This window comes from Amphiprion ocellaris, chromosome 19, assembly GCF_022539595.1.
Source record: "Amphiprion ocellaris isolate individual 3 ecotype Okinawa chromosome 19, ASM2253959v1, whole genome shotgun sequence".
In the NCBI taxonomy this organism is placed as follows: Eukaryota; Metazoa; Chordata; class Actinopteri; family Pomacentridae; genus Amphiprion; species Amphiprion ocellaris.
The window spans coordinates 15959688-16020781 of record NC_072784.1 but is presented as its reverse complement, the minus strand read 5'-3'; the positions used below and the strand labels follow the sequence as shown (position 1 = coordinate 16020781).

At 39.3% G+C, this 61094-nt stretch overlaps 3 protein-coding genes and 1 long non-coding RNA gene across 8 annotated transcripts in view; 3 read left to right on the top strand and 1 right to left on the bottom strand.

Moving 5' to 3' along the window:
- The first annotated feature begins 658 nt into the window (after positions 1-658).
- On the top strand, positions 659-29644 carry sstr3 (somatostatin receptor 3). The gene is made up of 2 exons (XM_023261515.3): positions 659-962; positions 27940-29644. Exon 2 carries the CDS (start codon positions 27997-27999, stop codon positions 29443-29445), a length of 1449 nt encoding a protein of 482 aa, XP_023117283.1. The 5' UTR covers positions 659-962; positions 27940-27996; the 3' UTR covers positions 29446-29644.
- A 6778-nt stretch (positions 29645-36422) lies between these two features.
- Positions 36423-44813, top strand: LOC129347627 (uncharacterized). Its single transcript, XR_008599814.1, has 3 exons — positions 36423-36527; positions 41809-41909; positions 43656-44813. It is a non-coding gene; the product is annotated as an uncharacterized LOC129347627 (long non-coding RNA).
- Positions 44814-51238: 6425 nt separating this feature from the next.
- Positions 51239-53557, bottom strand: LOC129347545 (cilia- and flagella-associated protein 251-like; the record flags this gene model as incomplete). The annotated part of the gene is made up of 3 exons (XM_055005054.1): positions 51239-51658; positions 52181-52363; positions 53375-53557. Coding segments are annotated over 3 exons (747 nt in total), but the record flags the coding sequence as incomplete, so codon positions are not given.
- A 1911-nt stretch (positions 53558-55468) lies between these two features.
- LOC118469362 (uncharacterized) overlaps positions 55469-61094 on the top strand; it is an 8698-nt gene continuing 3072 nt past the window's right edge. Inside the window, exons 1-7 of one of the 5 annotated variants that reach the window (XM_055004923.1) lie at positions 55470-56122; positions 56240-56422; positions 56575-56706; positions 56837-56962; positions 57202-57279; positions 57404-57571; positions 60316-60780. In XM_055004923.1, the coding sequence (XP_054860898.1) occupies positions 56939-56962; positions 57202-57279; positions 57404-57571; positions 60316-60681 (636 nt within the window). In that variant the 5' untranslated portion in view covers positions 55470-56122; positions 56240-56422; positions 56575-56706; positions 56837-56938 and the 3' untranslated portion in view covers positions 60682-60780. Of the gene's footprint in view, positions 56423-56574; positions 56707-56836; positions 56963-57201; positions 57280-57403; positions 57572-57848; positions 58851-60315; positions 60781-61094 lie in introns of those variants that run through there. The other 4 variants (XM_055004924.1, XM_055004925.1, XM_055004926.1 and 1 more) reach the window with 4 other exon arrangements.

The window sequence follows — 61094 nt, the reverse complement described above, 5'->3', positions numbered from 1 at the left end:
TAGATTGTGAAAGTATCTCATTGTCTGTGGTGTCATTTTAGCAGGACAAGCCCTGCAGCTCTGATTAGTGGTACTATGGCTCATTCTTTGCTTTCTGATTACTGCAACTGCACAGGTTCTGTGATTCCTGTGTCCTTTCTGGTCTTTGTGAAGTCTCAAAGTATGATTTTCAGTTTCAGTTCTTTCCCACGTGAAGCAATGATGAAAACATAAAAATAGATTCTGCCCATAGGTCCAAAACTGAGAAACTTCTGATGTCCACAGCTCACTTTATCGCTCACAGTGATCACAGATTTTAACTTATATGTCCCTGATTCAACTTTGTTTCATTGAGTTATCCTATTGGGTCTGTATTTTTAGTATCCTTTCAAAAACATTGTTTTTTATTATTTTTTAAAGAGAGAATATTCTGCTTGTTCACTTATAGATGATGCAGTTATTGAAAGACGATCCAGTTTTGACACTTCAGTGATGCTGCACAGCCGCGTACTCACTTGACTTGTGTACTGCAACCTTGTTTATTCTGCATTGGACACTTTCCATGCACTCTGCGGGCTAATTATTCTTGGGGCTTGTTACAGAGGAAGCACCTGTGCTGCACACACACACACACACACACACACACACACACACACTGTGCACACACACACGCCGGAGGATTTTAACACCTCCTACTGGAGTGTGTGCAGCAGCGGCAGAGCTGTTACCTAGATACAGCCGAGAGACGGAGCGACCTGCTGGATACTGGAGCATCAGTCAGTCAGTCCGGGGAACAGGAGGAGGAAAAGTCCGGCAGCAGCGCACGGAGGAGCGGCGGAGGTTTTGGAGGCGGACGATGAGAATGAAGCGCACCCTGACGCACGCTACAGCCGCTCTGCTCGCCTCGGTTCACCGGTAAATCCCGAGCGGAGAGAGGAGTCCTCCCTGGAGGAGAGCGCGGAGAGGAAAGTCTCAGCTCAGAGGTAAGTTGGAGGTTTGATAGTTGTGTTTTTAATGCGGGAGAAGTGGCTGATGGTGGTGTTGATGCAAAGTCAGCTCACCTGTGGGGTCAGCTTTTTTTTAAAGAAGGAAGCACAAACGAGCCACGTTAAAGCGACGATTCTTTACAATAACAAACTGCACATTAATACTCGTTTATCAGTGGATGTCAAATAAACAACTCTAAATACTGAAGTATAAGACAATTTCGATAAATAGGTGCTGTATGTAGCTGTAAAGATGGGCAGATAGTGAGACAAGGACACACAAAACTATTACTAATAATGATGAGGCTGCTGCTTCTTTTGTGGTTGTTTGCATCGCTGCGGTTATTTTTGTTTATTTTTATTTGTCTTGTGGTCATTTATAAGCGTTCTTTCTCCGGCACTTTTGTTTTCTTAGCTGTCCTGTGGTTGCTTTCTGTGTCTTTGTGGATATTTCTCTTTTGGGTTGTTTATGGATCATACTGTATGCTTTTTTGTGGCTCTGCTTTGGGTTATTTATTTATTTTTTTAAATTCTTTTGGGTTTGTGTCTGTGGTCATTTTCCCATCTTTTGGTGGTCATTCTTTATGTCATCTCTGTGATTGTTTGGGGCTGATTGTGGTATTTTTTTTGCCCCTTTTGTGTCTTTCTGTGGACACTTACATGTGTCTGGAGCCATTTTTATCTTTTTGTGGTTGTTTCTAGGTTTCTTTGCTGTTGCTGCTCTTTTGGGGTAGTTTTTACTGTATTTGAGGTCATTTACCATCTCTGTGTGGTTGTTGGTGACTGTAGTCATTTGTTGTGTATTTGTGTGTGTTTTCCCATCTTTGTGTGGTTGTATTTGGTGTTCAGTTGTCTTGTGGTTACATGTTTTCTGTTTGTTCTTCTATATTTGTGATTGTTTACCATATTGTGATTTTTTAATGGTATTTTTTGTGTCGTTTTTGTGATCATTTTACATCCCTTTGGGGTTGTTTTTAGTTTTCTGTGGCTTTTTTGCTGTACATTTTTGATGTCTGTGGTGCTATTGATGGTTATTCGTGTCTGTGTTTTTTGTCTTCAATTTTCTGTCACTGCTGTTCTTTTTGCCCATGTAGTCAACTTGTGTTTATTTTTGTTGAGATTTCTTGTCTCTTTTTGTGGTCATTTCTCCCCTCTTTGTAACTGTTTGTGTCTTTTTGTGGTCACATATTGTGTCTGTGTGTAATTTTTTGTGTCTTCTTTTTAATCTCTTTGTGGTTGTTTTAGTCTATGTAGTCATTTTCCATCTTTTTGTATTTCTTTGGGCTTGTTTTGTATGTTTGTTTAACTTTATTTAAATCAGGTCAAACAAACTATCACAGTTTTATTTATTTTGAAGCTTTCAGACATTGCTATTGTCAGAGAGTGTCAGACACAGTTTTATCCCGATAAGTACGGCGGTGTTGTTTGACTAGAATAATGTGACTGGTCTTGATGCAGATCAGTTTGTCATCATTAGGACTGTAAGCTGCTGTATCTTCCTCTGAGAACTGCATGTTGATTTTCATACCAGTTCAGCTTTTGGGAGAAAACACATTCAACACATTCTTTCCTGGGAAAAATGTTCCCCTCTGAGTTTCTGACGGCCGGAGTGTGATTATGAGAAAGCATGATTTATTCTGTTCTGTTCAGTTCAGAGGAGAGAAACCAAATCACATCTCTGTGTGAAGCTACTTGTGATGTAAAATTCTGCACGCTGAATTAGACTGTTGTTTTTCACATTTGACATGTAGAGGAATGAAAGTCTCTTTATTGGATGTGCAGTCCGGGAAGGTAATTGTAATGGATTCACAAGGTAATATCGAGATCATGCCATTGTCTGTCCTTTCCATTACAGTTGAGTGAGACAATTACACACACACACAAACACTCTGAGTTCCCACATGTGGGAAGTTAATCAACACAACCCACAGCATAATTTAAGGCAAAATTGCCTTTTAAGAGGTTTGCAACTCAGGTACATCTCATGGTGTGCTGCTCGGTGAAAGGAAAACAGCATACAGGACTAACATCATTACCATATCTGATGACACTTAGAGAGGTTGTGGTAATTTTTCTTTGTGTTCTTTTGTTATTTTTCAGCTGTGTTCTTGCTGCTTTCATCAAACTGGAAAAGTGATTGGTCTTTTGTAGAAAAGTTCACGAATGAATGGGGATGTCAGAATAACAGAAATTTAGATGTCAGCACCAAACATTTCCCGATACAAAAAAAAATCATTTAGACGTATTTCATAATTAACTCTTATTTTAAATTTCTTTGACACACACACACACACACACACACACACACACACACACACACACACACACACACACACGCAAAGACAAAATGCAGTAATAAATTATATTTTGAGAGACTTAAAGTAAACTGTGGCAGCTGCTAATGTTTGGAACAAGCCCAGCTCGTGTTATAATTGCATTACCTTAAACAAATTAACATTAGCCAGTGTGTTAGCCTAAACAAGATAGCACTAGCAGCTATATTAGCCAAGCCAAGATAATGTTAGCCATTATGTTAGTCTGAGCAACCTAAAGCTAACCACTATGTTAGTCTAAATAGAACAATATTAGCTGCTATGTTAGTCCATACAGGATAATATTAGCTTGAATGTTAGTATGAGCAAGATGAAGTTAGCCTGTTAATCCTACCAAGATAATGTTAGCTACTACAGTAGCCTAAACAACAATATGTAGCTTCACAACAGTAGCCTAAATGAAATAAATTTAGCCACTATATTAGCCTAAACAAGATGTTATTAGCTGCTACATCAGACTAAACCAGATAAAACTAGCCACTACATTAATCTAAACTGGACAATTTTAGCCGCTATTTTAGCCTAAACAAGATTCTGTTAATGTTCTACAGTACGTATAGAATTAAATCATCAAGCTTAATGTTTTTTGAATATTCTGACAAATATTGCATTTTGGTTTTGCCAATATTGTTTCTTGAAACTTTGATGTCAGTGAAGCCCCTTACAGTCAGTCGCTATATTAGCTTAAAGAAAATAATATTAGCTTCCACATTACGCCAAACAAAATAGCATCCGCCGCTATGTTAGCCTAACTAGGCTGACATCAGCTTTTGTGAACACTGTGTGTGAAGCACGGCTACAACAAATGCAACGGTTTATAAATGTTGATACTTGGGGATGTGAATGTTATGACAACATATCAGCTTGAATTCTTTGTACATATCTGAATGTCTGCCTTTGAGCTACTTAGATCAGTTTGAGGTTGTCCCTCTGTTTGTTTCAAATGTAACACTGTTTTGCATACTGGCTTTTGGTGATTTGTCCCTGATTGTGGACTAAAAAGCAGACTATCTGATAATTAATTACTGTATTTCCTTCCAATCTTTTTCACATTTTCACAATGTCGGTGTCAACTTGGTGACAAATTATCAGTTCTTGTGACATTCTGAGTCATGGCAGGACATTTATGTCTTTTGTCACCTGGTGCACATCAGGGAGAAGCATCACAGCTGGAAATCTGATTACTTGGATGGAAATTGCATTCACAGAAAGAGGGAAATAATGACAATCTATAAAACCTGGATCTCATAATTATGATCTTGTAAGTTTAAATGAATAATGAGAGAGCAAACTGTTCTCAATAGAACACGAAAGAATGAATGACATGCACATATATAACATACTAACTAGAGATTCAACAACTCGATTAAATTAATTAGTTGTCAGGTATTTAATTAATTGCCATATTTTAATGTGGATTCATTGATTTAAGTGAAATTGTAATTAGCGTTTTCTCTTTTTTGAATAAATGATTAATCAAAAAAATCATAATTTTATAGCTAGATGTTGTAAAAGAATGAAGTACTGTTTGTAAAAATGCAGATTGTTATTTTTATTTAAAGTAATAATACTGTTTCACTGTGATTACACTGTTTATTATCTACAATTGTACAAAACCAAAAGCCATTTACCATTTTTCAGTCCATAAAATACATAATTTGTCTTTCAAATTATGGCAAATATCTGCAAAATACTTATGTTTTTGCTGATATTATTTACAGTTTTGGTCCATTTTTTAAAGGATAACATGTAGTGTATTTTACTAGTCATTTGAACAGTAAATAGTTTTTAAAGAACACAGTTAAAACTGTACAAAAAAAAAGACAAGAACATTTTATTACAGGGTGAGTTTAATCTCCGTTCATGTTTTACCTGCTACTGCCTTCAAGTTACTATAAGATATAATGAACTTCTTCAGACAGCATGTTAGAAATCTGACAGGGGCGTTTGGTATCCATTTTGAAAATGTTGGTAGAAAAAGGATCTTTCCATTTAGTTCTGAGGGATTTTTTTCCTTCAGTCCCTGAGATTGACATCCAGCTCATATAGAGGACCTGGACAGAGAAGGTTAGCAGAGCTTAGAAGCGAAACCAGTGTTGACTTTCAGGCTGAGAGTGAATTTAAAGGGTTTATAAAGTCCGTCTGACTCACTGAAGCCCCAGAAGAAACCTGCATTCCTCTTCAGCCTCGAATGGCGGCAGACTTCCTGCTGAGTCTGGAGGAGACGAAGGATAAAAATGCAAGAACGTTGTTGTTAAATATTCAATCAACATGCCGAGTCCATGATTTATTCAAGCGCTGCTGATTGCTCTGAACAATGGCAGCAGGAGATTGAGGGGCACCTGTGAGCCCACGCAAACTGCACAAACCAAAGTGTGCAAACAACTTTCTAGGGTTTTTTCTATGACTAGCGCTTCCCATGTACATTTAAAATCAGAGGTCACGCATACAGAAACATATAAATGCATCTTTTCCTGACAGCAACAGGTGGTATGACTAAACCTGCAGGAGCGTTTCCCCGAGAATCTCTGGAGGAACTCAGTGTGTTTCCACCGCAGGGAGCAGGGAAATTATTTTATGCAGCGCTGAACATTTCTGATTGATTTCAGCCCGTCTGTGTGAGTCATCTCACAAAATGGCTTGTAAAATCTATTTCTATGCAATAAACAAGCATTTCGGGCATTTTGAATCCACTTTGCTGCAGCTGCTTGTCTCTTTTCCCACAGTGACACTATTTGCAAAGCAGTAAAACACAATCAGCTCAGTCTATTCCTGTTGTTGCAGTGTCGCTTGTTCCTCACTTCATATGGAATCATCTTTGTGAAATTGTCTGCTTTACCGCTACCTGCTGGACTGAAGTGGAGCAGTTTGGTGTAGTCACTCGCAAAAAATGTTGGTTTTTCATGTCAGATCTGATTAGGTATATCATTGTCGGTCTGTAGATCTTGGTGCAAATGCAAAACAACCAGCAGCCTGAAGGAACGTTTTAGTAACCCAAATAGAAAGTTCCTGAGACAAAAAACTGCTTTTGTTTGTCTATGCATATTATAAATTGGTTATCTTGCAACATTTTACATTTAGAGGTTAAGTCAACTGTAATAGACTTCGTTTTTTTAATTTTTGAGGTGTTCTGGACTAAATAAATTTGATTATTTAGTAGATTGGTAGTAGTAGATTGGTAGATTTATCAGTAAACTACATAACTATAATCTGTCAAAGCAATGTCATTTTAAAGCAGGTAATTCTCTGATCTACATTGCAACAACTACAGGTCAATACCTGGTTTGTGTGTCTGCAGACAGCTGAAGATTTACACTTAAAATCGGGAACTTGTCTCCACTGCACTTGGACTTGTAGAAAACATGACAACAACCTCCTTTCCCTCTTTTTAGTAATATTTATGTTTGCATCTAATAAACTGATGCTATTAACATAAATTGAAAACAATGACAACAGTAAAAATCCAAACACAGTATATTGGTTTATGAGTCGTTGTTTATTACCAACATATCAAAGCCTATTTACACAGCATTTCTTTAAGGGTCATTCCAGAACTGAAGGGCATTTTATGTCCCACCCATCAAATTTCAAATATTCCATGCACAAAATACTAAAACATGCTGTCGTTGCGTAAATTTACTTGTCCTTAGACCAAATTTAAAAACTAGAAAAGAATGTTTGAAAATGTTTTTAAAAATACCAAATAAGTCTGGAGTATCCCCTAAAATGCCATTTTTCTCTTCTCCCACCCCCTTGATGACCAAATTAAAATGAAATTTAATTCTCATTTTTTTGTTTGTTTTTTTTCATTGATGTCTCTTGTAATCAATATAATATTTTAAATAATAACTATCATGCATGGAACATGTGTCCCATAACAACCCTGTTAGCAGAACCTTTTTAGCTGGTAGAAGAAGAAAACAGTGGATCACATGATATGCTGGAATTAACATCATCAAAAAGTTTTCCAAAAGAATGGGTGGAGCAAAGCTATGTCCTGTCTTCTATTTTTCATATTTTCATAACATTGTCAGCCTTGATTGAATGTCTCACTCTAGAGCGTTACGGACATTTCTGTCATTTCTTTTGGCGAAGTTGTTGAGTCAATTGTGTGGTTTCTGAATGAATCCTCCACAAAAGGCTGAAATAAACCAAGCGTGAATCCACTGAGCTTATGTTCATTGTGAAGTGTGAGCGATGGTGTGAAAGCGTCGGTGAACAGCTGAACAGACTTTGTGGACCAGAACAGGTGCAGCTGATGATCCAAACAGTTAAAGGATTCAACAAATACAGACAACAGATGACACAGAAGAACTTACCAAAAAATGGGTTTTTCTGCTTGCTTTATGTGAATAGAAAAAAAGCCTGAAAACAAGATGATGAAATGCACGTTGCGTTGACAGTGTCTGTCAGAAAAGTTTGACATTTGCAGAAAATATGCTGCTTTCTTGTTGAGACTTTGATGATCAGATCAATACCACTCAGGGAGCACTTTGTGTTTTTCTCACTGCAGATGTTCTGAAAGCAACAGCAGACATTTAGAAAAAAACAAATCGAATTTCAAGAGAAGAAATAAGAGCGTTATGGACATTTCTGATCTTTCGAAATTGTGCTCATAATTCTTTCATTGTGATATACTATATGAACTTTGGTATTATATGGGTGATGTTAATGGAGAGTGAAGTTAAATGACAAACTGTTAAACAATAAAAGTTTTTTTGTAGTCATAACGGAGCTAGACAGGAAATGTGTGAGAAGAGAGCAGGAGAATGTGGTGAAGGTACATCAGACAGTGAACACATCATTCAGTAAGTGAATGCATCACTTCAGCAGGTGGTCCAGTGAGTTCGCTCAAGCTGTTATATTCAGTTCAGTACAGAACCTGCCTGGACACAAGATCTCCAACCATCCATCAATTAGTTCACCATTATTTGTTTAAATTCTCTGACTCCTGCTCTTAAACGTGAATAGCTTCTGTCTTCTCTCCTCCTCTGTGACAGTAAACTGAATAATCGCTGGATTGTGGACAAAAAAAGACATTTGAGGATACCATCTCGGGCTTTAATAAACACAGATTTTTCAGCTTTTACTGACATTTCAGAGACAAAACCATTAATAGATTAACCCCAGAAATTATAAACGGATTAATCCACAATAAAAATGATTGTTATTGTAGCCATAACAGTGAATCAGAGTCTGAAAGCATTTGTCTTTGAGTGCTACTCCTCTTGGTGCATGGAAAATTCAAATACTACAACACAAAACTGCAGAGCATTTGGTAGTTAAACAACAACAAATTTAAAAAGTTAATCAGAACACTAAATATTAAATCTGACTGCAGAGATAAGGCCGTGTAAGCAACATTAATAGATTGCACAGGTTGAACTCTGTAACAAGTAACATGAACTATGATATTGCGCAATAATAAACATCACTAACAGATATTGTACATTGATAAAATAAAGTGTGAGACTAAAAGCATCATAAGGAGTGGTTGTTACAGTGTGAGAGGAATAAAAGAAAGACGTCACAGTGCTTATTTGAGTTTAGTGAGCTAATGTCCTTGAAGAGGAAACTTACTGTACAGAGATGTGATTAGTCGACTACTTGATTAAATGTAAGAACTCTCTCCAGGAAGCAACAGAAATACAAATCAGTTAAAACAATTATTGATATTTCATGAATGTATAACACTAGTTAACTGTTACTTCTAAGATGTTATGCAACCACTCCCCATGTTACTGCCAGGATGTTGTAAACCAGCAAGGTGGAGAGTAGGATGGATGATGTCTGATAGTAGTTTGGCTGTATTTTGGTTTAGCATGAAGAAAGCTTCTTTGGAGGCTCTAACAAAATAAACTAGCAGAAAATCATTCAGGTGTCAAAATGTGGAACTGCACAGACATTTAAAATTTGACAGGGTTATTGAAGAATGTGATAGTGGTGTTAAATTTGGGCAACGTATTCAATTTCTGAGTGTTTTCTTACTTCCAGACGAGTCTAAATTCAAATTGCATTTTTTTGACAAAGAAATTGGTCCTTAGGAACATCCCTACTCTGTACGTAGCAGCTCAGCAGCCTATTCTTTATTTATGAGTGTCTGATTGATTGTTTCTGTATTCTCTGCTGTTAAAAGGAAGCTTTCTACTGCAGGAAGTCAAGGCAGGCATGAGGTGTTTTTAATGTTTTCAGGAGCGACCTTGTAATCGTCCCTTTCAGCCTATTCATTGTGGTGTAGAATTTGATAAATGTGACCACAAAGTTAGCTCCCAAAGGCCTTTACTACGAAGCAGAACTTAAGTTTATCAAAGTACTGCGACGGTGGTGCACTTCTTCCCACATACATCTCCATGGTACCTTATAGTGAACAGCTAACCTGGTCCAGAGCTGCTTATGTTCCACATAAGAGATCAGCATGTATTAAAGCTCCTCCTACTGACGAACTCTTGGAAACATGTCATGAGCATTAGAAGATCCAGTGGAGCTCAGATGCACAGATAGTGAGAGAAGAAGATCAGAGTTTTACAGCTGAAAATGACTTCAAAGCCATTTTATTGCTCTGTCTGCCATTATAGATCCTAAAACAAAAACTGGTCAGAAACCATTAAAGTCTTTTAGCCTGATTGCTGACCTTATCAGATTTGCAATGATCCTATTTATATTTAAATTATGTCCTTATGTCATTTTTTTTTGCTTGTTCTCAGACCATTTAACGCTGCAGGGTTGCAACTAACAATACAGATGTGTTAGTCAGAAGAATACAGCTAAGCAACATGTTTGTTTAATGAAATGTAAAGTAGTAAATATTGTTCCATCTACTCCTGTCTTAATAATTTGGTAGTTATATGGATAAACCTGTCATTTTTCTCTCTTCAGTTGTTTGCTGGTTTCCCCTCTGCTTTCACTGCTGAACCTGTGTTACCTTTAGTCTGTATTATGAATTTAAAATCGCCATGTTTCTAATATAGTTTTCTCTTGGTTTGCAAAATATGTCACTCTGGTGCCAGTAGACCTGTTTATATCTGTGTCATCTGTTGGAAATTCCGCCTCTTTCATGTGAAGGCGCCGACAAACTCTGGTTGACTTACCGAGTTGATAAGCAGCTTAACCTGATTTGTGATTGTTAGGTTAAGGGAAGTCAGATAAGGAAAAGATACCCTGGATAACTTGAACTTGCTTCGTAGTGCAGGACCAGTTCAGTTAGAACAATGGAGGTCTGTTATGTTAGCCTACATATTTAATTTTACATTGTGGATGGAGATGTTGCTACTCAAGGAGAATTTTGAGAGGAGAGAAAAACTGGAGCTTGTTGTCCACTTCGAGTTTAACCAGTTAGCATTGAGACCCATTTCTCAGTACAGAACCTGGAGTAGTTTTCTCCCTTATAATCAGCTCTGAATGAGGTTCTGCAAGGATCATTTGCTGTTGTACTGTTATAAAACCGCCTGCAACTTCCCGCGGTAGAAAACAGTCTTATAAAAGCACTTTTCTCTATCAACATGTGTCTTTACAACACAGATTTAACAGTATGTGACAACCTCAACAATAAAAGCACCCTAAGAGCAGAGTACTCCACCAAGGCTGCTCAGTCATTGTATCATTTCCGACGGCTGAAATCTTGAAAAAATTTGTGGCACCATGGAATGTGGCTATTTCATATAGACATGCCCACAGACAAAATGACGCTACGCTGAGCACAGACATCTCTTATGCGTGTGTATATTATGTACGGATACCGAATCGCGTGACCTAAATATGTAGCAGGCAGAATTGATGGGACTCGGAAACACCCCCACAATTTAATCAATTCTTCCTTGTATCATTTCTGATGGATAAGTCCCAATAAGTCCACAACGGTGGATTTTTAGTGGAATCGCATTCATGTAATCATCAGCAGGCAGCTGACGTAATGTTCACTTGTTGTCATAGTTACAGTGATGCCGTTCTGCTATCTTGCAATGACACAGAAATCTTTAACAAATCCATGGATCCAGACTATAAGCTGCATCACTGCCAAAATTTAATCACTTGGTCCTCGTGTCATTTCTGACCTTCCCTGAAAATATCATCCAAATCCATTAGTCTGATTTTGAGCAATGTTGCTAACAGACAGACAAACAGACAGACAAATGGATGCCGATCATCACATACTTACGCCGTTTCTTGACGGAATAATTAAAGGACATGTGGATTAATAGATTTTTTTCATCCCTGTACTGAACATCGCTGTCAGTCGCACCAACAGTATCTCATTTGTAGTGTTTTCACCACATATCTCTGATTTGTGTTAAATGAAGCGTCTCCTCCTGGACACACTGTGTTCACATCATAATGGTGTTTTTTTTCCCAAAGCCTTTGCCATAATTATAACGAATAATTTCAGGATGATTCGACCTCACAAATGAATTGAAACTGTAACTGGGGTCAATTAGAATTACGAATCTGCCGGTGAATAAGGAGTTGTTTGAGTGGCTGCGGACCAATTTTAATCTTCTCATATGAATATACCAATAGTCTTTTACAGGCTGATAGTTCAACAGCTCATTTAGAACATTTTTCTTCTTTGGTTAGATCACAATGGTATGTTTTTCCATTCTCCTCATGTGTAGTTAAATGCTTAGCAAGCTGCTGAACGTTCCCGTCTATCAAGGGGAGAAAATACCAAAAGAAAACAGAGCAAATATACTATTCAAACAACCTCTGCCAAATGTCCTTACCTGTGTCCCTGACCTGCTGCTGAGTCCTCGCTGTGCCGAGCATTCAACCGGTCCTCAATTAGCTTTGTGGAGCACAAATAATGGTCTGAAATGTTCCTTTACACTTTGACCTCTTGCTCACAGATTCACAGGAGGAAGAGCTTAAAATGACCTCAGAATAATCGTACATGAGCTTATTCACCTCGTCATGTTTGTTACTTGGAGCTTTTGTAGGGATGCAATTATAGCTGTGATAATAATAGTAATGTATAATAAGTAAGACAGCAGATGTTTACTGCTGCACTGTGTTAAGTGATATTCCTACATCTCTGTAGGCTTTAGAAGGTACCATGGCTGTACAGTCTTTTTTTTTTTTTTTTTTTTTTTTTAACATTTCTTGTTGCTTTATTGGACCCTCCTGAAAGAAAATACAGCAGATTTTAGTGAATCAGAGAGACTTTAGTAACATTAAACCCATTTTCCAGCTGTTTTGGTCCAACGTTGTACTTTATTTTTGAAAAAAACAAACAAAAAAACCCCAATTCTATTTCAAGTTTAACATTTTCTCATGAAAGCATCACAGAACCTCAGTTCATGGTGTAAAGTGAAGATGACACTTGAACCAATTGATATAAAAGAATAAATTATTGAATTTACTCACCTCTGAAAGGGCTGTGCTCCACAGTTGTCTTTGAAATAATTCCGTCACTATTTTAGTTTTGTTTAACAGCAAACCGACTAAAATACTACTTATACAACTTTTTATATTTTACATTTCCTGATTGAAATGCTTCCTCTCTACAAAGATTCTAAATTTCTGCCCGTTTTTTGAACTCGATCCAGTTTTAAATAATTGTGTGATCTATGTTAATCTATACTGATCTATATTTTTAACTGTCAACATTAAATTGTGAATGAGTCTATTTAAAATGTTTAATCTGTGTTCTTTACTGTATTGTAACGTGCTTTGAATTGACCCAGAGTATGAAATGTGCTATAGAAATATAGAAATACTTATATTAAAATACTTTTAATACTTATATTAAAATAAATGCTTATGGTGTATAAGTTGCTAATAGGTTTGAGATTCACATTTTTATCATATGATAGAGGCTTTAGTAAACCCAGAAAAGACAGAAAGATGTTCAACAGTGTATTCATGTTTTTTCTTGCATAGATACATACATGCACTACCAGTCAAAAGTTTAGACACACCTTCTTATTCAATGCTGTTAATTTATTTGTATTATTTTCTACATTGTAGATTAATCCTGAAGATAAACACTTTTTTGTTTACAACAAACAAAAAATACTTCTATGTGTATTCTTTTATAGTTTTGATGTCTTCAGTATTAATCTACAATGTAGAAAATAATTAAATAAAAACCACTGAATGAGAAGGTGTGTCCAACGTTTTGACTGGTAGTGTACATGCATATATACAAATACATATATACATTTTTGTAAGCCCCAAAAGAGGTTTTCGCCAGCACATTGATGATTAGAAAACCCTTGTGCATTTATGTTAGCACATGAATGAAAGTGGGAGTTTTCATGGAAAACATGAAATTGTCTGGGTGAACCCAAACTTTTGAACAGTAGTGTATCTGTTAAATGTTGAAATATACAAATTCAGTTTTTAATACAGGGTGCTAATTATTAGAGCTTAAAGCAGAGTGTTTTCATGCTCTGGTAAATGTTGAGATGTTGGGGCATTTTAATTTAAAACATATCTTCTTTAAGATAAGTGGAAAGAAAACATCCAAAATACACATTTAGTGTTTGTTTTATTACAGTTTGTCTATTTGTGTGTGCAGATTTCAATTATAATACAAATCTTAAAGAGCTGTTTAAAGTCAGAAATGTAAACTTCACAAAACCTACAAACAACATTGAAGTTATGTTCTTTTCTATATACACTGCCAATCCCCCCAAAAAGTTACACACGAATATTTCATTGGACCGCCTTTAGCTCTGAGAACGACACACATTCGCTGTGACATCATAAGCTTCTGCAGTGTCACAGCATTTATTTCTGTCCAGATCTGCATTAATTTTCTACCAAGATCTTATATATATTGATGATGGGAGAGTCAGAACACTGTGCAAAGTCTTCTCCAGCACATCCCAAAGATTCTCAATGGGGCTGAGGTCTGGACTCTGTGGAGGACAATCAATGAGTGAAAATGACGTCTCATGCTCCCTGATCCACTCATTCTTAATGTGAACCCCATGAATCCTGGCATCGTCATCTTGGAACATACCCATGCCATCAGGGAAGAAAAACTCCACTGATGGAAAGACCTGATCACTCAGTATATTCAGGTGACCTCATTCTTTGGGAACATAACGTTGCTGAACCTGACCAACCCCAGATCATAACCCTAACCCCCACAGGCTGGTAGGCACTAGACATGATGAGTGCATCACTTCATCCACCTCTATTCTAACCCTGATGTGCCGATCACTCTTAAAATCTTAAGAAGCATATTTAAAAAAGGCTTAATACGCTTATTTTTTCAAAAACAATCCCATTTACATCCTCTGTATCTAGACTGAAGTAAAAGCTCCTGTGTCAACACACAATCTAAATATACCCACACAGAACAACAGCTACACGACCATCTTGTTGCTGAGCTGAAGGTGAGAACAGGTGGGAAAGTCTTGTCTTTTAGCAGCTCCAACTGCAGCTTGCTGCAGGAGCAGAAATGCCAACATCTTAGCTGTCAAACGCTGCTGCACCGCTGAGCCGAGCCTCCGTCACAAAGGTCAGAGGCTCTGACAGCTGAAGCACTTCAAAGTATTTCAGGGAGGAGCTCGGACAGCCTGACAGCAGCAGCTCAGATCTACAGGTGTAGTCAGGTACACAGAGTCCACACTGATCAGCACAGTTTTTATTCCATGTTACACTAATACTCCCCTGCAATTCAGGTGAAACACCGTACTTTTTATTCGGAGCCTGTGAAGAGCCTTAAAAATATCAGCGATGTTACAGATGAAACTAATCAATCAGCTGACATTTAAACAGTGAGGCAGCCGGCAGGAGGCTGTTAACTCACAAAGCTCAGAAGCAAGAAGTTCCAGCACCTGCAGACTGGACTACCATGGATCCAGGACCACAGCTCCCAGTGGGATCAGTACAAGCAGCAGTGGAAGACAACATGAAGCTAGTTTGACTTTATTTAGATGGATAATGTTATACAGCTTCTTCTACTTTTAAGAGAAACTGTGATACCAGCGACGTTCTTGGCTCAGAATGGGCCTTCGGGAGGCAACTGTGCAGGACAGAAAGCAGGACCCCTCCGTGAATAAGTCTGTGCTTCATTATTTGACAGAAATCTATAAATTTGTCTGTTATTTCTGACCATCTGTTGAACAATAATCCCTATAAAGTAAATGAAATTCTAGTAAATGAAATCCAAATTACCAAACTGGCAAAAAAAAAATAAATAAATTTGGCATTGGTAATTTTCCCCAACATAACTGCACAAGGGTTTTCTAATTATCAGTGAGCCTTTCAACACCATTATCTAACACAATGTAGCATTAGAACACAGGAGTGATGGTTGCTGGAAATGTTCCTCTGCATCTCTATGGAGATATTCCATTAAAAATCAGTCGTTTCCAGCTAGAATAGTCGTTTACCACATTAACAATGTCTAGACTGGATTTCTGAATAATCTAATGTTATCTTCACTGAAAATGCTTCTCTTTTAAAAATAAAGACATTTCTAAGTGACCCCAAACTTGAATGGTAGTGTATGGTCTGCTTAACCTATATTCAAGTGATGTTTAAGTCATTTGTATATTGTTCTTATATGCTGAATTATATGTTACCAATTTGTTTTGTAAAAAAATCCGATGAAAGGTTTTAAATGCACAGAGAACTATTACACCTGCACAGTTAACATTAGGTGCTCATATGTAAACTCATTATAACAGGTGGATTAGATCCTACAGCCTTGGGCCTTGTTTACACTAATAAGGACATTTTGCAAAACTAACTAATTCCTCTGTGTTTCCTCTCATCCATATGCAAACCGCATCTGACGTTACTCAAGCAGACCTTTTTTCAAAGGTGTAGGTTTTTAAAAACTCTGGTTCGTGCATATCCAAGTGGACGTGAAAAACAGAGAGTTGAGAAGCGAATATGTCACACCTCAGCTGTTGATTTGTGTGATGAGCACGATCCTGAAGCGACAGCAATAACAGACTTACTGGTATATACTGTATGTACTGGTTTCTTTACATGTTACAAGACAACACCTTGGCATCGCTGAGCCGCTTCACCAGCATGCAAAAACCTCTGCATCTACATCTGGTATATGCTGAACTTGATACTGATGAAACGCTGGCATCCTCATCACAACATTTGTAGTTGCATTGTCATGTGTGGAGATATTCTGTAAAACAATGTTTGTGTGGACTTTTTTTTCAACAGCGGCGGAGGAAAATTTTAATATCACTGCGGATGAGAACTTAATTTGATGCCCAGCATTAAAAACATCAGTAGCAGCCCTGAGAGGATTCTACAGCTGCCTGTAATTATAAGCGTGACACCTTTGTTTTTTTTTTGTTTTTTTTAAATTAGTTTGCATGTTCATTTACACTGAGCTCATCTGTTTTCTTTCTCAAAGGTGAATAGCTCATTTATTCCTAAAGCTTGAAATTGTTGCTTTGTGCTTCAAGGCTAAATTTAGATTTCCTCAAACACCAGCTTTTGTTTTGCTTATTTAATTTGCTTTGGAATTTTCCCTGCAAAACTTAAATCATACCTATAGGAAGTTTAAATAATGGTGAGTGGAAGATAAACCAAGAAATAATGAAGGACTGAGCAGTTATCATGTCAAACTGTTGCTATCAGTCAGTCGACATTTGACTTCTGTTAAAAGCTGATGTTCGCAGATGTGAATGCAGGTGATTAATGAATGCATTGTTATTTTTTTGGTTTATATATGTTGTTTTTTATATGGATCAGCTCCAGATAAATAGCAGCCACACTATCTCTCTACACTGAGCACCAAAGCATGAAGGAGTGTGATGCTGTGTGACGTTTGGGTGGATGGTTTAGTCTCAAGATTAAAAAAAAAAAAGCGTTTCTTTATATAAAGTATTCTTAATAACCCTTCTGCAAAATTAAAGACAACTTTAGGATTTTTTTTTAAATGTAATAGAAACCACATATGTTGACTAGAGTAATTAAAATGCTCTGATTTCAGCTTCTTAAATGGGATATGTTCTGTTTTCTTTCCTCTTCTATGATAACAACTGAATATCTTTGGTCTGTCCATAAAACAAGACATTTCAGGACGTTATGTTGGGCTTTAGGAAATGCTCATGAATATTTTTCAGCACTTTCTGACATTTTATAGACCAGACAACAAATCAGTTAACTGTGAAAACAACTGACAGAATAATCCACAATGAAAATCATCTTTAATTGCAGCCCCAGTGCTGAGTATTTTAGAGGGAAATCACGACTGTGGAAAATGATGCTGTTGTCACAAATACTATGTTGTTTATTCATTTTATATCTAGACTGGGAAAAATAATTTCAGTCTTTGCAGGCACTTCAAAACAGCACCCTCCTGTAAGATGAAATGGTTTTGTTTAAACAGTAAACCATTATGTTGTTTGCACAATTATTCCAGTAAGAACTGAAGTTTTGGTGGAAAAAGCCTGTACTTGCTACTGATTTATTTCTTGGCCACTTCCAAGAAACTAGTCTGAGATAAAGCAGCTGACGTCAAAGTAAACACCCTCATATCTCAACAGCTTTACAATTATACCTCCAAGGTTATAGCAGCCACCAAACAATAAAAATGGATTTTTCACCATATAGGACATTTAATGCCTCGTGGATTGACCGTTTAAAAGGTTGTAATATGAAGCTCCAACATGCGATCTGTGGTTAAGAGGTTTATTTATTTTTCTGTCAATCTTTGCTACAAAAGCTCAAGCAAGGCCTTAAATAAAGCTTTGTCCAGAATAATTCACTGACAAACAAAGAATTGTGTTAGGTGGACACAGCATGGCCAAAAGAGACAAATCCAGTGGACATTTGACAAGATTCAAATGTAAATCATATTTCATTTTAGTCTCTATGTCCTCTTTTGTGAACATATTCAGCAGAAATCGATAACTCACAGATTGGATTGGGACATGAGGTAATCTAGCTGAAATACAAGGCCTCCCGTCATCTCATTCAAAGATGAACAAAGACGGACGTTTAGATCTCAGGATGTCTTGATACCACATTGCGCCTGCAGTGGTTCAGAACCTCAATTTACAACCTGAATGGATCCAGAGAGGTCTGAAAGGTCCCAGTATGAAGACTAATGAGGCAGAATGAAATATGACAAATACGATGCAGATGTTAGATAGACTTCAGGGCGCTTGAGATGTTGCCGTTGAGCTTGATAAATGGGTTATTGTGAAGGGCATCGCGGTTGTAGAAACATGAAATGATGTTACTAAATGATTCATTTGGCTGCTAATCTTACAATATGTTTTCCTTTTCTGCCACTTGTAGCTATTTTCACTTATTTTTCAGTCTATGAATAAAAGGAATATATGACATTCAGTCCCACAGAGCCCAAGGTGAAGTCTCTAAATTGCTTGAGTTGTACAAAAGCTGAATGTATTCAGTTCAGTATTTGACACAGAATATATGAAAGAGAAGCAGCAATCAATCACATTTAGAAAGAAAATATCTGACATTTTTTACTGAAAGATTACTTAAAATTCTCTAGGGAGCTGCAGATTATATTGTGTTCGGTATTTGTGTAGATATATACAATAAATATCTTCAAGGCAAGTCAGATAATCGATTTCCAACAACAGGCTAATGCAAAGGCCATAGTATAGAACATAAAAATGACAAAACATACTAGAAACGCGAGCGAATACTGTGGTGTACATACGATACAGTGTGTGGGTTTATACATCTAGACGTGAATTTGCAAGTATATTTCATTTTTTAGCAATTCCTGATTTCCATCCAAATTTTAGACACACTGGAGAAGATTAATTGTGGAATGTACTTTTATCCATTGGTGTTCTGTGAATATTAAGACTTGGCGCTAGTTTTCCATCTGGGTTCTGTTAACCACTACGGAAGAAAAGAGCATCTTAAAGCAAAAAAAAGCACTGAGAAAGCACAGTTCTCCGCCAAGGCTGCTCAGTCGTATCATTTCCAATGGCTGAAATCTTGAAAAGATTTGTGGCAGAAATCACGGCAAAATAGAATGTGGCCATTTAATATAGATGTACCAACAAACAAAATGACCTTGTGCTGAGCACAGGCGTGTGTTATACATGTGTACGTTGTGTACAGATACTGAATCACATGAGTAAATATGGAGCGGGAATTGATGGGACTCGGAAACGCCCCCACAATTTAATCAGTTGTTCCTTGTATGATTTCCGAGGGATAAGTCCGCAACAGTCGATTTGTAGTAGGATCACAATCATGTGATCATCAGCTGACGTAGTGTTCACTTGTTGTCATAGTTACAGTGACGCTGTGCCGCTATTTTGCAATTATACAGAAATCTTTAACAAATCCATGGATCCAGACCATAAGCTGCATCACTGCCAAAATCTAATCCCTGTGTCATTTCTGATCTTCCCTGAAAATTTCATCCAAATCCATTAGTCCGTTTTTGAGTAATGTTGCTAACAGACAGACAGACAGACAGACAGACAAACAGACAGACAGACAGACAAATGTACACTGATCGTCACATAACTCCGCCGTGTTCCTTGGCGGAGTAATAATGTAAAAGCACTTAGAGATCCTGGTGAAGGCTACGCTGTCTTCGTCGCTCCAGCATGTCATCTGACAATTTGCAATCTCTTCAGGGGAGGTTTTATCACGCTTTCTGTGCACTTCATTACATTTTCTTTTCATTCATACACAAGCTTTTCCACTTCAGTCGGTTCTCAGTGTTTTCAGTCAAGTTTTCGATACACACAGTGAAAGAAAGTCATCAAAATATGTTGATCTGGATGTATTAAACTGTGATCTAGTTGCAAAAAAATCATTTCCTGCTTCCTTTATCTGAGCGCAATAAGGGTGTAATTAATTGGACTTTAGTTTGTTGTGTAAGCCACATTTAGTGTTTGTGTCTCTGCTGGTTTATTTTTTTCCTTCCTTTTGCCTGGTTAGGTTTTGACATGAGCGAGAGCTCATCTCTTTTGTCAAGCATCTTGCCTCGATAATGGCCTTTCTAAGTGCTATTGAATGTTTTATTATTTATTCTATTGATTAATGGAGTAATGTTTTTATTATAATAAGCAGTAGTAAATAAACATACACAAGACAATAACACAGGTCTTTTGAAATGAACTTATAACTTGTTTCCTAAACAGAGTTCAGATAAGATATTGGCTCTGAGCAAAAGTTAGAGCAGAGGTTGAAGCATATTCTGATATGCGCAATGACAGGCTTCCAGAATTAGTCAGAATCTGGCAAGAACTCAAAAAATGTCCAAAAAATATTTGACATTATCGGTTAGCTGGTTAGACAGCGATTTGATAAAGTTAAAATGGCGTGAATGAGGTTTGACGTAGCTTAGTGAAGTAGCGTGTCAGACGTTGCTGCCTTGTACTCGTCGATTAGGAAAGTCTTTCTTCAAAAACAGGGCTGCATATTTTGCATACAAGGAAGTTACAGAAGAGCTTTTCTTGATGTGCACTTATGCTGCTTTAATGATACGGGTCATTCTACAGGGCTGATAAGGGCCGTTTTTATCTTAGCACTATTAGCGGGAACCTAAGCCTGATTCTTTGTTTACATTCACTGTCACAGATGTTGGAAGTGAGAATAATTTTTTAAAAATGAAGTCAGCATTATCAGTCACTATGTGATTAATTTATTATAAAACTGAGCATGCTCAACATTTGTCCTGTGCTAACGTGGTTGTTTTAAACCGCTGACATATTATATAAACCTCAAAAGTGTCTGTTATATATGTTACTGGGATATAGAAATACGACCATAATTGACCCAGGCTTGATTCAGAATATGTGCAGTGGCCGGAGGTTATTAGTCATCAAAGAAGACATTGTCATGGTGCCCCTGTACTAGCTAAACCTTCAACAATGCTCTTTGCTAACTAGTAAGAGGCCCCACCTGGTGGTGCAACCAGGTACTACAACTCATTTACAGTACTTCAAGTGTATTATAAGTTGTACTGGGTATTGATAGATTCTAAACATTAAATGACTTGGATTGGATTGGAAAAAAAAAACTTGTTTGGGGACATCGTTCAGGTATCAAAATTGCAAAGGAACACATAAACACTTTGCTGCTTGCTCTATGTAATCAGTGTGGAGAATTTCTGTGTAATTTTGAAGTGCCTTTCAAACCTGAAGCAGTTTGAGCAATCAGACTTGGCTTGTTCTTAAATGCTTCTTGGATGCATTTACACTTTTTGTGATGTTGGGTAACATTTCTATTCACAGTGTAAATGGTACCACTCCCTTTTTTTGTTCTCTTTTGTGCTGCTGGACAGCACAAGTGCTGCAAAAGTAAAACCTCTCTGCTCCTCTTTTAAATATAACTAATCTTCTAAATTACACTTATTCAGATTTATAGCTGTTTCTTTTCTTGTGGCTCTGTAGGGCAAAAAGCCTTTCTGGAAGCATTTGAATCATGCTGGCATTTTCTGTTATGGATGCAGGTAAACCCGAACCAGTTTCTTCATATTAAAAGGGTTTATCTTCATTTTGAGAACCAGAGCTGATGTGGCAAAGCCCCGTTGCAATAACTGGAGGAGAAATTGTATTTAAACCATTAATACAGAGGATTTCTGCTTTGTACAGGTCAATATTTGATATTTAATTACCGGTAATCAGCAGTATCAGCTCAGTGTACTGGGACGCCAGTAAATGAGACTAATCTTGATTTTAAATAGTTCATCATACATGAAGTGCCTCAAACCTGAGCTGTTTTCATTATCGTGTCCTTGTTCATCATCAAAGAGCAGAACAACAGCAGGTTTTCTTTCTTCTTCTCTTTCAAACACTTTGACTCAGGAAGAGGGAAAAAAATCCACCCTTGTTTTATTTGGTTCTGTTTGATTTATGGCCCTGATCTCTGCCTTTTCTCCTCCTCTGGTTTCCATGGAGCCCAAATTTAATGTGAAATGTCCGTAATCCCCGGAATTGGAGATATTGAAAAATGATTAATGTGACACTCTGCTAAAATCAAAGACACCACTCTGGGTCTCATAAAAAGAACAAACCAAACACTTACGGTGTTTTTCTTGTTTTGCTGTTTCCTGGTTGTATTTTTCCTCATGGGTCTTTTAAATTGAACTGAAGAGACTGAAAGGCTTTTTTATCGACTGTGCAGCTGTCGCCCTGTCGTGACAATAACCTTTCAGTCGGTTTGTTTGATGAACTCTGTCAAAGGGCTCAGGGCACATCTGTGCTGTTCTCACTGCTGATTCTCTGAGAGCACAAAAAGGACAAAAACACTTCTGAGATGACTTTCTTTAAAGTGATGTTTGCGATGGCTTTATTTTTGTATCAGACTGAACGCTGCGTGGTGCAGCTGTGCTGCCAGTGAAGAGTGAAATTGAATAACAAACCTGTATATGCCTCTATAGGTATGTCATTTCCATCTTGCACATCTGTTGTAATGTGACATCATGGGAATACATTTTTGTAAATTCACTTTTTTACCTGATGGCAAAGAGTTTGATGAGAATGTCATCATGTCCTTATGGTAGATATAGTCAGCTGTGCATAAATGAAAACATTTATTTTGAGGTGCTAGTGGGGTAATTTTAGTTACTGCTGGACATCAAGCAAGCTAAGCTAATTGACAGCCATCTTTAGTGTTATGTAGTACTGTGCAAAACTCTTATTGCACCATATGTTTTTCTGTTTTAGCAAGGTTGTGTAATTAAACATCTCGTTTTCCATGGTCTTTAGTAGCCCTCTGAACCCTCAAACCCTCCCGTGGGTTTGAAAGGCAACTTTTTTGTTCTTGTTGTCTTTTAAATTGCAAAAATGACACCATTCATTATAACAAGAAAATGTAAAAGCAGGTGAAACTGACAGTCTTTGAACTAATTGTGTAACTTTTGGCTTCGTCTGGAAAAATGACAAAATCTTAGCTTCAAGTCAGAGTTGGGTTTTTGTTTTTTTTTGTTTTTTTTAAATCAAAATCATCTTGTTTTCAATTTTAAAAAATGCCAAAAAATTAACATTTTACAGTAGCCACAATTTGAAAATAACAAAAAATGTTGAAGTGCTTATCACAACTGAGAAACCATTACTGCACTAGGATGAACTGCAGGTTGTGTTTACACAGAGCCGATAGGGGCTAAGCATAGAGACAAACAAAAACAACTTAGTAAAATATCTTTTTTATGTAGAGCTACTATTATTCCAGTATTGCAGAGACTTTTTAGGTCTCTCTACTTCTAGTCATGGCTGTGCTGTTTCCATGGACGTCCAAAACTTTATATTGCTGTGAAAAAAGAACCCACAGTCAGGAAAACTTAAACAGGAGCAAAAAAAAAATCCCAGAAACTGCAATGAGTTCAGAGGTTTGAAATACAGTAGAAACTGCAGGATATATGTGCACAGCTTTTTAAAAAAATGACAACTACAATATTCACAACAAAATGGCTTCTACAGGCTGTGCTCAGTATTTAGGATGACCTCCTTTTGCACTGAGCACATGTGGAACTGTTTTCTGCAGTAGTCTTGTGGTATCTCACACTAAGCTTCTTTCAGCACTTCCCAGTTTTTTTCTTCAGACTTGGGCTGTATTTTGTTTACTTTCTTTGTGCACTTAATCGTGTACAGCTTCTACAATATCCAGGTGTGGACTCTGTGGAGGTCAGTCCAACACTGTCAGGGTTCCTCTTCTTGGTTGCCAGGAGACCCTTCCTGGTCAAACTTCTCTGGACTAAATAGGGATATCAACTTGGCATCCAGATGCTGACTGAGTTCTTGATCAAGGTTTCTTTTGGTGTCTTAAATAACAAACTTTTCATCAGATGCTGACTATTCTCTTGGCCTTCCACTCATTTTTTTGTCCTTCCCCTCTCCAGATTCTTCTAATTTCTTTATAAAAGTTTGAAACTTGAATATCCACTGATTTTCTGTTTTTTGTTTTTTTTTCCTTTGAGAGTGGCCTTGCTGATGTGAAATTACAATTTTATGTCTTTTCAAATTGTGGAATCTTTGACATTTTGAATGGAATGATGTGACTAATGCTTGGTTTTGTGCATCAGCAAGCGTTCGGTGAGGTAAACTCTTACAATATGTGTATGTAATGCTCAACGCCAGTTACCTTTCGACATGTCAAAGAAACCTGGCGTAAAACAACAGAAGATTGGTGCCATAAATATTATTCTGTCTGCTCAGTGGGTTTAAGACAAGTACAAAGGGAGGTCACATTAAACACTTGCCACTTATCCTCTAAAAACAGGTTGAAATGCAGATATTTTTTTTGTTTTTTAAATACTGTGTATATGCTTCCTGTATACTAAGAGAAGCATATGTACTGCAGTTATAATCCTGTGAATACAACAAACCTAATGGTGGGCCTCAGACTTTGGCAAAGTGCTGTATTTAAAGTGCAGATATGAGCATCATTTGAGTCTTTTATCTAATTCTAAATCTATAAGACAGTTCAGGTGTCCAACCACATCTCTCGACATTAATAATTTTAGTTCTTTGCATTATTTTCCATTACCTGTCCATGCTAGCAGCTGTGTGAGACTGAACAAGTAGATTCTGCTTGGAGCGAAATGCTAACATCAGTATGCTAACCCTGCTAACATCCTAAAACGCAGATTGAAAGTCCATCATAGTCAAAATTAAATATTGTTGTTCCTGAAGTTCGACCATAAAATTCCTTTGACAATAAGCATTATTTGCACATCAACAGTCAAACAAGCCACTGGAGATGGATAAAATAAAATCATAAAGTTAAGTCTGGTGCAGCATAGAACATTCTCATAAATGTTACGGCCAGCGCCTTCTTTCCTGCGTGTGTGTTTTAACCATATATGGTGGCTATGCAAATAGGGCTGTGTGATCCCCACTCCCTGGTCCCCCACTCCCTCTTTTAAAAGAGTTGGCAGTTTTCGGTTGGTCAGCCTGGTGAGCGCCGCACCAATCGCAGGACTCCTGGTTGCAGTCACGCCTCTGCTGTCGTGGTCCAACCAGAGAGTGGGGATCACACAGCCCTATTTGCATAGCCACAATATATGCTTAAAACACACACACAGGATAGAAGGCGCTGGACGTAACATTTATAAAAATGTTCGGTGCTGCACCGAAAACTGCCAACTCTTTTAAAAGAGTTGGCAGTTTTCGGTTGGTCAGCCTGGTGAGCGCCGCACCAATCGCAGGACTCCTGGTTGCAGTCACGCCTCTGCCGTCATGGTCCAACCAGGGAGTGGGGACCATACAGCCCTATTTTCATAGCCACAATATATGCTTAAAACACACACACAGGATAGAAGGCGCTGGACGTAACATTTATAAAAATGTTCGGTGCTGCACCGAAAACTGCCAACTCTTTTAAAAGAGTTGGCAGTTTTCGGTTGGTCAGCCTGGTGAGCGCCGCACCAATCGCAGGACTCCTGGTTGCAGTCACGCCTCTGCTGTCGTGGTCCAACCAGAGAGTGGGGATCACACAGCCCTATTTGCATAGCCACAATATATGCTTAAAACACACACACAGGGTAGAAGGCGCTGGCCGTAACAATAAAGGATAAACGTTATAACAGATATCACACAATACAAACCAAATATAGTTTGTGTAATCCATAATTTATGTGTGTAATATTCATTATCTAATAACTGTTCAATCTAAAGATAATAACATTCATTGTAGGTCTGGGAGATGCTCAGCTTTTTATTGTAATAAGTTGTGTAAGTGATAATATTTAATTATCTGCTGCCAACTGTGACAAGAATCTTGGTACTGCAATGATTGTATTAGACAGAACTTTGAAGAAACACGTTAATGACTTCTCTATTAAAACTGAAATTGTTCTTATATTCAAGCCAAAGTTATTAAACTAACTTGAACTATAAATCAAAATTTCTTGACATTTCACATTTTGTGCCTGTTCTTTTAATGAATGTAAAATAGTTTGATTTGGACTAAAGTGGGCTGTAAGCAGCAATGTTATTTATGTAGCAACATTGTGATAATATCTGCATAAATGTAGATGTTTGTAGGTCACTCCAGCATTTACAGATTTAGAAAAGGAACTGAGACTTTATTTAAAATCTGATAGAAAACTTAAGTGTAAAAGAATTTATGATTATGTAGATGTACCCTTCATGACAGTTCTTACATTTCAGTTTGGATTCTAGTGGCAAACTGATAAACTTACTGATATCAGCCTGAACAGACGCTTATTTCTGTGTTTCCGATTCATTTCTAAATGGAAGTGACTGAATGTGTGGGCAGATGCAGCAGCTGTTGCTTCTCTTCATTAGCTGGTCAGTATTTGTTTACAGGTTCATCTCCACGGCGTCTTCCCACCGACTCTCCTCTCCCTGTGCGTTCCCTGTTCAGGTTAAACAATGTGCTGCCAGGTTACTAATGAAATGTCAATTACCAGCGTCATCCATGTGTGGGAAAACCCTCTGTTTAATTTGTCTGCTGTATCAAAAGAGCCAAATACAGCCGCTGTGGTCAAATCAATCTAAAGGCAAACATCCACCTTCAGCCAGGTTTTAATTGTTTCCTGTGAGTCACTGCCTCAGATGCACCTCGATCCCACTTGCTTTTCATCAGTTTATCTGTTTACTGACGTTTTCTTTTTGTTCCTGTCACTCGCCCTGTATGAATTGTTCCTCTGTGTGTCTCAATGGAAACATATCGTCATTCATCTGACGCTTGAACTGCAAAACAGGATTTGAGGTTATTGAGGTAACTTTAGCTTTAACCTTGAGTTGTCACGGTTACAACTGTGGTTCACTTTTTCTGTAGTACATCAATAGTCCCTGAGCAATGGAACAAATGCATCCCAATTATTCAAAGGTATGGTTTTACTCATTTTTGTGTTTCCAAAAATAACCTTAGCAACTGTTGAACCAGGGGCGAGGGACTTAACAAAAATAGGTTGGTTTATTAAAAAATAGGGAATTACCACAAATTTTGTTGTCAATAACCAACTTGCTCGATTCCTATTGTTAAAATACCAAAAAATGCTCAATTTACGCATAAAATACACAACGTACACAAGTTTTATGGCTTAAAACAATTATGAAGAATTTTAAATTAAAAGAATAATAGTGAATAATACCATAAACATATTACTGTGTGAATTGCAATTTCTTTTCTCTTTTCTGTTGATTTAACAGCGTTGTTTGATTAAGATTATTTCATAAGAAAATGCAAGGCTGAATAAAATTAAAATATAAAATAAAAAACAGGTCATGCAATTATCTGATTATCTTATGATCAACATGTTAAATGTCATATTATCTGATGTGATATGGAAATGTTTGAATTTTGTCTGACTTTGAAACCAACACTAAGAGTTGAACATTTAGTTTTAAGTGTTTAACATATTGAAATAATATAAAAACAGCAAAAACAAAAATTACATTCCTTTTATTCAATGATTGATTAATATATTTATATTTGTACAGTAAATATCCTGTTTATGTATAATTTATAGATTTTTGGACCAATTAACCACTATTTTAAGAGCGCGCGTGTGTATTGGGTAATAACAGTGCAAAGAGATATAATAGATATATTTCAAAGAAAAGACTTTTAAAGCCAGCAGCATTAAGCACTAAAAGCTAACTGGTGTTTGTACAAACCGCATCTTTGTCTCATGTCCTTGGGAAATAAAGGTCTTTTCCTTGCAGTCTCCTTAAAGATGAAACAAGAATGAAAAATGTCAGGCATTCACTTCAAGAGCTGTTTTTTTCCCTTCCCAACAGAACAGATGGGCGGGAGCTGAGACGGCAGAAGGACAAATCGTCAGGAAGAGCACGTCCATGGAACTTCCCGGGGTGGAGATGACGGCTGAGACGTGGGAGAACGGCAGCCTGGCCAGCCCCTCGCCCGGCCTCCCTCTGTTTCTGCTCATGTTCAATGACAGCGATCTGAACGAGACACTGTTCAATTCCACCAACTCCACCATCCCAAATGTCTCCTCAGGTCCCAGCGTGGCAGGGATCCTCATCCCACTCATATACATCATTGTTTGTATCATCGGCCTGGGCGGAAACACTTTGGTGATTCACATCGTGCTGCACTACTCCAAGATAGAGTCAGTGACAAACATCTACATCCTGAACTTGGCCATCGCTGATGAGCTCTTCATGCTCGGCCTGCCCTTCCTGGCCGTTCAGAACACCCTCCAGTCATGGCCCTTTGGCTCCTTCATGTGCCGCCTGGTCATGGCTGTCGACTCCATCAACCAGTTCACCAGCATCTTCTGCCTGACGGTGATGAGCATCGACCGCTACCTCGCCGTGGTCCACCCCATTCGGTCCTCAAAGTGGCGGCGTCCTCAGGTGGCCAAAGTGGTGAACGGCACCGTGTGGGCGCTGTCATTTCTTGTTGTTCTGCCGGTGGTCATCTTTGCAAACATCCAGAAGCCAGGAGGCACCTGTAACATCGCCTGGCCTCAGCCGGCAAAAATCTGGAGCGCTGCTTTCATCATTTACACCTCCACTGTTGGATTCTTCTGCCCTCTTCTCATCATCTGCCTCTGCTATCTGCTCATCGTCTTCAAGATCCGCAGTTCAGGTAAAAAAGTCCACGCCACCTCCACCAAGCGGAGGAAGTCGGAGCGCAAAGTGACACGCATGGTTGTGATAGTGGTTGCGGTGTTTGTCTTCTGCTGGCTGCCTTTCTACGCCCTCAACATCATCAACCTGCTGGTGTCCCTCCCTGAAGAGTACCAAGGCCTTTACTACTTTGTCGTGGTACTCGGCTATGCTAACAGCTGCGCAAACCCCATCGTCTACGGCTTCCTGTCAGACAACTTCAAGAGGGGTTTCCGGAAAGCCCTCTGCCGCTCCACGAGGAAGGTGGAGAACCACGAACCCATGGAGCACCAGCAGCCGCAGGATGAGGGGAGGAGGGCACTGATGCCCAGGGAGAGCCTGAGACGAGCCATCAGGGACGAAGAGGACGAGGATGATGAAGATGTCTCAGAAATGACTGAGGTCTATAGAATCGCTCAGAACGGAAACGGCAGCTTCCAGACGAAGAGCTCACAGCCGCTGTTTGCAGAGAAAGGAGCGACTCCGGGAGCGACAGAGCTGTCGTCTCCAGACAAGAGGGACAACGCTGGAGACTCGAAAGGGAAAGATTTCGCCAACGGGTCCTCGCTGACTGTCCCACTGCTGCTCAATGGAGCCAAAAGTGGAAGCATCAAAACTCTGCCAGAGGATAACATGGAACAGAGCACCTCACTGGAGATAAGTTATTTATAGTGTAAAATGTCAGTATTATGACATTGGATGGCCTGCCTCTAATCTACTGTTTGTAAAGCAAAAAACAAAGAAAAACTCAGACAGGCCTTAACAATGACATTGTTGATTAACAGACTCATGTCCATGAGTGTATAATGTGTATATACAGAATGTGTATATACAGAATGTGTATATATGCATGTATGAATGAATGCAAAAATGTGTGCCTTTATTCAATTTGTTGTTTATATTTTAAACTTCTAAATTCCATAATGTGACAATCCCTTGCTCAGGTTTGGCTGTATTAAGGCTTGAAGTCACCTTCTATACGTCCTCGTGTCTGAACAAAATGAAACAAGTCCGATGCCAGCTGACATGTAAGAAAAATTACAAATTTCCTAAGAATTTTTTTTTTCTCTCAAAAATGGTCAAAGTTTTGTTTGTTTAAGCTTGTAGCATCACCATCTGACAACATTAGGTAGCCTAGTTCATTCACTGTAAAACAGTACATGAAAACAGGAATATTCATATTTTCCTTTTTTTTTTTTTTTTTTTTTACACTTTTTGTGACATTTCAAAAATTTGTTCCAAATTAGTTTGAGAACTATATGGGAACACATCTGTTAGTGACTTGGCTTTATGTTTGCCTGTAACTCCACCTCCTTGAAATTGTGTTTATATACTAGTCTGGCATTTTATGCTCCCAAGATAATGTTCTGTGTTTTTCCAGAGAAGTTGTAGAAAGGTGATTGGGGTGGATGGTGGGGGAACAGGGCAAAACTTTGACACCATCCTGAGTCTCAGAACAGAAACACTTTGGTTAAGATTGGTGGAAGATTGTAGTCACTTAATAAACATGTCATGACTTTTGATAAGGATTATGATTTCTCTGACCTGGATCAAGTGCTGCCAGCATATGTAACAAAGGGGGATTTAGAGAATGGATATTACTTAAACGTTTGTAACTTTTTTCTCTCAGGGGGTTTGTTCAGATACACAAAACTTGCTTGGTGATGTACTGTACTGAAATGTTTTATTGACATAACTGACACACAAAAGTTGCTTTTGATATCTGTGCTATAAAACTGAGATTAACACAGAGATTCAAATTTGAATTCGAGTAGAATATAGAATAGAGCATAGAATAAGCAGAAATACTAAAGAATATGTCACACTGACAAAGCTGGACACAAACCTGCATAAAACCTGAGGCTGCTGTCAGAAGGGGAATGACTCTTGGTGGCTGTGCTAATGTGCCAAACAACAAATTTATTAAACCATGACAAGATTGATCTGAACAGGCAAATAATTTTGCATCAAATTTGTCTTAGTTCTGTATATTCTTTCAGTATCTTATTTTGAAGTCCAAATGCATGCAGTTCAAGGCACTGTGGGTACAGGCCAGTTTTAATATTTACATCCACATTTCCCTGACTTGCATCATTTCTGTGCCTCTTAACTCCTTCCACTGAAGGCGTGTGCAGGAGAAGATTCAAGGACGCACATGTTTAGAGAAACCAGACATCCTGTCATCTGAAGCAATGTCCGTTTCTGATGATAACGTTACCACAAAGCTTAAATAACCTTCACTGCTCATATGTTGAGTGCATATAAATCATTTCTACTGCCAGTGACATTGCTCCTTTTATTTATTTATTTTTTCAGCCTGTATTTATATTATGTCTGTACATATGTTAATAGTTTAGGATTTCAATGAATCTGATTTTTTAGCCCTAATTTGTATAAATATATCTCCTCCTCTGTCTGATATATAATTATTATGATGACTGATTTATCTGAGGAGTCTCATTAGCTACAGCATCCAAACAAGAACAGATGAAAATGGTCATGTACCCATTGACTGCATGTTAAAGGTGAATGCCTTAAAGTATGTTAAATCACTTCTTCTTCATTCTGAACCTGTTTGTATGAGTGCTTCTTACGTCAGGTCAAATGTGTCATTATTATGTTAATAAACAGCAAAAGCAGTAGTCTGTTGACTTAAAACTAGCATAAAAATCTGGCCGCTAGAAGAAATGATCTAGTCCGTACAATAATAAAAGAAAAGTTTTAGATTTAAGCCGGTGTAGCTTTGTTTAGGCCGTGAATGGTCAGAAATTCAAGATAAAGATGCTTTAAGCTGGATTGTGACAAATCCACTAGACATATACAGATGACATGACACACATCTAAATACCTCATTAAAATGGTGCTTGACAAGATTATTTAACTTTGACTTGGAAAAAATAAAAGACGGGGCCCTTTCGCACGTAACACATTTGGTACAGATTTTCTAACATTTCATTTTGATCTAAAACAAAATTACAGGTGTAGAACCTCTCCTGGACCAAACAGCCAAATCTTCAAATGGAGCCTGTGTTTGGCTTGTTTCTAGAGATGTTCTGATCCCAGGATCAGGCGCTATCAGGGAAATTTTTAAGTGATTGGTACTGGAATGTACCTAGGCCTGACTCCTTGGTCATGTTGGTTTCATTGGTTTGTAATTTATTCACATTTTTTACTTTCTGGGCATGAAATAAATTTACTCTAACACTCACTAATTGTAGGCAGGTTCCTGTTCAGAGAGGAATCTTTGGATTTATTGGGTTTCCTGTATGATTTTGTAGAATCAAAGGGTTAGGGTTACTTACTTTTTTTTAAGCTATTTTTTTGGCTTTTTTTATTTGATAGATCAGTGAAGAGGCAGACAGGAAAGTACAGGTAAATTTAAAAGGATCTTAATCTTATAACCTAACATTTAAACCTGTTGGGTACATTTGTAAATTAATCATATTTCTCTATTTGAAAGAACTTTGACTCAAGGTCTGTTGTTTTAAATGTGCCATATAAACAATGATGACTTCAGTCATTTAGCATATTTTTTTTTATTATATTGTCTGTTTGCTGTGTTTCTATAACTCAGACTCATTGTATTGAGATTTTAAAATATCATTGTTTCCATCAAAACTTGTTTTCAGCAGCAGAACTTCTCAAAGACAAGGTTGTGGGCTTCACATGTTTCTCACTGAATATATGCAGATATTGTAGATGTATTAACTTATGTGGGTGTTCTTTAAATGTAATCTATGTTGCAGCTAAAATTGTGACCTTTGTGAAGGAGTTGATTTGTCGCTGTAGTTGGAAAACAGCTCTGTAACACTGAATGTGATAACGCTGGGAGTCTTTGTGCCCTTGACGACATTGGATGATAAACTGGCTCATGCTGCCTGATGTCTGCCGTTTAGGATGGATCCAGAAAGACGCGTGGAGTGGCAGCAATATTGTTTCAGACATTTCTTTTTAAGGTTTGTGAAAACAAAACAGATTTTTTTTAAGCATAACACAATAGCTGATTTGAAAGATTTGCCTGTTACATCCTCTGTCCTCTGTAACCTGTAAGTTAATCATTTACTGTTTTATCGGCTTGTATGTGGGGTTCTGCACACAGGCGCTAAACTGTTTCAGGAATGTAAGTTATCGTGTAAAACAAATTATAAATTACACACAGTTCATATCACACTGTCGTGCTTTTGTGCAGATGACGGATGAGACTAACGTTGTTACAGGCAGAAGTTGTCTTTCTTTATTGTACATAATCATTGTATATATGCAATAAACATGTTTCAATGTTGGAAAAAACACAAAAAAGCATCTATGTCACACACTGGTCAGACACAGCATTAAAACCACTGACAGGCAAAGTAAGTAACACAATCTTGTTGCAATGGCACCTTTGAAGGGGTGGAATTTTCCAGGCAGCAAATGAACAGTCACTTCTTGAAACTGATGTGTTGGAAGCAGGAAAAAATGGGCAGCCTAAGAACGTGAGAGACTTTGACAAACTGTGATGTCTGAGTCAGAGGATCTCCAAAACAGCAGGTCTTGTGAGGTGTTCCCAGCATGCAGTGGTTCTTTAACCCAGTGTGGCTGACCCTGTGCTTTGATCCCAATTCACTAACAAGCTGGGATATGCAAGAAGACTGCATTTCTTTGTACTGTGTCCATTTGCAGTAAAGCTTAATCTTAATCTAGTCGTTTATGTGAGCATCAGATCTGAACCATGAAGCAGTGGAAGAAGGTGACCTGGACGGATGAATCATCCTTTCTTTTACATAATGTGGACAGCCGGGTGTTTACGTGCCATTTTTGTGGGGAAGAGATGGTAGCAGGATGCACAATAGATAGAAAGTGAGCCAGTGAATGCAGCATGATTCTCTGGACAATGTTCTGTTGGGAAAAGTTGGAGTTCTGCATTCATGCGGACATTATCATCGCATCATGTTGCAACCACATACATCCCTTCATGACAGCAGTATTCCCTGAGGAGTTCCTTCCTCGCCTCAAAATTCCCCAGAATCGATCAGCATCTGTGTTTTTTTGTTCTGAAAAAACAAATCCAATGCTTTGAGGATCCATGTCCCAGCTTCGCAGGTATTTAGGCGGGGAACCTACACAATAATAGGCAGGAGGTTTTACTCTTGTGGTTTATTGGTCTAAATTACAATGACATTAGGATCCCTGCTAACATGCTTGTAATTTTACTGTGATTATAACTGCTGCAGCGGATGCCAACTGGCTTTTCAATATAAAAGAAAACTCCTGGATAATAAAATATATTTTCTGTGAAAAGGAAAATAACTAGCGTTGCAATTGAGAGTTGAAGTCATGACCTACTCGTCAGCTATTTGAATAAGTCAGTGCAATCTCATTTAGTGTTTCTTTCATCAGGCTTTATGGTAAAACGTTTTATACTCTGAAATGTTTGCAAACATGGTGGCTTTTCAGTGAATGTCACAAAGAATCTTCGGGAACTGAAAGACTGACAAAGACTGTATAGTTTATATGTTACATTATGGAGGAATAGAAAGCTTAGTAGCCTTATGTATTAAGAAATCTGGTATGTTTGTGGAATTTCCTATTGCTGACTACAGAGTTAAAGAAAACACCACTAGAAGTCTAATGCCCTACTCAGTAACATTTTACAGTTGAGTCTAATGTTTAAATGTTGAGCATTTTTTGGTCTTCTGGTTCTACAGTGAAGTACACGTCTGTTGACGAGGATTTGTTGATTGGAGAAAAGTAACAAAGCAAATCTGGAAGTAGTCATGTTTTGTTTTTTGTTGTTTTTTTTTTTTTACACTTTGTGCATAAAACGAGCAGAAGTCAAAAATGTAAATGTAAACATCATTTTGAGGTCTGACTTCCCACTGGAAGAAGGTCTGATGAGAATAAAACTGAGCTTTTTATCACAAATACACCGTCCCCACTGTGAAGCATAGTGGTGGCAGCATTATGATGTGGCGATGCTAAAAGTAGAGGGAATGACTGCAGCAAAGTACAGGGAACACTTACAGACTTCTGATGATCATTTGTGGTTGGACTTGAAATAAGCTCTTCACTTTTTATAGGTACTTATTAACCCTTTAAGACCCACCATTGTGCAAGTCCGCCAGGACATATTTTTACATTTTTACATGCTGTAGTGCCATTTTTTGGAGTATTTTTATTTGCTTTACATCAAAATAACCCTGATATCCCAAATTTTAATAATATGTATTGACTTATGTCTTAACTACTACAAAAAAATTGCTTAAAAGTGCAATAAATCTTAAAAAATGAAAATCGTTTGTTTTTTTCACATATATTTCAAAATACAGAAATTGCATAGCTGTATCCCTCAAATTTGTAAATAAAAAAGTTGCACAATAACCTTTGGAACCACAGGAAATTTATTTGGCGTCTGTGCATAATTTGCTTTTTGAGATATGGTCAATTTTGTAACCTGTAAAAAAAACGAAAATAAACAAAACTGCAAAATTTGCAAAGAGACAACATCAACATCAAAACAAATTATTTACAATAGTGCAATCAAATTTCTAAGTGTGCCAGATACTTATGAACACACATATTTTATGTACAAAACCATGGTCAGACCATAAACGGTGCATTTGAAAATAAAAGAAAATCGTTTTTACTGAGTTGAATCAGAAACAGTATTTTGATGGTCTCCTGGTCCAAGTACTTGGACAGATCTAATGGAGAAGGGCTGTCCACATATTCTGACAGAGGTGGCTGGACACCTGGCCTCCTTTTCGGCAGGAAATGTGGCAAAGAAGGTAAGCTGTCAGGTTCCTTCTCAGTTTTCCAGCCAGCTGTAGGGAGCGCCTCTGGCCCGGAGCGCTCGCTGGTGGAGCGGCTGCTGCAGCGTCTCCTGGCTGGAGGACGGTCTGTCCCTCTACCTCTCGCTGGGGTACCAGGACAGCAGGAGACCTCCATTCTCTCCTCTTCCTCCTCCTCCTCCTTCCCAACATTGTAAATGCTGCACACAGAAAAAGTTACGTGTGCGCAGCACATGACTTGTAAAAATGATGCGTATTTTGCGCGGAATGCTTTCGGCGACGTTACATGTATTATACTTTATTTACTTTTCTCCAACTCAAAACAAACAACTTCTCATGAATACAGACTTACATGTCACTGGAATGCTCAATTCCTTCGATAAGATCGGCTTCATCCGCGCTGGTGGCCAGAGGAGTGGCTGGACTCTTCATCCAACGCTGTAGTTTGCTGGAGAGCTTTGCGTCAGATGTAAAATAGTTTGGCACGACCAGGTTTTCGCTGCTCCTCAACTAATGTGTGGAAGTGTGTCAAAGGTGTGTGTGGTGGGTCCGTGTACGGATCTGGTAATTGGATTTTCCGTTCTGAAACGGGTATTGAAAAACAAACGAGTGGTTATTTGATTTTCGTTTTAAAATACGAAAATTGAAATTGAAATACAAGCCGTTTTTCCTTGATACGATTTTTTTTTTAAATGCTTTGATTTTCGTTTTATATTTAGAATAACAAGAAAGTAAAATCAGTAAGAGACAGAAACGAAAAAAGGTCCGTTTTTTCATTTTCTGAGACCGGAAGTGGTCATCAGCAAGTGTGGAGCCAAACGACAACAAGATTCTCAGAGGGCGGAGCCAGAGAGCAGTGATTGGCCAGACCATAGATAATATAGAAGACAGCGCGCTAGCGTATCTAGTCTTCTATATATCTATAGTCGGCACGTCTGGTAGCATCTCTGACTGCTGTTGATCTTGTTTTTGGAGTAAAACACGGTAAGTAGATAAATACTTCTAACCAGTAGCGTTGTTATGTTATACGTTAAGTCAGCGACTTGTGAAGAGTTGTGTTTTGTCGTGTTTGAGCAGTTTGTCCGGACGCGTTAGCTAGCTAAGCGGCTAAGTTAGCTAGCGGGCTAATTAACACAGGTGGCTAACTTACCGAGTTAGGTAAAGTTGGCAAGATATTCACAGATTCAAACTTCCGGCATCAATAACTCATGAGATATACGTTGTAAAAACATAAACAATACCTCTTTCAAATCGTTGTAAGCTAGACAATGTGCTACATGGCCAGTTTTATCAAAAGTCGCTGTCTTTCAAGCTGCAGAAATAACACTGATGTCTATGAGCAGCCAGCTGTGCGACGAGTGAACAGGTACAGTGTGCAAATAGCAAAACCGCTGCAACAGCGAAGAGAGGCACTACACAAATATTCAATTACTTAATTTTTATACACTGTAGTGTCACCAAATTTACTGCAGCCATCACTTGTCTCCTGCTGGTCATACTACAACTCTTGGTTTGACACTAAATACAAAATCTGAATTTTAAGGAATTTTTATTACTTTATTATTTTATTAGTCATAAATTCAACAACTTCACTCTTATGTACTGTAGTGTCACCAAAATCACTGGAGCCTTCAATTGTCTCCTGCTGGTCATACTACAACTCTTGGTTTGATATGAAATACAAAATCTGAATTTTAAGGAATTTTCATTATTTTAGTATTTTTTTTATTAGTAATAAATTCAATAACTTCACTCTTGTTTACTGTAGTGTCACCAAAATCACTGTAGGTTTCAATTGTCTCCTGCTGGTCATACTACAACTCTTGGTTTGATAATAAATGCAAAATCTGAATTTTAAGGAATTTTTATTTTATTATTATTTTATTAGTCATAAAATTCAATAACTTCACTCTTATGTACTGTAGTGTCACCAAAATCACTGGAGCCATCAGTTGTCTCCTGCTGGTCATACTACAACTGTTGCTTTGATATTAAATAAAAAATCTGAATTTTAAGGAATTTTTATTATTTTAGTATTGTTTTATTAGTAATGAATTCAATAACTTCACTCTTATGTACTGTAGTGTCACCAAAATCATTGGAGCCATCAATTGTCTCCTGCTGGTCATACTACAACTCTTGGTTTGATAATAAATGCAAAATCTGAATTTTAAGGAATTTTTATTTTATTATTATTTTATTAGTCATAAAATTCAATAACTTCACTCTTATGTACTGTAGTGTCACCAAAATCACTGGAGCCATCAGTTGTCTCCTGCTGGTCATACTACAACTGTTGCTTTGATATTAAATAAAAAATCTGAATTTTAAGGAATTTTTATTATTTTAGTATTGTTTTATTAGTAATGAATTCAATAACTTCACTCTTATGTACTGTAGTGTCACCAAAATCATTGGAGCCATCAATTGTCTCCTGCTGGTCATACTACAACTCTTGGTTTGATAATAAATGCAAAATCTGAATTTTAAGGAATTTTTATTTTATTATTATTTTATTAGTCATAAAATTCAATAACTTCACTCTTATGTACTGTAGTGTCACCAAAATCACTGGAGCCATCAGTTGTCTCCTGCTGGTCATACTACAACTGTTGCTTTGATATTAAATAAAAAATCTGAATTTTAAGGAATTTTTATTATTTTAGTATTGTTTTATTAGTAATGAATTCAATAACTTCACTCTTATGTACTGTAGTGTCACCAAAATCATTGGAGCTATCAATTGTCTCCTGCTGGTCATACTACAACTCTTGGTTTGATATTAAATACAAAATCTGAATTTTAAGGAATTTTTATTATTTTAGTATTGTTTTATTAGTAATAAATTCAATAACTTCACTCTTATGTACTGTAGTGTCACCAAAATCATTGGAGCCATCAATTGTCTCCTGCTGGTCATACTACAACTCTTTTTTGACACTAAATGCAAAATCAGAATTTTAAGGAATTTTTTTATTATTTTAGTATTGTTTTATTAGTAATAAATTCAATGACTTCACTCTTGTTTACTGTAGTGTCACCAAAATCACTGGAGCCATCAATTGTCTCCTGCTGGTCATACTACAACTCTTACTTTGATATTAAATGCAAAATCTGAATTTTAAGGAATTTTTATTATTTTGTTATTATTTTATTAGTCATAAAATTCAACAACTTCACTATTGTTTAGTGTCACCAAAATCACTGGAGCCTTCAGTTGTCTCCTGCTGGTCATACTACAACTCTTGGTTTGACACTAAATACAAAATCTGAATTTTAATGAATTTTTATTATTTTATTATTATTATTTTATTAGTCATAAAAGTCAACTTCACTCTTATGCTCTGTAGTGTCACCAAAATCACTGGAGCCTTCAATTGTCTCCTGCTGGTCATACTACAACTCTTGGTTTGACACTAAATTCAAAATCTGAATTTTAAGGAATTTTTATTATTTTCTTATTTTATTAGTCATAAAATTCAATAACTTCACTATTGTTTACTGTAGTATCACCAAAATCAGTACAGCCTTCAGTTGTCTCCTGTTGATCATACTACAACACTTGGTTTGACATTAAATTAAAAAAAATCATTTTAAACAATTTTTAGTAGTAATAAAATTCAGTAACTTCACTCTTGTTTACTGTAGTGTCACCAAAATCACTGGAGCCTTCAATTGTCTCCTGCTGGTCATACTACAACTCTTGGTTTGATACTAAATACAGAATCGGAATTTCAAGGAATTTTCTTTTTTTTATTATTATTATTTTATTTGTCATAAAATTCAGTACCTTTACTCTTATACATTGAAGTGTCACCAAAATCATTGGAGCCATCAATTGGCTTCTGCTGGTCATACTACAACACGTGGTTTGATATTAAGTACAAAATTTGAATTTTAAATAATTTTTATTCGTAATAAAATTCATTAACTTCACTCTTATGTACTGTAGTGTCACCAAACTTGCTGCTGCCATCAGTTGTCTCATGACTGTCATAGTACAACCCTTGGTTTGATATTAAATACAAAATCAGAATTTTAAGGAATTTTTATTGGTACTACAATTCAATAACTTCACTCTTATACATTGTAGTGCCACTAAAATCACTGGAGCCATCAGTTGGCTCCTACTGGTCATACTACAACTCTTGGTTTAATATAAAAACATTTTTTCATAATTTTAATGAATTTTTTTATTTTATTATCATTTTATAAGTAATACAATTCAATAACTTCACTCTTATGTACTGTCCTGTCATCAAATTCACTAGAGCCTTCAGTTGGCTCCTGATTGTCATACTACAATGCTTGGTTTGATCTTAAATAAAAAATCAGAATTTTAAGGAATTTTTGTAGTAAATAAAATTCAATCACTTTACTCTTAAACACTGCAGAAAACGTAAACTCCATCCAACCATCAAAAGGTCCTACTGATCATACCTTCAGGTTTTTTCTTCCAAGTATTGTCCGTACAGTCCTTAACTTGGAAAATATTATTAGCGGTTTAACATTATGGTTTAAATGAATCAGTTAATTCTGCAGCCTTGTAAGAAGGCGTCTTATTGTCTTTCTTGCCAATCGTCAGTACTTGAAGAGACAATCTAAACAGTTTAGTTTGGTATAATGGTGTTATCTGATCCTGTCTTTGGTGAGGATTCCAAGTTCCATTAATATTCAGTTTCATGTATTTGGACAAACAGGTGCACTATGGATCTAAAAATATAGTGCCACATACATCAAGAGAAGAGCCATCAAAGCTAATTTACTCATAATCCTTAAACTTCACACACAAGCATGCACACTAAATAATGTGCACAACTTCACATGACAATAAACAACCCAAATAAAATCTAATTCAGTTACTTTTGGTTATTAATGTTCCACAATCTACCAAAAAAATGGATGAGCACTTTTGTCTTTTGCAACAAAAAATATTTGAGATATATAACAATTTCATTGCTAATAAAAAATCATTAAAATCATGAAAAATAGTTAAATATCAAACCAAGAGTTGTAGTATGATCAACAGGAGCCAACTGATAGTTAGACAGAGTGTAATCTTTCTGCAGTACATAAGAGGGAAGTTATTGAATTTTATGACTAATAAAATAATACTAAAATAATAAAAATTCCTTAAAATTCAGATTTTGTATTTAGTATCAAACCAAGAGTTGTAGTATGACCAGCAGGAGACAAGTGATGGCTGCAGTAAATTTGGTGACACTACAGTGTATAAAAATTAAGTAATTGAATATTTGTGTAGTGTCTCTCTTCGCTGTTGCAGCGGTTTTGCTATTTGCACACTGTACCTGTTCACTCGTCGCACAGCTGGCTGCTCATAGACATCAATGTTATTTCTGCAGCTTGAAAGACGGCGACTTTTGATAAAACTGGCCATGTAGCACATTGTCTAGCTTACAACGATGGGAAAGAGGCATTGTTTATGTTTTTACAACGTATATCTCATGAGTTATTGATGCCAGAAGTCCGAATCTGTGAATATCTTGCCAACTTTACCGAACTAACTTACCGCTGAACACCTGTTAGTTGCTGACGCAGCTTTCCGTCATTATTAGAATGACATTCTCAACCTGTATTTCTCTGCTGTGTATTTTAGCTTTTAAAAAAGTTATTTTACTTTAAGGTTAACTGAAACCCGTTGAGCTGCACTGAAGTTTAACATTCAGCTGGTTTGAATTAAACTGCGCTTAACTTAACATTGCGCAACATTACCTCTCTTAATCTCCATAATTTCATTAAATTCCTTCTCTCTTCCACTGCTCAAGTTCAATCCAGTATATAAAGTGACATTAATAGTGAATAAACTAACAACCAGCCATTGTATTTATTTATTACTGTATGTATTTGTAGTAAAACATGAGTTGAAACATCCTACTTTTGGATCTAGAACTGCACAAGCCGTTCATTTTCAGTCACCTGACGAGTTAAACTCCCCTTTTTATGTGAGGTTGAAGCAGAAAGTCTGAGTTAACAAAGAAAGTTGTTTATAATTTTTGATACCTGTTATCTCTGACTGAGGCTTTAGTTTTTGTTGAGCTGATTTACATGTAGATACTTTGTTCAGGAAGATTTCTCAGTAGCTCAGAGGACAGGTTGCTTTTTACACAACCTTGTAAGAGAATGTCTGTCAATGCTTTCAGCAGAATTTAGAAACACAACATTTCCTAAACAGATATTTTGAGGCTGTGAGGTTGAACGTTTGAGAGTATATCAGTGTGTTTGTTTGTGGTCTTTCTGTTTCTAGGTGGAAGCTGAATTAGTGAGGATGACTCCTGCTCCTGTCATCTCTAAGCTCCTCACACATCTTTACCTGCACATGAGGAAAATCACTCCTGTAGAATGCAGGTATGTTTGTCATTATTATAAAAAGATGTTGCCTGGTGACCTGTCAGAAACCCATCATACAGAGTCAGCCAAAATAATGTTTACACACATCAGGAAAAGAAAAAGTTGCGTAAATCTTTCAATACCAAATTTATTCAGACATCACGAGATTAATAAAAGTTATCTTTGGCCTCTACAATTACAAGAGGTGCTCAAAGTGGTGGCCACTGGCTTCCAGACATTTCTGTTGTGTTGTAGACGTCACTTGTTGATGCTCCATTCATGAGGGTAGCGCCATCTGTTGGGAAAACATCGTACAACAGGACACAGAGTTATCATGATTTGATCAAACTTAGAAAGAGGAATCTATATGTATAGAAGTACTTATACAAATGAAATATTTATACAAGTTTTTCTTTTCCTGATGTGTGTACATTATTTTGGCTGATTCTGAACTTAATGAAAACAAAACAGTCATTTAATTGTTGCTTTGAAAGCTTCTTTAGTGAAAACCAGCTGGTGTTCTGCTTTGAAACAAACTGCTGTTGAGGTCTGTGTTTTTAGGTTTAACCCCACAGTTTCTGAATGAACTGATAGTTTGGTTTTTTTTCCTGATCAATGTGGACGTTATAATTGATGGTAACATTTACTGATCATATAATCAGCATGACAATATACCAGTATAACATTCTGACCACCTGACTAATACAGTGTTGGTCCCTTTATGCTGCTAAAACTCCTCTGACCCAGTGGTTCATCAGAACCTCTGGGGATGTCCTGTGGATTCTGTGGATCCTGTGGGTTGCAGGGTGGGTCCTACCTAGACCAGGCTGATCCTGGACCATCCCACAGATGCTCAATCAGATCTGGATGTGGGGAGTGTGGAACCCAGGTGAACAGCTTAGCTCTGTCGTGTTCCTCGGACCACTCCTGTAGTAGCAGTTCTAGTTTGTCCTGCTGAGGGTGGCAGCTTGCATCAAGGACTGCTGTTGCCATGGAGACTAGGGGTTGTTTGTCCTGCAGTGTTTAGGTGGTGGTACAGGTCAAACATCCACATGAACGTCAAGGTTTCCCAGCAGAACGTTGCATTAGAACAAGATGATGGATGTTGTTCTCTTCAGCTGTCACTGGTCAGAATGTTGTGGCTGATTGGTGGATCTGTCTGCCTTTACTCTGACATCCAGAGTTATACAAAAGTGTAGTATGTGTGCAGTGCAGAAGAGATTTACTTTATTGTATGCAGTTTTAGTGGTCCCATCAGAGAAAATCATATCCATATACAGATTTTTATTAATTCCAGGGCTGGTTAGATTATAATAACTACATCAGATAATTCTTTGTCGCAGTTGGAATTTTGCAGACTGAGAGATGGTTGAGAAAGTTTGCAGTTCTTGTTTTAGCAAAATGTAATAGAAGATCTTTACTGTCATTGTACATGAAATTATCTGCAAACCAGCAAAGTGCATCAGTCTGAGGTATCTAAAAATAAATAAGTAAAGAACAATGTTCTAAAGCCAATAATAAACATAGTATTTTGAGGGAATATTCTAAAAAGGAAAGAAAAGCTCCATTCTCACTACTCTCAGGATAAACTGTCATTAAAATTTACTTTAAATTTAGCTTCAACACGAGATAAAAACATTTACTTTCATTCCTGATGTTGTCAAGTTTTAATAAAGTTCATGCTACTTTTATAAAATGATGAAAGTGAATAAATTGTATTTCTGTGATCTGTGTTTGATTTCTGTCTTTTCTCCTGTCATCCAGATGTTCAGAGGGAGGTGATGCCACATCTGGTCCAGCTGATGGAAGGTCTTGAAGTTCTCTGACTGGCCTCGACTGAAGATGGTCCTCTCACTGGATTTAAGGTTCAGATGTTCAGTAACAAACTCCACCAATGTGCCAACAGGGAAGCTTTAGGTTTATTAAATGTTGCTATGAAGGTATCGCTGTTTTTCTTTGTGAATGCAATGTGCTCCAACTGAAACTTGAATTAGAACATAGAAGTAAATCCTTCCATCTGAAAGGATTTAGTTGCATTGATAACCTCATAACATTCTAATTTTTATTCCAGTCTTGGTTGGAAATAGAATCTCTGTATTGATTCAGGTAAAAACTGAACTTCACAGCATGTTGAAGCAAAACAACCAGATGAAAACTGTGATGGTGTTGGATTGTCAGACCGTAATGTTGCAGCTCAAAGCAGCTTTTCTGTCTCAGTTCATTCTGACATTCAGCTATGAATCAACACAGCAGATGGTGATCCATGCTGTGGAAGTCTCACATCTCCTGATTTAATGGAGCTGCTTTGCACTTTTTACACTGTTTCTTCACCAACACTTTATTTAATAAAAGTCCCATCTAGTTTTTATGAGGAATGTGATGTTTTAATTTCTCTGTGAATAACTGCAGTCTAATGCAACAGCTGGAGTTGTAACATCTGTCCTGATATTGATCATGAACCTTCTAACCCTCTGCTGCCTATTATCTGAAAACAGGAATGTTCTGCTCTCATTACTGAGCACACAGCCTAGTAAGAGGAGCACTTTTCAGAAATGACTCATGGGTATTTATTTTTTAAACGAAGACAAGATGATTGATTGGTAGCTACAGACACTTGTTTGTATTTTGTTCCCTTTAGATATGAAAGTAGAGTTCAGTTTGTTTCCTGAAGGCCTGTTTTAACATTCCCTGGAAATGGACCAAGTGATGCAACCAATGTCTGAGTGTGTCGGGGAAGAAGAGGGTCTGAATTGGAGGTAGGGGGGCTGCAGTTATTCCCTGAAGGTGTTTCTGTCGCAGCTCTGTGCTGCAGACTGTTCAGTCTAGAGCTGGCTCTCCATTCACACTGTACAGAGATCTAGCATGTCTCTCCAAATGATAAATAAAGATGTCTTATTACTAAAACCATGCCTGGTGCTGGTTTTTCTTGAACATTTCCGCACCTTTTTAACTATTTTAAACCACATAGTATCTATCGTTCATCCTTCCACCTGTTCTCTGCCCACTTTCACTCTAATACTATTTCCGTTTGTTCATGTTTTAATCAGTTTGTTTCAAATGCCATGACTTCTAAGTTGGAGTAAAATGCACTCTGAATTATGTAGGTTACCAGTAATGAAGCAACAGCTGAGTCAACTATTGAACAAGTTTTCATGCATGTTCTGGCATCAGCAGTTTCTGGTTTGACTCGGCAACAAATATTACCAGTTTCTGCTGACATCTGGATGGAATTAAACCACATGTTCATCTTCTCTGTTGGCCAATCATGGATTGACCCACAAAGGGGTTAAAATGGGCTGTAGGGCCAATTTCAGACCCTCCCACCACCTTGTTAATTTGGCGATAATGTAATTAAATGCAGAAAATGTTTGATATCTAAGCACAAAATCAAATGTCATTAAAGTTTGAATACTTGAGCATATTAACAACTGTATTTGTAAAGCACAGTTTATACACAAAGTGCAGCTCACGATGCTTTACATCAAAGAAGAGAGTGAAATGAAATGGAAAAGAAATGTGACAAAGCATAGTTCAATAAAAATGCAAGACCCCACTACAAATAATAAATACTCCTAAATTGCAAGAAGCTACATAAACTCCAGCCTGAAATCAGATTCTACTATAGTAGCTTTAGCAAAGGCTATCTTAGGAGCTAGCTCACTACCTAGCCTGCAGTCACTGCTACTTTTCACAAAACATAAAGCTTTCTATTGCTTTATGGTTTTGATATAACAAATTCTAAAACTGAGAGTCCGTAAGATCAATATACAAATACAACAAGGAGGTTTTTAAAAAATGGTGAACTACGGTAGCTTTAGCAAAGACAGTCATAGCAGCTAGCTAGCTAACTACTTAGCTTGCATTTACTGATGCTTATCTTCGTTTTTCCCAACAATTGCAAATTTTATATCATAATATTTGTAAGATGAGAAAGAATCTCAAAAAGATAAATTCAAGTTTTTGTTTTAGTTCTAAATATGCGCTTGACTTTGTAATAATGACATAAAGCAGCTTAAAGCAACTAGTGTAGATATTGTAAAACCAAGTCAGTTTGCTGACTATATGAAAGTATTTTAACATTTGCTGTTGTCCTGTAAAGCTACATGCTCTCACTTAAACTTTCATCAACTAACTGTACTAGAAAACAAATTTACATGTCAATCATTTATACAAAATAAGTGTCAGAATACTTTTTGAGACCCCTATGCAGTTTGCTTCCATTTGATACTATAATATTTTTCTAATATTACTGTTCTGTGCTGGTTTGTTTGTCTCAGATGTGTTGCACTGTACAAACACATACTGTACATACTGAGAGTATTGTGTGGAATACACATACTCAGGAATGTACTATTGCTTGATGTAAGTAGAAACACTGAGGAAACATTGTTTTGGATTTTTGTCAGTGATTAAACAGGACAGGTGTCTGTAGAACTATTGGAGATGTTACCTTTCTGTGTTAGCGGCAGAAAAACCGAGACAAACATTTGCATAAAAAGACCCAGTTGGGGTAGATCAAGCCTTGTGTTGTTTCCAGGTGGAGCAGCACCACCCAGGGGTATCATCTTCTTCATAACATATTGAGATGTCTGTCAAAATCCGGATCTTAATGTGACTCAGACAGATGTGGAACCTGCTGGATTCATGTCGGAAATAATAATGTTGTTAAGATTTCACTGAATGTCACTGTGGATTCAGCAGAAACATTTAAACACATCCAGAGGTCCAGTTTGCTGCCCACAGCTGCTGTGTGTCACATTGTTTCCTCTGACTTGAATAAATACCTGCAGCATCACAGCAGCAGAAACCATCAGTGCGTCTTTACGCGCATTTACACACGTGGCGCAGCAGCGGTCACTTAGGATAAATACTATTCTGTGGACTTGTACACACCATGTCAGCTGTTCCACATAGACTGAAGGTTTATAGGGTGGAAGTATTTGTATTAAAGCTTCTTTGGATGAATCCTGAGCCCCATTAGAGTGTCAGGAATTTTATTAAGATAAATCGTCGTTACGCACAAAATTTGATTTGGCTGTTTTAGATGTGATTGGACTGGAGACTTGGAGTTACAAGGTGGACTTTGTGCAAACTCCTGCGTGTACATGGAACAAGGCAAGTGTAGAAACAAATAAATTGACATCATGGATGCTTTATTGAAGGCCCGTGCGTGCACTATTTGAAACCATGGAAACGCTCCGAACGCATATAAAAGGCCTGCAGACCTTCGATCGGCCTCTTTTTGCACCTGGACTTGAACAAGACCTTTTGCAAAGCGAGCTATAAAAGGATTTCAACAACCTACTGAAGACAGACCTCAGCGGATCATCGTGAGAAGAAGAAGAGGAAGAAGAAAAAGAACAACAAGAAGAAGAGCCTGCCGGAGAAAGCACCAGTTGAAGCACCTGCAGTTTGCGTTCAGGTAAGAAAATTCATTTCATGCTTTTCCTGCGTCTCACTCATCCTCTGATCTCTGAACATTTTGAAAACGGTTTCAGTCCAAGAAATGAGAATAATTTGTTGAATTTAAAGTCTGTTGAGTATCAGAATTTCGGGGGCTTTTTTGTAAAACACAGTTTGAGTGGTGTTTTCTTTGTGTAAATTAGTTTTTTTGTGAGTTTTGCTGTATAAAAGTTCTGAAATAAGTTAACAGAACGCTAAAGGGGTTTGATGAAAGTGTTTTTTTGTTTTACATTACCGTTCAAAAGTTTGGGGTCACCCAGACAATTTCATGTTTTCCATAAAAACTCACACTAATTCATGTGCTGATATAATTGCACAAAGGTTTTCTAATCATCAGTTATCCTTTCGACACCATTAGCTAACACAATGTAGCATTAGAGCACAGGAGTGATGGTTGCTGGAAATGTTCCTCTGTTTATTGTCATATTATATGATTTGTTGGTTTGTTTGTGCTGAGACTAGTAATATGACTCAAAAACAGGCAAAAACTCTGAATATTGTCCACATCAAACATCTGTATTTTTATACAGGATTGTAAAAGTTTTAGATAAAGATGGCGACTGGGCCATTTTTCATAAAATAACTGATTGTGCATTTTTGGTAACCACGGAGATGATGGAAGCATTAGGAGAAGGGGGGTGATGACGTCAGAACGTGCAGATGAGCCGAAATGACTGTGAGAAATGAACTTTTTTAAGCTTCTAGCTGCAATTTTTTTATTAACAATTTACAAATTAACTGTATTTTGGTAAATAATATAATTACTAAAAAAGGTATAAATTTTCCTGTAAACTGAATGATTTAGTCTTTGAATAATATGCATATCAAAAAATCTGTATTGTTATGAATGGTAATTTGTTCTTTTACATTTGACCATCAAATTACACAGTATTTTCACGATTTTTAATTTTCAAGAACAAAAACAATTGCTGTTTTGTAGACATTTGCTGGTATTTGAAAGAAAAATGATGCATACTAAGGATACAAAAATTTAGATGTGACAGTTCTGAATAATTTATAAAGAATAAGTAATAAAATCATGTATCTATTTAGATGCCGACTGTAGGGAAAAAAATATGTAAATAATGTCTGTCACAAATCTGTATTTTTACTAATAATAAACTGTTCTTTGACATTGTTTACACACTTCAAATCAGCTAAAATATAATCATTTGAAAGTGCTCAGACCCTCTTCTTAAACAGTCACATTTAAAGTTCATTTTAATACGATGTGGTTATTTGGTGTGATGGTGGAGACACCAGTGAAGTGATTTTATTAAGGTGTTTCTGTGTAGATGCATCACTGCTGCATGTGACTGGATCTGAATCTGTTCTGTGTATTTAGTATTTACTGGTTGAGCCGGAATCTCTGTGAGAAATAATCGTTTTGAACAGCTGTAACTTTTTGAACAGTTTACTGTTATTATATTATTAAAGCTTAGCATTTCTAAATGTAACTGCATAAACTGCAACAATAAAGGTAAAATGATAAAAACTTTACATAATTGGTAAATAATGTCTACATCAAAAATCGATATTTTTATGAGTGGTAATTTGTTCTTTGACAAAATTTGACCTCAAAATCACACTATTTTCACTGTATTTATTTATTTATATTAGCATAGATATTTTCTTTTTTTTTTAAATATATATTAAGGGCTAAAATGTAATTTTGTGTTTAAAGAAGTGTCATAGATACAATATGAGGTGAAGTAAAACAGGCGTAACGTTGGTTTGTGATGTTGCAGACCTCTGCACTGTCAAAAAAGTAAACTACAATCTATTCAGCAGAGTCGTTATTCTGATTCGTTTGAGCATGACAATTAAAAAAGTTATACTTGACTTGAAAATACACATCAGACCAATCGTTGGGTTTCCCAGAATACACAGCAAGGGCAAGTCCTCATGTTCTCTTTCCCTTGACTTACAATGACTCAGCTACGACCCGCTGTAGCTCAACAGGTTGACCTTGGGATTATAGTTCTTGACACAGTGGTCATGGGTTCCAATCCACTTCATGGCCCTTTACTGCAGGTCCTTCCCACTTTCCTCTCTCTCAATAAAGCCAGAAAAAGGCCAAAAAAATAACTGAAAGAAGAAGAAATGATCGTGGGGTTGATCGGCTTCTGGTAGTTCTATGAGTCGCACTATTCATCTAATAAACAAGCAGATATTGGCCAAATGAAGAGTTAATAGCAGTAACTCTTCACAGAACAATGTAAATGTATCCGGGACAAGAATGAAATATGATTTAGTAAATCGTTGAGACAATTCAGTCATTTACAGCAGCAACAGTGTCTGAGCTGCTTCACCACTGTGTTCACGTGGATCCAGTGTAGTGTGACGGAATCCAGTGGACGATATGAGTAGCAGAAAGTCTCTGATGGTTGAAATGTTGCTTTGTTTCTGTCTCCAGAGTACTTGGGACCTTCACTGAAGCCCCGATCCACTGATCCAGGGAGACTCCCAGCAGCTGAACTCCAACCGGATTTCACAGACACACACACACACACACACACACACACACACCTCCTCCACCATGCTCTCCCCTCTTGCTCCTCCCTTCTCTCCTCTCTCCTTCTCCATCCTTTCCCCTCTTGCTCCTCCCTTCTCTCCTCTCTCCTTCTCCATCCTTTCCCCTCTTGCTCCTCCCTTCTCTCCTCTCTCCTCCTCCATCCTTTCCCCTCTTGCTCCTCCCTTCTCTCCTCTCTCCTCCTCCTCCATCCTTTCCCCTCTTGCTCCTCCCTTCTCTCCTCTCTCCTCCTCCTCCATCCTTTCCCCTCTTGCTCCTCCCTTCTCTCCTCTCTCCTCCTCTTCCTCCTCCTCCATCCTTTCCCCTCTTGCTCCTCCCTTCTCTCCTCTCTCCTCCTCCATCCTTTCCCCTCTTGCTCCTCCCTTCTCTCCTCTCTCCTCCTCCTCCATCCTTTCCCCACTTGCTCCTCCCTTCTCTCCTCTCTCCTCCTCCTCCATCCTTTCCCCTCTTACTCCTCCCTTCTCTCCTCCTCTCCTCCTCCTCCTCCTCCTCCTCCATCCTTTCCCCTCTTGCTCCTCCCTTCTCTCCTCTCTCCTCCTCCGTCCTTCCCCTCTTGCTCCTCCCTTCTCTCCTCTCTCCTCCTCCTCCATCCTTTCCCCTCTTGCTCCTCCCTTCTCTCCTCTCTCCTCCTCCTCCTCCTCCTCCTCCTCCATCCTTTCCCCTCTTGCTCCTCCCTTCTCTCCTCTCTCCTCCTCCGTCCTTTCCCCTCTTGCTCCTCCCTTCTCTCCTCTCTCCTTCTCCATCCTTTCCCCTCTTGCTCCTCCCTTCTCTCCTCTCTCCTCCTCCGTCCTTTCCCCTCTTGCTCCTCCCTTCTCTCCTCTCTCCTCCTCCGTCCTTTCCCCTCTTGCTCCTCCCTTCTCTCCTCTCTCCTCCTCCTCCTCCATCCTTTCCCCTCTTGCTCCTCCTTTCTCTCCTCTCTCCTCCTCCTCCATCCTTTCCCCTCTTGCTACCCCCTTCTCTCCTCTCTCCTCCTCCTCCATCCTTTCCCCTCTTGCTCCTCCCTTCTCTCCTCTCTCCTCCTCCTCCTCCATCCTTTCCCCTCTTGCTCCTCCTTTTTCTCCTCTATCCTCCTCCATCCTTTCCCCTCTTGCACCTCCCTTCTCTCCTCTCTCCTCCTCCTCCATCCTTTCCCCTCTTGCTCCTCCTTTTTCTCCTCTCTCCTCCTCCATCCTTTCCCCTCTTGCTCCTCCCTTCTCTCCTCTCTCCTCCTCCTCCATCCTTTCCCCTCTTGCTCCTCCCTTCTCTCCTCTCTCCTCCTCCTCCATCCTTTCCCCTCTTGCTCCTCCCTTCTCTCCTCTCTCCTCCTCCTCCTCCACCATCCTTTCCCCTCTTGCTCCCCCCTTCTCTCCTCTCTCCTCCTCCTCTTCCACCTCTTGCTCCTCCTTCCCCTCTATTCCTCCTCCTCCAGCTTCTTGCCCTTCTCCTTCATGCCCTGCCCCCTGTTTCTCCCATTCTCCTCTCTCTCCTCCTCCTTCTCCTCCTCCTCCTTCTCCTCCTCCTTCTCTTTCTCCTCCTCCTTCTCCTCCTCCATCTCCTTCGCCATCTTCTCCTCCTCCTTCTCCTCCTCCTTCTCCTCCTCCTCCTCCTTCTCCTCCTGCTTCTCCTCCTCCTTCTCTTTCTCCTCCTCCCTCTCCTCCTCCATCTCCTCCGCCATCTTCTCCTCCTCCTTCTCCTCTTCCATCTCCTCCGCCATCTTCTCCTCCTTCTCCTTCTCCTCCTCCATCTCCTCCTCCTTCTCCTCCGCCATCTCCTCCTCCTTCTCCTCCTCCATCTTCTGATCCTTCTCCTCCTCCTTCTCCTCCTCCATGCTCCTCCTCCTCTTTTCTTCCTCTCCCTACTCCTCCTCTTCTACGCTCCACCACCTCCTCTTTTCTTCCTCTCCCTACTCCTCCTCTTCTACGCTCCTCCCCCTCCTCTTTTCTTCCTCTCCCTACTCCTCCTCTTCTACGCTCCTCCCCCTCCTCTTTTCTTCCTCTCCCTACTCCTCCTCTTCTACGCTCCTCCCCCTCCTCTTTTCTTCCTCTCCCTACTCCTCCTCTTCTACGCTCCTCCCCCTCCTCTTTTCTTCCTCTCCCTACTCCTCCTCTTCTACGCTCCTCCACCTCCTCCTTTCTTCCTCTCCCTACTCCTCCTCTTCTACGCTCCTCCCCCTCCTCTCTTCTTCCTCTCCCTTCTCCTTCTCCTCTTCTACGCTCCTCCCCCTCCTCTCTTCTTCCTCTCCCTACTCCTTCTCCTCTTCTACGCTCCTCCCCCTCCTCTCTTCTTCCTCTCCCTACTCCTTCTCCTCTTCTACGCTCCTCCCCCTCCTCTCTTCTTCCTCCTCCTCCTCCTTCTCCTCCTGCTTCTCCTCCTCCTTCTCTTTCTCCTCCTCCCTCTCCTCCTCCATCTCCTCCGCCATCTTCTCCTCCTCCTTCTCCTCTTCCATCTCCTCCGCCATCTTCTCCTCCTTCTCCTTCTCCTCCTCCATCTCCTCCTCCTTCTCCTCCGCCATCTCCTCCTCCTTCTCCTCCTCCATCTTCTGATCCTTCTCCTCCTCCTTCTCCTCCTCCATGCTCCTCCTCCTCTTTTCTTCCTCTCCCTACTCCTCCTCTTCTACGCTCCACCACCTCCTCTTTTCTTCCTCTCCCTACTCCTCCTCTTCTACGCTCCTCCCCCTCCTCTTTTCTTCCTCTCCCTACTCCTCCTCTTCTACGCTCCTCCCCCTCCTCTTTTCTTCCTCTCCCTACTCCTCCTCTTCTACGCTCCTCCCCCTCCTCTTTTCTTCCTCTCCCTACTCCTCCTCTTCTACGCTCCTCCCCCTCCTCTTTTCTTCCTCTCCCTACTCCTCCTCTTCTACGCTCCTCCCCCTCCTCTTTTCTTCCTCTCCCTACTCCTCCTCTTCTACGCTCCTCCACCTCCTCCTTTCTTCCTCTCTCTACTCCTCCTCTTCTACGCTCCTCCCCCTCCTCTCTTCTTCCTCTCCCTTCTCCTTCTCCTCTTCTACGCTCCTCCCCCTCCTCTCTTCTTCCTCTCCCTACTCCTTCTCCTCTTCTACGCTCCTCCCCCTCCTCTCTTCTTCCTCTCCCTACTCCTTCTCCTCTTCTACGCTCCTCCCCCTCCTCTCTTCTTCCTCTCCCTACTCCTTCTCCTCTTCTACGCTCCTCCCCCTCCTCTCTCCTTCCTCTCCCTACTCCTCCTCTTCTACGCTCCTCCCCCTCCTCTCTTCTTCCTCTCCCTACTCCTTCTCCTCTTCTACGCTCCTCCCCCTCCTCTCTTCTTCCTCTCCCTACTCCTTCTCCTCTTCTACGCTCCTCCCCCTCCTCTCTTCTTCCTCTCCCTACTCCTTCTCCTCTTCTACGCTCCTCCCCCTCCTCTCTTCTTCCTCTCCCTACTCCTTCTCCTCTTCTACGCTCCTCCCCCTCCTCTCTTCTTCCTCTCCCTACTCCTCCTCTTCTACACTCCTCCCCCTCCTCTCTTCTTCAACTCCCTACTCCTTCTCCTCTTGTACGCTCCTCCCCCTCCTCTCTTCTTCCGCTTCCTTGTCCTTCTCCTCTTCCTTCTCCTCCTCCTTCTCCTTCTCCTCCTCCTTCTCCTCCTCCCTCTCCTCCTCCATCTCCTCCGCCATCTTCTCCTCCTCCTTCTCCTCCTCTTTCTCCTTCTTCTCCTCCTCCATCTCCTCCTTCTCCTCCTCCTTCTCTTTCTCCTCCTCCCTCTCCTCCGCCATCTTCTCCTCCTCCTTCTCCTCCTACATCTCTTCCGCCATCTTCTCCTCCTTCTCCTTCTCCTCCTCCATCTCCTCCTCCTTCTCCTCCTCCATCTTCTGATCCTTCTCCTCCTCCATGCTCCTCCTCCTCTTTTCTTCCTCTCCCTACTCCTCCTCTTCTACGCTCCTCCCCCTCCTCTTTTCTTCCTCTCCCTACTCCTCCTCTTCTACGCTCCTCCCCTTCCTCTTTTCTTCCTCTCCCTACTCCTCCTCTTCTACACTCCTCCCCCTCCTCTTTTCTTCCTCTCCCTACTCCTCCTTCTCCTCTTCAACGCTCCTCCCCCTCCTCTTTTCTTCCTCTCCCTACTCCTCCTCTTCTACACTCCTCCCCCTCCTCTTTTCTTCCTCTCCCTACTCCTCCTCTTCTACACTCCTCCCCCTCCTCTTTTCTTCCTCTCCCTACTCCTCCTCTTCTACACTCCTCCCCCTCCTCTCTTCTTCCTCTCCCTACTCCTTCTCCTCTTCTACACTCCTCCCCCTCCTCTCTTCTTCCTCTCCCTACTCCTTCTCCTCTTCTACGCTCCTCCCCCTCCTCTCTTCTTCCTCTCCCTACTCCTTCTCCTCTTCTACGCTCCTCCCCCTCCTCTCTCCTTCCTCTCCCTACTCCTCCTCTTCTACGCTCCTCCCCCTCCTCTCGTCTTCCTCTCCCTACTCCTTCTCCTCTTCTACGCTAGTCTCCCTCCCTCCCCTCCTCTCTCTTCTTCCTCTCCCTACTCCCTCTCCTCATCCACGCTCCTCCCCCTCCCTCCCCCTTCTCCCCCTCCTCTCCCTACTCCTTGTCCCCCTCTACACTCCTCTCCCTCCCCCCACTCTCCCCCTCCTCCACCTCTCCTCATCCATGCTCCTCCCCTCCCTCCCCTCCTCTCTTTCTCCCCCTCCTCTCCCTACTCCCTCCCCTCCTCTCTTCTTCCTCTATCTCTCCCTACTCCTTCTCCTCATCCACGCCCCCCCCCCCCCCCTCCCGGGGGGGAAAGTGGGAGGAGGGGAGGGAGGGGGACTAGCGTGGATGAGGAGAGGGAGTAGGGAGAGGTGGAGGAGGGGGAGACTGGTCCTCCTCCTCTCCTTACTCCCTCTCCTCCTCCTCTCCCTATTCTCTCCTCCCTCTCCTCATCCACGCTAGTCCCCCTCCCTCTCCTCCTCCCACTCTCCCCCTCCTCTCCCTACTCTACGCTCCTCTCCTCCCCCCCTCCTTCTCCCTCTCCTCCTCCTCTCCCTACTCCCTGTCCTCATCCACACTCGTTCCCCTCCCCCCCTCCCCTCTTCTCCCTCACCCCTCTCCCCCTCCTCCCACTCTCCCCCTCCTCTCCCTACTCTACGCTCCTCTCCTCCCCCCTCCTTCTCCCTCTCCTCCTCCTCTCCCTCCTCCCTCTCCTCATCCACGCTAGTCCCCCTCCCTCTCCTCCTCCCACTTCCCCCCCCACTCTACTCCTCTCCTCCTCCCTCCTTCTCCCTCTCCTCCTCCTCTCCCTTCTCCTTCTCCTCATCCACGCCCCCCCGCCTCCCCCTACTCCCAGGGGGGAAAGTGGGAGGAGGGGAGGGAGGGGGACTAGCGTGGATGAGGAGAGGGAGTAGGGAGAGGTGGAGGAGGGGGAGAATGGTCCTCCTCCTCTCCTTACTCCCTCTCCTCCTCCTCTCCCTATTCTCTACTCCCTCTCCTCATCCACGCTAGTCCCCCTCCCTCTCCTCCTCCCACTCTCCCCCTCCTCTCCCTACTCTACGCTCCTCTCCTCCCCCCCTTCTCCCTCTCTCCTCCTCTCCCTACTCCCTGTCCTCATCCACACTCGTCCCCCCCTCCCCCTCTTCTCCTCACCCCTCTCCCCTCCTCCTCCACTCTCCCCCTCCTCTCCCTACTCTACGCTCCTCTCCTCCCCCTCTCCTTCTCCCTCTCCTCCTCCTTCCTCCCTCCTTCTCTCTCTTCTCCTCCTCTCCCTACTCCCTACTCCCTCTCCTCATCCACGCTAATCCCCCTCCTTTCCCCCCTCCAATGTTTAAAAATAAAAAATAAACATTGTTTATTTGAATGAATTAAATTGTATATTTTTTAGGCCCTGCGATGGACTGGCGAGCTGTCCAGGGTGTCTCTGCCTTCGCCATGAGTCGGCTGGGAGAGGCTCCAGCCGATCAAGCAGAGTGTAGAAGATGGATGGATGGATGGATGGATGGATGGATGGATGGATGGATGGATGGATGGATGGATGGATGTTGTGTGGTTCCAACTGAACTCTGTCCTTGCCAGTGGGACTCGGGTCAGGGTGCCTTTCAGAGGTGTGGGTGGATCTGGGGGGGATAAACACCCTCACAGTGAAGCTCCGCTCTGGCTAAAGGTGAGAAGGATGCAGACAGCATGTCATGGAGAAGTAACATGTGTGTCTGCATCCCATCCTGGACCCACAGTGGAGTTCCACAGTGACAAGGACCAGAGTTCAGGGGAATCACACTGGGAGGGGGGAGGAAGATTTCACGGGCCGCCGCACAATGGTGGCCCGTGACAAGGTAAGTTTTAGGTTTACGTTTGATATTTATCATACAAGAAGTTTTTAAATCTCCAAACAGGAGGTGATACATTTTCTGCAAGATTCTCACACGTTTTCCTGTTGTTGTTTTTTTCAGCCCCAGCTTCTGATGGCCCCAGGACTCAAAACTGAAAGAAGGACAAGAAGAAGACCCAAAGATGAGACCCAGCTCCAGCAGACCCGTGAAGACGAGGAACCGACCCACCAGAGACGACCCTAGAGAGGCCAACCAGCCTGCAATGAGATGACGGGACAACTTCATAAGGAGCAGAATGCACTGGTAATTTACATGTGCTTTAGAAAGAATCACCCCACAGATACTGCATGTTTACACAGTATATTTAGTATACTGCATATTGCTGACTGAGAAAATGTAGTTCTGTCAGAATCAATGGAAAAATCTACTTCCATGTGTTTCTTTTTTCTATATAGCTGCTTCCTGGTCACCAAATGATTCCAACAGGGATGGATCATCGAGGAGAAATAAGCCATTTTGAAGAAAAGATGATGGGAAACATGTCCAGGACCAGTGCATGAGACGTGAGACCATTCAACTAATACAAGGTGAGTCCATGGAGTGAACTGTCTCATTAGATACTTGATGTTAATATGAGCATATGCAGTTCTACGGCTCAAATGTAATTATTTATCTGTGATTTAATGAACCTTCTTGCTGTGTTTTTGCTCTCTTTAGAGCTCTCTCTCCAAGACACCCGCTAAAATGTAGGATCAGATCAAGACAAGAAACTGGATAAGGAGCAGCCCCAGCATTTGAACTCAGACTAGGGAAGAGGGGATGCTGCTTATAGTGACGCAAAAGGTGAGACGACAAAGAAATCTAATTCTATTGTGTTTCACTATTTTGTGTATGTTGTGCCCTATAACAAAGGGCATCATCCATCCATTAGCTACACCTTTTGTCCTATATAGAGTTGCAGGGGCTGCAGGTCACCAGTCCACCTCAAGCAATCACAAAGAGACAGACAACCATTCACACTAACACTTCAGATTTAGTTTAGAATCACCAGTTAACCTTCCATGTATGTGTTTGGATTGCAGGAGGAAGTCGGAGTACAAAGAGAAAACCCCACACAGTCACAGAGACAACATGGACGGAAAGAACCAGACGACCAGCAGGTTGGTACCAATATAAACACAATGAACCTGGTGACAGTGTATTGTTACATACTACTACTGAATGTGAATCTGACATACATGTCTGTGATACTTTTCTTCCAAAATTGTTACTTCAAAATCTAAGAAGACAAAGAAACAGTTCGAGGAGCCTCAGGACGATCGACAACAGAAGAAACGTGTCCGAGAACAGGAAGAAGATGACCAACAGCATCAAACAGAGAAGAAGAAGAAGAAACAGACCCCGGAAGAAGAAGAAAAAGAAGAAGAAGAGAAGCTCCAGATTACTCCAAAGGTAAACTCCTCAAATGAAATGTGTTTACAGATAAAGTCATTTCAGTGGATGTCTTTACTAGAGACGTAGATGCTGTGAATGACAGCCTCAACACTACATTTACTTCATTGTTAGACTGTTGTTTTTTCTCTCCAATTGTAAATACACCAACCCAAGCTGCTGGGGGACTTCCCATGATGCACTGAGCACCTCCCCTCTCCTCATCTCCTCTCCATACAGTTAGAAGCTAGATGCCACCATTGTATGTCACTAACTTTGTGTCTGGTCCTCTCTGCAGGTATCTCTGGATGTGGAGCTACGCATTTAGATCTGCTGTTCATGTTCTCTCCCTCCTCTGTACCCTCATCCCAAATGGAGGTTTTTTTTCAACTTCCCGGCAACGGGAAGTTTTTTTCCTCCATAATGCTACCAAATGTTGATCTGATCAAACAGCAATAAGAGAACCTTCAATAAAAAGTCAAAACAAAAGACATGTATCTGTTTGTTTAGAAGTTTGACATTATAGACCCTTCCTGTAATTTTAGGTTTTAAAGAACTTTATTCTATGATTAGAAATTCATGTTAGTCTAAAAAAAAACATCTGTTTTCAAACCACTGGTTTCTCATACACACCTGTGACTTCTTCAAAAACACACTAGATAATGACATAAGAAAATGAAAATAATAAAGCACCTCAAATCACAAATAGAAAATATGAAGTAAAATACATCCAAATCAGAGACACATCATCCACGACTACATGTCACCTCCTCAATATGTTGTTTTCACTGAAGTCCAGAGGTTGAACAGGTGCAGCAGCTTCTGACCTCTGTGGACTGAGCTGAAATCAGTTCCAGGGCAACAAAAATCAGATTATTTTAAAGCACTGATGGTTTCCTCCTGTTACTCTCTGCTCTGTCTGTTTCATCTTGGATTCTAAACAATCCCATGGACTTTAATACGTTGCTATGGTAAATACACATTTGCTACTTGATGGTTATGGGCAGGGTGGACATTTTGTAAAGGTGGCTGCAAACATTCTGCAGGGTTATTCATTATTGGTGCATAATTCCAAGAAAGTCATTCACAACTGAAGCTATTTCTGAGGGATGTTTTTATCCTGCCAGTTTTTGTCTAAAATTAAAGCTTACATTTAGATGATATTTTGATGGGAGGGATTCATCTAATAATTTTGGTCATTCCACCAGGTGAATATTGTGTGTAATTTAAACTAAAATCTCTGCATCAACTGATTGAAAACTAAAATCAAATTGACATAACTTAATGAAATTAGCTTGATAACTACACTATAAACCCAAATAACACAACTACAAAAACAACAAAAACAGTGTTGTTGTAGTAATTAAAATCACATATTTAGTTAACTAACTATACATTTGTTAGTCTTTCTATCTAGTAATGATGTTTTCATTTTATTTGGGTACATGTTTATGAGTAAATATTGTTCACAACCTCATGATTTATGAGTAAATAAAGGTGCGCAGAGTCTGACGTCACCAACATCTTTACGTGATTTACATTTTTTAAAGTTCATACCCTTCAAATTGCTCAATCAGAACCATACATAGGAAATTCAGATCCCTGTTTGAGTTAAAAAAAAACACACAATAATAAATGCATTACAGAAATAATTCAATGGGATACAATTTGTAAGCCAGCTTCTATCTTTTTTTTTTTTTTTTTTGGAATAATTTATATTCTGATGTGGACTGGGAAAAAGGTCCATGCATTTATCTGGCAATTGGATTTTCTGTTCTGAAACGGGTATTGAAACAGAAAAAACGAGTATTTGATTTGATTTTCGTTTTAAAATACAAAAAATAAAATTGAAATACAAGGCGTTTTTCCTTTTCATGATCAAAAAAGGATATACGAAATTTTAAAAATGCTTTGATTTTCATTTTATATTTAGAATAAAAAAAATAAATAAAATCAGTAAGACACAGAAACAAGAAAAGGTCCGTTCTTTCATTTTCTGAGACTGGAAGTGGTCATCAGCAAGTGTGGAGCCAAACGACAACTGTGTTAGTTGCTGCCGCAGCTGTCTGTCATTATAAAATGAAGTTCTCAACCTGTATTTCTCTGCTGTGTATTTTAGCTTTTAAAAAAGTTATTTTACTTTAAGGTTAACTGAAACCTGTTGAGCGGCACTGAAGTTTAACATTCAGCTGGTTTGAATTAAACTGCGCTTAACTTAACATTGCGCAACATTACCTCTCTGAATCTCCATAATTTCATTAAATTCCTTCTCTCTTCCACTGCTCAAGTTCAATCCAGTATATAAAGTGACATTAATAGTGAATAAACTAACAACCAGCCATTGTATTTATTTATTATTGCATGTATTTGTAGTAAAACATGAGTTGAAACATCCTACTTTTGGATCTAGAACTGCACAAGCCGTTCATTTTCAGTCACCTGACGAGTTAAACTCCCCTTTTTATGTGAGGTTGAAGCAGAAAGTCTGAGTTAACAAAGAAAGTTCTTTATAATTTGTGATACCTGTTATCTCTGACTGAGGCTTTAGTTTTTGTTGAGCTGATTTACACGTAGAAACTTTGTTCTGGAAGATTTCTCAGTAGCTCAGAGGACAGGCTGCTTTTTACACAACCTTGTAAGAGAATGTCTGTCAATGCTTTCAGCAGAATTTAGAAACACAACACTTCCTAAACAGATATTTTGAGGCTGTGAGGTTGAACGTTTGAGAGTATATCAGTGTGTGTTTGTGGTCTTTCTGTTTCTAGGTGGAAGCTGAATTAGTGAGGATGACTCCTGCTCCTGTCATCTCTAAGCTCCTCACACATCTTTACCTGCACATGAGGAAAATCACTCCTGTAGAATGCAGGTATGTTTGTCATTATTATAAAAAGATGTTGCCTGGTGACCTGTCAGAAACCCATCATACAGAGTCAGCCAAAATAATGTTTACACACATCAGGAAAAGAAAAACTTGCATAAATATTTCAATACCAAATTTATTCAGACATCACGAGATTAATAAAAGTTATCTTTGGCCTCTACAATTACAAGAGGTGCTCAAAGTGGTGGCCACTGGCTTCCAGACATTTCTGTTGTGTTGTAGACGTCACTTGTTGATGCTCCATTCATGAGGGTAGCGCCATCTGTTGGGAAAACATCGTACAACAGGACACAGAGTTATCGTGATTTGATCAAACTTAGAAAGAGGTATCTATATGTATAGAAGTACTTATACAAATGAAATATTTATAAGTTTTTCTTATCCTGATGTGTGTACATTATTTTGGCTGATTCTGAACTTAATGAGAACAAAACTGTCATTTAATTGTTGCTTTGAAAGCTTCTTTAGTGAAAACCAGCTGGTGTTCTGCTTTGAAACAAACTGCTGTTGAGGTCTGTGTTTTTAGGTTTAACCCCACAGTTTCTGAATGAACTGATAGTTGTTTTTTTTTCCTGATCAATGTAGACGGTATAATTGATGGTAACATTTACTGATCATATAATCAGCATGACAATATAACAGTAGAACATTCTGACCACCTGA

Bases quoted from the DNA above. Each gene is read 5' to 3' on its own strand.
- sstr3 (XM_023261515.3), top strand. From the start codon at position 27,997: ATGGAACTTCCCGGGGTGGAGATGACGGCTGAGACGTGGGAGAACGGC.